General features: G+C 34.4%; 5 protein-coding genes across 10 annotated transcripts; 2 read left to right on the plus strand and 3 right to left on the minus strand.

Moving 5' to 3' along the window:
- Positions 1-5,899: 5,899 nt before the first annotated feature.
- LOC120272271 (NAD-capped RNA hydrolase DXO1) lies at positions 5,900-12,847 on the minus strand. The gene is made up of 13 exons (XM_039279041.1): positions 12,321-12,847; positions 11,233-11,492; positions 11,067-11,132; positions 10,558-10,636; positions 9,653-9,732; positions 9,495-9,518; positions 8,977-9,101; positions 8,357-8,570; positions 8,203-8,256; positions 7,479-7,525; positions 6,915-6,999; positions 6,575-6,638; positions 5,900-6,490 (listed from the first exon to the last, which is right to left on the minus strand). The coding sequence occupies exons 1-13, from the start codon at positions 12,718-12,720 to the stop codon at positions 6,378-6,380; spliced, it is 1,611 nt and encodes a 536-aa protein (XP_039134975.1). The 5' UTR covers positions 12,721-12,847; the 3' UTR covers positions 5,900-6,377.
- Positions 12,848-14,030: 1,183 nt separating this feature from the next.
- Positions 14,031-31,921, minus strand: LOC120272275 (mediator of RNA polymerase II transcription subunit 13). Of its 3 annotated transcripts, none has more exons than XM_039279045.1 (23): positions 31,824-31,921; positions 31,535-31,660; positions 28,170-28,246; positions 27,932-28,071; positions 27,754-27,840; positions 27,542-27,629; positions 27,383-27,466; positions 25,855-25,932; positions 25,688-25,770; positions 24,941-25,010; positions 24,156-24,488; positions 23,999-24,085; positions 22,845-23,103; positions 22,064-22,318; positions 19,818-21,173; positions 18,711-18,972; positions 18,495-18,630; positions 18,304-18,391; positions 18,077-18,155; positions 16,996-17,291; positions 15,594-16,677; positions 15,112-15,486; positions 14,031-15,002 (listed from the first exon to the last, which is right to left on the minus strand). In XM_039279045.1, exons 2-23 carry the CDS (start codon positions 31,556-31,558, stop codon positions 14,365-14,367), a joined length of 5,979 nt encoding a protein of 1,992 aa, XP_039134979.1. In that variant the 5' UTR covers positions 31,559-31,660; positions 31,824-31,921; the 3' UTR covers positions 14,031-14,364. The 3 variants fall into 3 exon arrangements, with proteins under 3 accessions (XP_039134979.1, XP_039134978.1, XP_039134980.1); XM_039279044.1 differs by having other exon boundaries at positions 24,932-25,010; XM_039279046.1 differs by lacking the exons at positions 24,941-25,010; positions 25,688-25,770; positions 25,855-25,932; ... (5 more) ...; positions 31,535-31,660; positions 31,824-31,921 and having other exon boundaries at positions 24,156-24,210; positions 24,293-24,381.
- A 14,794-nt stretch (positions 31,922-46,715) lies between these two features.
- Positions 46,716-52,716, plus strand: LOC120272150 (casein kinase II subunit beta-1-like). 2 transcript variants are annotated; one of them, XM_039278909.1, is made up of 5 exons: positions 46,716-47,163; positions 47,854-48,069; positions 51,467-51,576; positions 51,684-51,849; positions 52,229-52,716. In XM_039278909.1, exons 1-5 carry the CDS (start codon positions 46,941-46,943, stop codon positions 52,357-52,359), a joined length of 846 nt encoding a protein of 281 aa, XP_039134843.1. In that variant the 5' UTR covers positions 46,716-46,940; the 3' UTR covers positions 52,360-52,716. The 2 variants fall into 2 exon arrangements, with proteins under 2 accessions (XP_039134843.1, XP_039134842.1); XM_039278908.1 differs by having other exon boundaries at positions 46,720-47,163; positions 47,851-48,069.
- A 1,647-nt stretch (positions 52,717-54,363) lies between these two features.
- LOC120272497 (65-kDa microtubule-associated protein 9-like) lies at positions 54,364-57,477 on the minus strand. Its single transcript, XM_039279332.1, has 11 exons — positions 57,227-57,477; positions 56,933-57,139; positions 56,574-56,822; positions 56,275-56,484; positions 56,035-56,190; positions 55,806-55,965; positions 55,513-55,664; positions 55,322-55,409; positions 55,118-55,191; positions 54,966-55,040; positions 54,364-54,857 (listed from the first exon to the last, which is right to left on the minus strand). Exons 1-11 carry the CDS (start codon positions 57,308-57,310, stop codon positions 54,465-54,467), a joined length of 1,848 nt encoding a protein of 615 aa, XP_039135266.1. The 5' UTR covers positions 57,311-57,477; the 3' UTR covers positions 54,364-54,464.
- Positions 57,478-60,002: 2,525 nt separating this feature from the next.
- LOC120271884 (novel plant SNARE 11-like) lies at positions 60,003-64,602 on the plus strand. Of its 3 annotated transcripts, XR_005540075.1 has the most exons (12): positions 60,003-60,350; positions 60,564-60,656; positions 61,153-61,246; positions 61,373-61,410; positions 62,211-62,308; positions 62,523-62,602; positions 63,014-63,070; positions 63,188-63,280; positions 63,367-63,441; positions 63,982-64,081; positions 64,287-64,380; positions 64,473-64,602. XR_005540075.1 is itself a non-coding variant. In XM_039278562.1 (11 exons), exons 1-10 carry the CDS (start codon positions 60,277-60,279, stop codon positions 64,072-64,074), a joined length of 795 nt encoding a protein of 264 aa, XP_039134496.1. In that variant the 5' UTR covers positions 60,003-60,276; the 3' UTR covers positions 64,075-64,081; positions 64,287-64,596. The 3 variants fall into 3 exon arrangements, 2 of the variants coding, with proteins under 2 accessions (XP_039134496.1, XP_039134498.1); XM_039278562.1 differs by having other exon boundaries at positions 64,287-64,596; XM_039278564.1 differs by lacking the exons at positions 64,287-64,380; positions 64,473-64,602 and having other exon boundaries at positions 63,982-64,277.
- The last annotated feature ends 7,098 nt before the right edge of the window (positions 64,603-71,700 follow it).

Raw genomic sequence — 71,700 nt, forward strand, 5'->3', positions numbered from 1 at the left:
ACCCACTCTGCGATGAGTCGGGCCTTGGCACGTCGCCATCAAAACCATCAGTAAATACAACAATAATACCATCTCGTATAAATCATAACACGAGGATCCTTTTTCGGGACAGAGTATTCAGCATCACGGAAATAACCATTTATTTTTCCACAAAGCGATGCCAAAAGTATAACAATGCATAATGCCGAGTAAAGCCCGGATCCACGATACCATTCCTATACCGGGAATGAAAAACCAATTCTACTAACGATGCCGATAAAAACATCTTTAATATGCTCGCATGATTTCGTAAATCACTCCAAATCAAAAGCATATATACCCATCAAAAATAAATACATGAACCGAATAATTAAATCACATATACATGTATTTTTTTACTATTCACAAATCACGTATAATTATACAAAGCAGAATGTATCGATACGGTTATCATGAACATCAATGGCAAACAAATATACGTATATTTCAACTATATATGGAATCAAACATGATAAAAATGAAATACTTAAACATTTATTTCCAAAATACTAGCCATTAAACAATTATTTCAAAATAATAATAATTAATCAATTATTTAAAATAATAGCCACTACCAACTCACTCGAGTGTCCTTGGGTTCCTTCTGAGACACGGAACTCCTCCCAGAGCCTAATCGACACCTAGTAGGATAACATAATAAAAAAATAAATAAATACGACAACTAAAAACATAATTTATCCCAATAGAAAATACAAGAAATCAATAATGACTCTCTAATTGGCCCTCTCACTCAATCGGTTCAAACGACGTTGTATAACCAAATTGGTCTCCGATTACAATTAAAAGCCCAACTTTCGATTTGGGCTGAGACCATTTATGAACCAACCTGAACCAGACCTCAATTCCATTGAACCAAACTCAAATTCACTGAACCAAACTCAATTCTTATTCAAAATCTATTGAACCAACTTGGTTCAGTCCAAAATCCTTAACCCAAATCAATTGAGACCAAACCCAAACCATCTCAACTTGAGTTTGATCAAACCCAACTCAACCAAACCAATTCAACTCAACCCATTTTCAATTTGGTTAAACCCAACCAATTCAATCTAACCATCATCATTAACACCTTAATACATCATCATCATCAACTTAATTAATCAAACCAAAACCCTAATCTCGGTGCTACTGATGGTACTACTGGGTAAAAGCCCGAAAATCTCAAATCCTCCATTCAAAATTTAGATTAAAGTCATACATCTGATGATTTTTCAGCGCAAATTGAAGCAATGATACATACATAATCATTAAACGTGTTTTTCCTACTCAAATCCATAATTATTTTCATCAAATCCATCAAATACACATATATACATGCATACATACACTCATTCATCAAAAATACACTAGAAAAGCTCTTACAAATTAAAAAGCCAATATCTCAGTGATTTCCTCAAACGATCTCGAAAGTCCTCTCCTTAAAAACCTCCAATTTCTTCCCATTTCTTCATCTTCTCGGGTTCTTGTAGCGAGATGAAGGGAGAAGAAGATGAACCAGTCAAAATCTAGAGTTTTTCTCAACTTAAGTTTTTCAGCCGAAATTCACATTTTAGTCCCTCAAAATATAATTTCTTACAAAACAGTCCCTGAAAAAAACTCACCAATGATCCCTGAATTATGAAATAGTATTCTCAAAAGGTCCTTTCAAATTATTCAATGATCCCTGGATTATAAAACAACATTTCAAAAAGATCCCTTCATCTTACCTTTCAGTCCTTGGTTTTTCAGAAACATTTTATATCAATCCTTTTTAATTACTCTTTAACCCAAAATCTGTTATAAACTTTCACATTTAAGTCCTTATTCTTTTCACTTGGGGTTTCTCAACAAGATTAATCTGTAGAAAACCTTACTGTATGTAATGTACTACGAATATATTTTTACTTGATTATCACGAGGGTTCGAGGGTATTACTAATCCTTTCCCCATAAGAAAATTTAGTCCTCGAAATTTCTTAGCATTATCCATCGATATCCATTTGAATTTCACTTATTTGTTCCAAGACCACTGTTTCTCTTGCTACAAATCGCTCGATAGTAAATAATCACTGCTGCGATTCACTATGTATCGATCGATAAAGAGCATCGAAAACACCTTTCTTTGGCATCTTTAAGTTAACTCATTTTTGGATAAAAATCAATTCGGAGTAAAATCTCGGTCCATGATTACGATCACGATTACACTACTCGACTCTTTTGTCTCAAATGTCAAAATCAACTATCGATTACTCGATCCCGATATGCGACTTAGGTTTTAACCCTGATTGGAGACTCGAAATACTTATTGGGCCCTTAACTTTATTTCTAATCACTACTAACTCTCCAAGTCTAGACATGGCTACTAAAACTTAAGCTCGGATCCTGACCCGTGATCTCTACCAAGCAGGGATATCTCAACCTCACATCTCGATACCAAAAGATGTCCACCCAGCCCCTTCTCTGAGGGTAAATGTGGCGCCCATCGGGTTTAAAATTCTCTTTTAGCTGGAAGCCCGACCCTAGCTTTAAACAAAATCGGATCTATAAATCACGATTTACAACTTCACATCAACTACGGGTTGAATCATAAATCCGATGAATCTGATACTCGAATTTGCGAGTCTGACCGCTCTGAGATCACGACACCGATAAATAGAAAGAAGATATGGGACCCATGCGATCTTGGACTCAACCGACTAGCGCTATACTCGATCGAGGCGATCAAAGGGTCCTGCTCCTGCGATTCTGACGCATTCGGTTGGTCGGTGGTGGCTTAATAATTTTAAATACTTACATCGGTATATATAAAATATATAAATACCATTGCTCGAATAATTTTCCAATTTTTCCAAAATACCAGAATTCTAGCAAAATACATTTTTTTAAAGAACTCTCGAAACATAAATTCAACATAGATCAACATCAATTTGATTTTCTCAGAAAACACAAATTTACGTGAGAGGCTGCCCTCATCGCGATTCGAAAAATAACATAAATCTCAAATTGAAAATACAGTGATACCCACACTCACTCGACATAACATGGTCTAGAAAACTCTCTAAACCTTGGCAGTGGCGGCTGAGGTTCGAGCCGTCGAGGAACTCATGTCCTTAACGTTGACCCATCGGTTCGCGGTCGGTGACCCGGCTACCCGATGAATATCGATCGGGGCTCTACGCTCCCGCTGAGGCGGCCCTCGTAGTAATCAACACCCGGGTCCACCACGCCACCTCTAAAAGGCGGCCCGGTGGGGACCCACTCTGCGATGAGTCGGGGCCTTAGCCCGTCGCCATCAAAACCATCAAGTAAATACAACAATAATACCATCGTATAAATCATAACACGGGATCCTTTTTCGGGACAAGTATTCGCATCACGGAAATAACCATTATTTTTCCACAAAGCGATGCCAAAAAGTATAACAATGCATAATGCCGGTAAAGCCCGGATCCACGATACCATTCCTATACCGGGAATGAAAACCAATTCTACTAACAATGCTCGATAAAAACATCTTTAATATGCTCACGTGATTTTCGCAGAATCACTCCAAATCAAAAGCATATATACCCATCAAAAATAAATACATGAGCACGAATAATTAAATCACATATACATGTATTTTTACTATTCACAAATCGTATAATTATACAAAAGCGAGATGTATCAATACGGTTATCATGAACATCGATGGCAAACAAATATACGTATATTTCAACTATATATGGAATCAAACATGATAAAATGAAATACTTAAACATTTATTTCAAAATACTAGCCATTAAACAATTATTTCAAAAATAATAATAATTAATCAATTATTTAAAAATAATAGCCACTACCAACTCACTCGGTGTCCTTGGGTTCCTTGCTAGACACGGAACTCCTCCCAGCCTAATCAACACCTAGTAGGATAACGTAATAAAAAAATAAATAAATCGACAACTAAAAAAACATAATTTATCCCGATAGAAAATACTAAAGAAATCGATAAGCTGACTCTCTAATTGGTCCCACTCACTCCAATCGGTTCAAGCACGGCGTTGTATAGCAAATTGGTCTCCAATTACAATTAAAGCCAACTCAATTTGGGCTGAGACCATTTATGAACCAACCTGAACCAACCTCAATTCCATTGAGACCAAACTCAAATTCACTGAACCAAACTCAATTCTTATTCAAAATCTATTGAACCAACTTGGTTCAGTCCAAAATCCTTAACCCAAATCAATTGAACCAAACCCAAACCATCTCAACTTGATTTGATCAAACCCAACTCAACCAAACCAATTCAACTCAACCCATTTCAATTTGGTTAAAACCCAACCAATTCAATCTAACCATCATCATTAACACCTTAATCATCATCATCATCAACTTAATTAATCAAACCAAAGCGCTAATCTCGAGTCTACGAGTAATTCTACTGAGTAAAAACGAAAATCTCATCCTCAATTCAGTAGATTAAGTCATAAATCTGATGATTTTTTTACGCGAATTGAGCAACGATCATACATAATCATTAAACATGTTTTTTCCTACTCAAATCCATAATTATTTTCATCAAATCCATCAAATACACGTATATACGTGCATACATACACTCGTTCAGTCAAAAATCTGCAAGAAAAGCGCTTACCAAATTAAAAGCATATCTCCGTGAGTTTCCTCCAGACGATCTCAGTCCTCTCCTTAAAACCTCCGATTTCTTCCCATTTCTTCATTTTTTCTTCTCGGGTTCTTGTAGCGAGATGAAGGGAAGAAGATGAACCATCAAAATCTAGAGTTTTTCTCAACTTAAGTTTTCAGCCGAAATTCACATTTAGTCCCTCAAAATATAATTTCTTACAAAACAGTCCCTGAAAAAAACTCACCAATGATCCCTGAATTATGAAAATAGTATTCTCAAAAGGTCCTTTCAAATTATTCAATGATCCCTGGATTATAAAACAACATTTCAAAAAGATCCCTTCATCTTACCTTTTCAGTCCTTGGTTTTCAGAAACATTTTTATATCAATCCTTTTTAATTACTCTTTAACCCAAAATCTGTTATAAACTTTCACATTTAAGTCCTTATTCTTTTCACTTGGGGTTTCTCAACAAGATTAATCTGTAGAAAACCTTACTGCAACTGTAGTAATACCCTGAATATATTTTCTAACAGTTATCCACAGGTTCAGGGTATTACAATATAGCTCTAGCAGAAATAAATTGTAACGGTTGTGATCAATGATAATACTGTGTAGATTTGATTGAACGGTTTGGATCAAAATCTCACTATTACTGTGCTACTGTTTATAAGCACACTAAAAAAAATGATCTTGAGCGTTGGATCTCCATCCAACAATCAAGAATAAACATACTTACATGCATAGATGATCCCTATATATATAGGTGATTTGTCCAATGTGAATGGATGGGATTTAATTTTTTATTGTTGCGATTTAGATACTGATGAAATGAAAACATTGTTTATCAAATCCCAATTTTTCCCTTTATTACTGTTTATAAAAATATTGTTTATTCTACTTATCACTGTTGATAATACTGTTTATGAGATACTATTCATTAGAATGGATGATGTCAATTGTTGGATTCAAATTCATAGATAACTTATCTATAAACGTCTCTAGAATACAGGCGCAAAGTATACATACACAAATTTTAAAGCTCATGCACACGGATATAATAATAATAATTACACACATAATTATTGATATGTATAAAAATATATATATATATATATATATATAAATATATGATTTTAACAAGTTTATAATAATAATCAGCAATATTTGTGAGATAAGACCCCCAAAAAAGAAAAAAAAAAAAATTCTTTCTTTTACCAAAGAAGGTCCCATTCAATGATGCTTGGCAATAAGAACAACACGGCTTCCATTATTAACACCACCATCAAAGGGAGCAAAACCAGGACTAGAATCCAGTGTGTGTATACATACATATATAAACTGAATCACACAAAGTAGCATTGCTAATTGAACTTAATTAGAACCACACAACAAAGTTTATAGAGAATGATGACAAGTTCACAACCCCACATGAGGCTTTTTATGACTACAAAATTGTAGCTCTTAGCTCAAAATTCATACAAGAAGAATATCGATAACGACTGCGTTATATATAGTCACTGGTTAGATCGGTTTTTCTTTTTCTTGTTTCGTTTCTCTTGAGTTCTCTCAAGGTGCTTCTTCCACCGTTTCTGGTAATCGAATTGCTTCATCGAGTGTTATTAGTACAAGCTCACATGACTTTTCTTTTATAAGTTCGATAATTATAGTGAATATATTATGAATGTCGTCGATCTCTTGTTCCTAAAGAAATGATGAGGTATAGTGCTTTATTGTGCTGAAAGTTGCTCAACATGGTCTGCGATCACACCGGGACAAGAATTTGCTCGGAGAAGCTCCAACCGATTGAACGGCTGAACAAACTGCAGAATGTAGTCTTCATCTGTTGGCACACACGGTAGGTTACGATAAGCATCACTTGATCGAAAAAAGAATACGAAGGTAAAGAAAGGAACATCTAACTCACTCTCTTTGACAGTTCCATATAGCCAGCATAAGACCTCATCTGTGAAAGCAAGACATACACCTCCCTGCAGAATGACATATGCAAAGAAATGAACATGAAGAATAGTTGTGCACTTGTTGGTTCCATTTTAGTATCTTTTGGTCAGAATATTAGTTTTAGAATTGAGCTGGTTGGGCTAAGAAATGAGATAACAATGACCAAAGGCTGCTAAGAAATAAATTTAGAATGCTAATTTTGACCAAATGAAGCAAGAAATCAAATGCATATCTTTAAATATGGGAAAAAAAAAATTTGAGGATTGAAACTCTCCAGTAACTTTACGAAGATTTGATCCTGTTACCTGCCAGTAGCCTTTCATCTTCACCCTTTGTGTAATTTCTTTAGTTCTTAGCCTTTCAGTTCTGACGAGCACGCCTTTGTCATCCCTGCATTAGGCAAAGATTTCCGTGCTCTTGAACCAAATGTAAATATAAATGCAAGATAAGAGTCTTTTCCTCAATTAAAATCAAAACATAGAAGTGAAAATCCGCCCGAATCCTGGAGGAATAAATAAACAAAAGGCTGAAAAAAATTATCATAAAAACCTCTTTTAGCATGATTGGCTAGAAAATAAAAACAAAAAATAAAGCCTAGTTGGCAAGACAAAATAACAAATATTCTCCAGAGCAGCTCAAGAACTTCTTTCCATTGAGAGAATAATTGTGAAATAAGTATGTCAATGCCCGAACCAAAACCAAGCAATAAAAAAGAATAAACTTTCTTTGTTCTCTTTATTTTCATCACCAAAATCATTTTCTCTCGCTAAACAAGCAAAGAGGGCACACTGAACAATTACATTAAACAAAAGAATCCAAATTAAGACGAGTCCCCAAAATTGAGGAATTAATAGAGGAAAATAACTAACCTGAATCCGACAACAATATAGGGGACGCCAGCCAGGTAAGATTGGATCTGAGACATTAAAATCAAACAAAATTCTTTCATTCATCAGCTATACAAACATAGTTTCATTAAGCCAGGTCAAATTAGGGAAATCGTCACGAGAGAGTACTTAAAGTTATAAACAGCTATTTATCACTAAAAAGAAATTGGCATAACTAGCTTCCGATTAAGAAAGGCAGAGTCCAAACTACTCAGAAACACTATAAGCACCACAAATAAAATATCCATATGCAGAATATTATATTAATCAGCAATGAGCAAGCAATAAAAAATATTACAAATAAATGCTTTAATTATTAAGGACATGATTAGTTAGAATATAAATTTGATAGAACTAACTTATCTTTCTTCCTCAATACTTAAGTGTCGAAATTACCTAAGCAACATTCATACCTATTGTTAGTTCTACATATTTCCCATGCTAAGATCAGTTAAAGAAGCTTATTGATCCATCACTCGTTATTCTTGCATTGCAATTGAAAGGGAAAAATTTTAGGGTATGCTGTTTCTAAACTGAGGACCTAGCATGTCATGGCCCATTCTTCTAGTAAACAAATAACTTCTTATCTAACAATGGACCTCAATCAATCTCTAGGTATTCCATCAAGATTGGTGAATTTCAAAGTTTGAATTGCCAGATGAAAGCAAATTACAGAAATGTTCTTAAAAAGGGGGGAAAAACTTACCCAAAATTTTAGAAGCTTTTCTCTTTCATATCTTTCTTCAGTTCGGTAATCCAACTGCATTGTTGGCAAGTTCAAAGTAAAAACTCTTGCTTGAGAATGTTGACAAATTAAAAAAATCAAGAAAATATTTCATAAAAAAGAAGAAAAAATTAACCTCCCGAGAGGTCTTCAGTTCCACATAGAACCTCTTCCCATCATCAGTGGCATCACATGAGTCCATCTCAGCACCCATAATGATGCGGTGTGCACCTAATTTAGTTTTAATGACAGCACAAAATTCCACATTTGCATCTATACCTTTGCCGCCTGCATCTATATCTCTAGAGTTCTCAGTTGCAAGGTTCTCAAAAGAATACCCCCAATAGCATCTGCCTTAGTAAGATTTTGAAATTATAAGTGATGCAAATATATTAACATACTTCCACCCATATGATAGACACTAAAACTTTATGGATGTAATCTATGTACATAGGTATTCTTTCAGCACAGAAATATTTGAGAGAAAAACATGGATATGATGCTATGGAAAGCTAACATGTAGTTTATCTAAAATTACACTAAAAAAATGTGCAACACAAAAAGCACACTGAATAACAGAATTCCATTGTCTGCACATGTATCCATGAAGACCTCTCTACAACTTATAATTGCATGGACAAACTAATGAAGCCAACATATGCAGTTCAAGATGTGGCCACGCAATGTCAAGCATATCAAGGAAAAGGGAGGTTAAGAAACCAAAATACAGATACAATCAAACAAACAATCGGGTACCTTCGGCGGTCCAATTCACTTTGTGGCCTCTCAGGAAGTTTATGCACATCAAGATACACAACACCATTTCTTTTATGAACACCCATTTTCCATGGCTCATTTTTAATATACGCTGTAGCCATTATCTGAAAATACAACAGCAGAAAGTAATTAGCTTCCAAATAAAAGTTAATACTAGAAAGGGTTAAGGCTCTTCTCAGTTTAACAAGTTGTTTGTCCAAACTTGTACCACAATATTTCTTTCAAAATACTCAAAGAAAAAAAAAAGCAAGACCAATTTATTTGCTGAATTTAATCAACAAAACCTAAATTAAAAGTGACAATTTTAGTGTTCAAGACAATTTTTGATGTATCTGAATTTATGCGTATTCATGAATAACTTCGAAGTAATGCACAAACCACAGAAGATTTGGGACTTGAGAATTAAAGAATCTTTTTAAAAAATACACAAGATAAAGAACTATTATACTCTTTCCATCACCAACCAAAAAGTATGCTAGAAATAGGATGAAACTCACCTTATTGAGGTTGTTCCTGAATGTCTTTTGTGCGGCAAATCAGGACAGATAACAAAGTCAACAACACAAATTAGTTCAGCTATAAAATTTAAAGCATTTAAGAGAAGAAAATAAGCATAAGCTAGAATTTAACAGGAAAAAAGGTGACACAGTTTTACCACAAAATGAATATTCTGAAGGGGGATGCTTTTGTTCCTTATGCAAGCAAGAAGATCACCAAATCCCTCACTGCCCAATTCTGATTAAGAAAAACAAAACAATGTTACCTGCATAAATAAATCCTCTCATGAACATAAATTTAGAAAAATTATATCAGAGAGAAAGATAAATATCAACCATCCAGCTATGGACAACATCGTATGGCAAACTCGAGCAAAATTTAAGGTGCAAACTATATCATGTCAATTTGAGAAACCTTACAATCCAAAGTAGTTTATCTATGGTCATAAAGGCAAGAAAGGGTTGTACATGAACCTATCAAGATATATTTATGGATTACCAGTTAATGTTGTTATTAGTTATCAAATATTCCAACTTTCAATTGATGAAATAGTTTGCTCTTTTTTTTTTCTTTTTTTTTTCTTTTTCTTTTTTTTTTGAAGAGAAAATCTCAAATAAATAATATATTTTATAATGTTTCAGAGTGCTGCCTGGTAAGGAAAATTTACGTACGCATATGCTCAAGAGGGTTTTGTTTTGCTTTGTCTCTTTTCCATTCCACTCCAAACTCAAAAACTCCTTTCAATTTTCGAGCACAATCTTCCATTTTTTTTTTTTAATTTTATAAATTAATTCTTTATTTTTCTAATCTTTATAATAGCAACTTTCTTTAAAAGCAACTTGTTTTACTACATTATATATATATATATATATATATGTGCGCGTGTGTGTGTATAAAAATAGCCCACTTAGAATTTGGTCCTAGCATTGATGCCTTATATTGTTATTTTGATGTTGTACCATATTATCAAAAAAACTAACCCAAAAGAACTTTCGACATTGCTGTTCTTTTAAAAAAAGTATTCACTAGACCATACAATTTAATTCGTGAAAACCTTTTTACCTCTTTTTTCTACAAATGTTTCAAACCCTTTGTTCAGATTTGCCCCAACATCCTCAGAAATTAGGCGCTTAAAAAGTCTCTGAGAACAAATACAAAACCAGAATAACAATAAGAGATATGGTGGGAAAATATAAATTTAAGATACATGAACAACAATCCAGGCACAGAAAATATTCAGGTAACTAACAAAAATATTTGGAGTTATTTCCTAAGAAACCCAAGGGATTGCAGCTTGTTTACATCAACTGCATGTTCTCCCTTAACTTGGTCAATGTCCCCAATGAGAATCTCTAGATGATTCAAATTTAGAAACTATAATGGAGTTTTAAACCTTAACAAATCTATACAATTGACTAAAGAATCAATTTTCAAATATCATAACAATCACTAGTGCTTATGAATACGTAATGAGTTACAATTTACACACCAAATGATGAGAAGATAATTAACTAGGAGGAACTGCAAAGATAAGAATAAGAAACTTTAATTGTTATGTAGAAAAATCTCACCAAGCTTCGGTCGTCAAAATATACATCCCCACCTTCAATCCGGCTGTAGCATGCAAGCTCAGAAGGCTATTTAATGAAGTATAAACAGCATTAGCATGTTCAAAGGCATCACAAGAGAGACAACAAAAAATAAATAAGGAACAAAATGATGTAAACGTCAAAGTACCTCTTGCATTTGAATGACTTTCCTGGACAAAGTTTCTTCACTTTTATTAAGCTTCAAGTCGCTGACAAAACGTTCATCTTGTCGTCCATTTCCATGGGAAAACTTAGATCCAAAACCATAGTTTTGTCTTTGAGGATAAGATCCGGGGCGTGGAAGGAGGGGAGGATACGATCCTCTATCATTAGGGTGCCCAGACTGCCATCTCCCTCGTCCAAAGTTACCCCTGCTATGGTTGTTTGTATTTCGAATAATAGGAAGCACTGTGGCATAAAATATTAGAAATAAAGAAAGGTAAAAATTTTGATGAAATATTGATATGCAAGCTACTATATGCTATTCCCATTCTGTATCCCATTCTGGTACAGAAGCAACTATATGCCAGATAAATTATCCAGAAGAACAAGTAGCATGATTCAGAGAGGCAAACATGTCATGACAAGTGGTCCTATTATAAAGGTGGATAGAGAAAGCCACTGGTCTAGAAAACAAACACAAGCAAAAAAGGATTTTAATTCATCATAAATCCATCTATATCTTTTCCTTTAGGGGTTCAAATAAAAAATATATATTTTTTCAGCATCCACACTCATAAATTTGCAGGATAACATGCCAGCGTTGATACCTTCTATTGTTTAAGTGATCACAAGAAGCGCAAGTGTTTTTGCCATTGATGTTTTGGCTCAAAGACGAACTTTCTTAAATTCAGAATTAAACAGTGCCTATTTTAATCCAACCAAAGATTTACAGACTCAAAAGAATTACAGTACCACAAGAAGCAAGTCCTTTTCTCTTTGAAAGTCATAATTCAAAAGTGAAATCTTTCTTCAATTCACAAATGGGCATACTTCCCTATTTCAATCCTACCAAAGATTTACAGACACAAAAAAATCAAACAGATCCCTTTCCTCATTATCAGAAACATGAAACAAGACACCATCTTTTTTCTCAACAAGCAAAATATTTTAGAAACAGGTTATCCCAATCTACCACGAAAAAGAAAACACTACCCTAAATCAACCTTGCAACAAACAAAAGAACAATAAAAAATCTCATTTTTTTTATATAAATATAGTTTAGAAAATCCAAACCTGGAACAGAAAACGGGCTATTAGCAGGTGTCCGCACATACTCCTCATTATCGGAACCAAAGAGATCCCTCTCCACCTCCTCCACCTCCTCCTCCTCCTCCTCGTCCTCCTTCACCTCCTCATACTCCCCATACCCAACCCTGCTGGCGGCCGCAGCGGTATCCTCTTCCTCTCCATCGCTACTGCTACTAGTAGCGCTGCCCTTACTCTTCCCGCTCTCACTGGCAGCGCTACTAGATGACGAAGATGAAGAGGAAGAAGAAGCCGAAGAATCACGGCTGCCCTCGTCATCCTCTTCCTCCTCCTTGGTCGTTGTCTTATCACGATGATCCTCATCTTCGTCTTCTTCCTGACCATACTCCTCGCCAAATACATCGACGTCTTGCTCCGAGAAATCCATTGCTCTCGTCTCCGGCCAAGGGTTTCACTCGGAGAGCGTATTCCCCCTTTTCTCAATTCTCACAAAGAGAGAAATAAAGAGAAAGAAAGGGGTAAAAAAGAGAAAGGTGGGTTCCAACTTCCAAGCTTGAGATCTAATCCACGACTTAATTTTTACCGGGGGGTGCTTCGTTGCAGCGGTTTGCTTCGCGTTCGGTCGGTTTGGGTTTATATATATATATATATATATAATAGGGGTATAAATATTAAAATGGTTTTTCTATTTTTTGTTTTCCGTCTTTTTAGTTCTTCTAATATAAAATTAGTCTTATATTTGTACATTTTCATCCTTTAGTTGTAAAATCAACTATTTTGGTCTTCGTATTTACACATTTTCATCGTTTCTCTAATTCACCAACTGAAAGGACCAAAAGGGCAAATCTATGAATTTGAAAGAACAAAAAAATAAAAATATGAAAATATGAGAACAAAAAAAGCGGATTTTATATTAGAGGGATTAAAAAGGTAAAAAACGCAACATAAAAAGATCATTTTGATATTTTGACCTATATATATATATATATTATTTTGATTTAATTAATTATTTATTTATTTATTTTTTGACACTAGACCATAAACAACCCTATTAAAGTTTATAGTCAGGAACGTGCACTAATATGGAGCACATCCATAAATTCAACAATATTGTATGTTTATCTTGCATGTTTTATATCCGGTACCAAAGAGATCGTTGGTGTAAAAAAATATTTTCATATTTATATAATAAAATATTATATAAAAATATTATAAGCCAGTAACAATCTCCCTTCCTGCTTAAAATGTGTTTGTTTTTTTGTTAAGTGAAGAAATTTAAACTCAATTAATGTAAAGTAAAAGCATAAATAAATTTGGAGATTAATTTTTCATCTATACAAACCTGAGTGACTTGTCATATGATAATATATATATATATATATATATTAAGTTAATGTTGACTCAAATAATATTTTTGACTTTTCCAAATATTAACTGCGTCATGGTTAAAAAAAATTACTGCATTATAACCGACCATATAATAACATGCCCACTAACAATATCAAAAAACTAATAAAAAACAAAAGGGCTTGTTAGCCAGAGAAAAAAAAAACAAAAGCAGTTTTTTTACTGCAAGTTGGCAATGGATAAACACTACATATTTATCCTGAAATGTAACGAGAGTTGTGTGCTTAACATTTCTTAAGGGAAAAAGAGACCTGAATAATTGATAGTACAAAGATAAAATAGCTTGATTGAAATGAATAATCACAAAGATACTAACTGATGAACAATATGTAGATAAAAAAAAGACCTTGTTATGTTAATGTTCTACAAAAACAAACTTATAAAGATGAACTGTTCTACAAACAAGTTGTCAATGGGTAAAGGAAGAGAACTCGTCCTGCCGATTTTTCTATTTCTACAGTAATGGTTATATGAACATATGATTGGGAGAGACAGAACCTCTGCCCTTGAATTTGCTATATTTGTTACAGCACATCGAATGGAGAACAATCACTGATAACCGTTGCCGTCCAAAAATATAACCGGCAACCGGCAACGGCCGAGCAAAGTTGAAGAGAGTGCTCTGCTTGAAAAGTTAGAATCACAGAGTGCTTTCAAGAGACCACTACTGTGTTTGTTCAGCCAAACGAGATAACTCTTTATCGGCGTAATGGAGAAGCCTCATTAATCTTAGAAACATATCACAGTGGAAGGGGAGCGCAGTTCGCCTTTCCAAATAAAGAGGGCTGGCAGTCATCCATGAAAGAGAGTGAAGCTCCGCTGCCACGGATTCTAAAACTGAATGTGCATCAGCCTCGTAGTCTTTGCTGATCACATCTGTCCCAAAACTCCGATTCTGCTTGGTGGTGTTGCTGTTGCTGGTGCCTCGGGACATCTTTTCCTGGACTATGTTGTTGCTGTTGCTGCCTCCATAGTGATCAACAAGGCTGATCGAGAGAATAGAAGGCCAATCCTCTTTTACTGACTCTGTAGGATCTCGTCTTGCTGAAGGGACTGTTTTTGACACGACAAAGCCGGTTGATAAGGGAATGGCAGGCCCTTTGCTGTGCAGTAGATGAGCAAGAGGTGGTGACTCCGATGTCAGGCACGTTGGAAGCTGTAAGGGTAATGAGGGAAGGAACCTCATGCTAGGTGAAGGGATCAGGAGATAAGATGCAGACATAGACCCAAGAGACTTCACCGGACTGAATCCTTCAACATAACCAGAAATGCCTGAGGCACTGCTGCTTTGAGGCCCAACACCTACATATAATATGACAACATTTAGAGTGTAAATTTCTCATGGAACAGAAACAAGGAGGAAATGAATATAAAATTAACTCTTTCACGGATGCCCCCTTCGTGTACTTACCACCTGAAGGCAAGTCTGCTGGGACTATTATATTCAAACAATGATCGATTGAAACTGAAACAAGAGTGATGCTCTGCACCAAATGAGAAAATCCTCTGGAGCTATCAGGTGGAGCTTGTCCTGACAAGAGCTGTTTTTTGCTGTTTGTTTGCCCCAAACCCCCTTTCATGAAGCTAGATGGTTTTGCATGAGGACTATACAGGGAAGGGCTAGGTGATGAAGGAAGGTTTCTATCTTGAATTAAACCCATATCCTGCTGCTGCAGAGAACTTGCATTAGTGCTTGATGATATGCCATCAGGTGCAGACCGTCGAAATTGCAAAGGCCACTTCTTAACTTCACCACCTCCGACCGAGTAAATAGCCTTCTGCCACTCTGTTTACAGCAGCCAATTAATGATTAAGAATATAACAAGGGTACTACTACATGCTAACACATCTAAATTCAACAATACGTGCAAAAGAATATTGTGTTTCCTGCACCTTGGCATTCAAGCTCAAAGAAGCAACCAACTCTTGAAATGACTATATCCCTTGGTCTGGCATTAATAGCATCAGATGAAGATGATAGTATCTGACAACCTTGATGCAAAACTTGAACAAAAAGACATTGAAGAACCTTTGTGTCTTGACGGCTACTAATACCGCCAAAAGGAAAAATGCTGCTATCAAGCAACTCTCCCCTGGAATCTGTCCAGATACAGACCAGCCAACGCCAATCCTCAGTCCAACCATAACAGCAATGAAGACTTGCTGCCTTTCGGTCATGTTCTGGTTTATCAAATGCAGAACTTGTTCCAATATCTGAACTCCCACCTGGAGTTGAACTTTGCATGTATATCCCACTACTATCATCCATACTGGTTCTCAAATTAGAAGACTCTGGCGCAACAATACCAAACATAGAGGAGGAAGTGGAACGCTCTGCAGAACCAGGTTCAGCCAAAATAAGAAATGGTTCAAACATGTACCTAGCATCTTCTTGGCAGAGTAAATCTATTGGTCTATTTGTGTCACAGTTTAGTCCTCCAGTTCGGGATGTTTGCCACGAACTATCCCAAGGGCCAGGCCTCAATGTTGTATTATCTAACTCAACCTCTCTTGTGAGAGTTGGTCCAGACATGCGACCGAAGTCTTTCCACAGTCCGGGAATAGGAGACGTTACATGCATCATTGAGGATTGGGATCTCCCAGTCACAGTTGATTGTAGTATGTCATTAGTAGATGCAACTCGTGGAATTCGACGGGCTTTATTGTACACAGTGAATGCAATATCCTTCAACATGGCAAGCTCACAAGCTGGCCTATTGATTCTTAGCAAGGATTCCACAGTCACAATCTGCAGAACAAGTTTAGGAATGCTAAAACCTGAAAGCACTATGACATTTGAAGTTGATGCTTCATCCACAGCAGAAGTACAGTTCAGAGCCTTCGCAACTTGAGAGTACAAAAAGGATCTTCTGTCTTTAAATGGCAATAGAACACTTGATCCTAGAGTTGCACAGCACTCTACCAAAGTCTGCAGAACAGCTATAGGCTCTGGAAAGGGGCACACAACATATACTACCTGAATAAGTCATCAAAACAATCAGTATATTTTTGAAGTTGGTTGTCTATACTTCAATAGTTGCCATATTTTAATCAATGAAACAAGTCATCAAATGACAGTTAACAAGAGATGACACATTAGTAATAATTCTAGAGAACAACAAAAAATGAGATGATACCAGACAAACACATACAAGCAGCATAATTGTCAGTAATATTCGCAATTATACACATGCAAAGCAGGGTCAGTGCGCAAAAAAAAGGGAGAGGAGGGGGTCATCGGTGTCACAAAATAGAGCAAGCATTTGACAAAGTAAAGAAAAATAAAATGACATACTGTGATAGGTCCAGCTGTTCCCTCTTTTTGAGGTACTGTAGAATGTGCAGCCAGCTTTAAATCCCTAAGAACCTTGGAAAGAGAACTAATGAAACTCTTCCTATCCCAACCTTTGGCTAGAGCTTGAAAATAATCACTTGTTGAACTTATAGCAAATGCAGAATTGCTTGCAATCTTTAGTTGCTGAGGACAGTCAACAAGGACAAGTCCAGAAGGCAAATATTTCCCAGGGGATAACTCCATTTGACTTCCACTTATCTGAGGTGAATGTGTTCCAAGTTTGCAAGTTTCATAAACTGAAAGCACAAGCAAACAATCTATCAGAGAAAACTATAGAAATATATATCAAAATTCAAAGATAAGTATTCACAGGTAACAATTTTAATGCTGCATATCTGCAAGTGATCCCCACTCTTTCTGTATATCTATTAAAGTTGTTTCAATAAGATTTGAGCATGTGCTTCACTGTTGTGAATTTTGATTAATATACCATTCTTTAAAAAAGCCAGGTTGGAATTATCTTAGCTGCCAATGCATAGTGACTACTATAACTCCATGATCCAGAGGGACAACAGTGGCCTCTATTTTCAATAAAATATTATCAGCAGCAAGACTAGAATTTCCCCAAAACTCACTCTCTGTGGCATTAAGTAACAAATCATATACTACCTTCCAAAAGATTCTGACCAACATATTGACCTTTGAAAAAGACTTAAGATATAAATGATTGACCTGTGTTATATGACACAATCATCAAGCACATGAAATCCCATCAGAACTCTCAACTATCAGTCAGCCTTGCAGGCTAATAGCCCTCTCAATTGAAAAATGCATCTCTCAGAAATCCAGCCAAATGATGTGTTTAGTGATGGAATACACAAATTCCTTCCATATACCTAAATCCCTCTAGTGAAAACATTTCCAACATGGACAGTAACATTAGTTTTCATTAGGTCTGACTGCCTGAGTTTTGCTACATCATTTTTGCAGGCAATAGATCATGGGCTAGAATCTGGGGTGTATAAACATTAATTTAGTGAGCAGCTTACAAATTGATACTAGAAAAGGATACCAAACTTACCTACTCCTAACTGTTGAAAAAAATCAGTGGCAGAAGTAGTAAGGAGATCAATATCTGGACATATGGCTAAGTAAGAAACCTGCAACAGTCACCAAGCATCAGTAATAGTAAAAGACAGCTACTTTTTTATTAAAAAAGATTTCACATAACAGAATCCATGTCCATGAGGACTAACCCAAGATGTCATGAAACTACAAACATGATTAAGTTTCAATGCATGAACTTACTGGTTTGGGTGAAGCATATGGTTCAAGAGGAGCCTTATCCCATAACTGTAGAGTGCTCACCGATGCTTTCAGCCAATCATCCTGGTACCTATCATATTAACCAGTTTCAACCTCAAATGGAAGTCCTCATTGGTCTGCAATGCAGAATTAAAATACAAAATGAAGGATGAAATGTTTAACAAGATGCACACCCAACAAGAATGGAGGGCAACGGGAGCACTGATAGTGTTGGCCTGAAGTTGCAATATGTCTTCTGTAGTTCAGATTCTGAATTAGCCATCTCTTGATTCGACCTCCTTTGAGATGAATCATCAATTCTAGAGCAATCTGTTTGGCATGGATTAGTTTCCAATTGGCAAAAAAAGATTAATAAATAAATAAATCAACAAAAAGTTGATTGAGGTTACCTTTCATGCAAGATGGGCCACCGGCTGACTGAGAGGGACTCATTGGCTCTCCTGCAAGAGTTAAAGTACTTGAAGAATCTTTAGCTTCAAGAACAGGGCTTTGAAAAGGATACCCATCTCCTGTGTTTCCTGAATCACCAAAAGAGCTGCGGCCTTTGCACCACTCAGACACAGATAATGGCCCATCCAAATTTCCAAAAGCATGTTTCACTGCTACTTTTATGTCAGACTGCAGCAAACTAATTACCGACGACACCTGGACCTGGACCAAGAAGATTATAAATCATCAAAACCGCATGTTTAGAGATCATTAATTAACACCATGGTGAATTGTATGCAGGAAATGAGATGTGCTTGAAAAAAGATATTAATTTAACATTTACAACCGTGGTTACAGTTATTAGCTAGAATGACAAGGGGTTAGACAATTATCTTCTACACAAGATGATAACCTTTATGTGAGGAAAATCCTGACATGGTTTTCTAGAGCAATGATAAGACTGACTGCCATATGATGTCATGTTCATTGTTTGGCAAACACTAGCCTTGAAAAGTAGATTATAGTTTCATGAGAGAGATCATATTGTCAGCAGAAAGGACATGTGGGAGCCTAGATAACAATTGATTCAAAGCAAGGATGCAAAACTAATTGGCAGAGAATATAAGAATGATGGATGCATGATGATGATGTGCCAAGTATCATTATACTGATAGGCAAGCATGAAACTTGTTGAACCTTTTTTCTGCATATACACTCCTGTGAATTTGTCTAATTTCCTGCATGGCAAGCCAAGATTTGTGGTAAAAACTATGCCCCATAAAACCTTAATAGTCACACCAGTGATTGCCATCCTCTTGAGACCGTCACTAGAAAATCTAACTCAAAGAGCATATTTATAATACGTGGATTCACAATGCTGGTGCCCCAGTGAAATGGCAGCATGTGTGTGTATGCACACATGCAAAAATACAAAATAATTATGCTATGATTCACTTTTATACTGTCATGTGAACCATTGGTAATTCAACAAGAATGTGGTAAATAATAATTAAAAAGTTATAATCAGTAATTAAATAAAACTAAGAACAATGGAAAAGGAAGCTTACATCAGCATATAGTGGATTAAACAATTCAACACCAGCAATGTCCAGAGAATGGCATACAGCTAAAAGTCCACCACAACCTGCATGAACCATAGATGGACCGCAGGAGAAACTCCGCCTCTGTTGCTCCTGTAATGCAAGCCAACAAAAGGGACCTTCTCCACCATCAGTGTCAAGCGATACATCAACAAAAGAGGTAGATTGTTGAACTAAAAATGCCATGGCATCAAGAAGCTCTTGAAGAGGTTGCCTTTGAGCAAGGGACACTAAACTCTCGACATTTGAATTATGTGGCAAAGTTGGTGAGCTCTCAGAATTGAAAGTATTCATAGACTTTGGCCCTTTGGGTGCTGCAACAGAACGCCAAACGCCCACAGATGCAGTAACAGGCCCATCATTCATTAAAACATCAACATCAGCAGCAACTCTTACTGGTACTGGATCTTTCCTTTTTGCTTCATACTTATTAGGAATACTATTTGTTGCAGTGCTTGTATCAATTGGAACCATCTCCGACATAACACTTCCAATTAGTTTATTCGACCAAAGAGGGGCACGGTTGCTAAGAGATAATAACGTATGTCTGATCCTGCACATGGCAGCTTGGAACACAATGCAATCAATTTCTGTAGCAAGAGTGGTCTTTAGAGACAATAGAAGCTGCCCTGGCTCTAATGTGCTGCCATTCTTCTTTTGGATGGTTAAGACAGGAATTGATGAATTCAATACTGATACAGGAGATGTCACATCTCCTTTAATTGGAGGTACTTCATGAGTGCGTGGTCTTTTTTCAGCTCTTCGAATTCCATGATCTATATAGGCGTATAATTTCCTAGATGGGACCAACAAACTCCCATCATGCCCTGCGATATTAGGTTTTGCTTTCAAGGATATTTCATTCTTTTCTATCACCAAGTCCTTGCAAGGGGATAGTGGAGTGGCACTGTAGAAGTAAGTGCCAGAACTTAAACTATCGACTCTTTTAGATCTGGGAAGGTATGTGCTTCTAACAATGGACGTAGATGGTTCACTAGTTGGGATATCCACTGCAGCATACTCAGGTGCAAATATCATCAAAGCTTCTGCTTTTATCAGATAGTCAAACTTACTAGATGATGGTGCTGAAGAATGACAAACAATGCCTGTTGGCCTAAAGTCCCTTGTAGATTCTGTACTTCGATTAGAAACATCATCCGTAGGTGTTGCAAAGGAATGTGTAAACGCCTCCAAAGAAGAAATATTAACTGGCGAGAATCTCTGATCAGCGGCATCCAATCCACCTGTGCAAGGACTGCCGCTGATATCTCCACTATCAGCAGATGGGAACATGATGGCTTGAGACTCAGCAGTACCAGGGGGCTAAACAAAAAGGAAACTCTATTTACAATTCCTAGACAAATAAAATTAAGAAATATTGAATAAACAACATAATTAAGCATCATGCTGGTCTATTTTTAATTCATGTAAAATATGAAGGTAACATGCCCTTGAATGGCGGCAGATTAAGATTGATAATGAAATTTTCTAGCCAATTTCAATAGATAAGCAGCTAACACTTAACAAGCAATTCTTAAAGCTTCTATATGGCATGTGTTCTAAGGTAGTAAATGCAAAGCAACCTCATAAATTTATGCTGCTTTCAATTCTTAGTCATTGATATGTATTTCTCATAAATTTATGCATTTCAACATGAGACATGATAACAGTTGTAATGATGCAGACGATTAAAGAATCCCTTAAATCTAATAATGACACATTAAATTATTCATCCAACAGTTTTTTTTTGTGCTGATTTTGTTAAGAAAATAAAAAAAAAGATCAGAAAATTTTGATGAACAGCAACGGATGCCCAGATTTATGCATTTGTGAAAGAGTTTCCTGACCCGATCTTGTTCATAAGGACGGACTTTCGTAAGCAATGGCCTACTGATGAAAATTGCAAAAGAGAAAAAGAAAAAAATAATGAAAAAGTAAGAAAACTAGAAAAAATTAATCTGACCACCACAATGAACTAAGGAAACCATGATTTGAGGGAATGAATTGCAATCTTCAGATCATTATATACTCCACATATGGATTGCAATCGCTCCCCCAAAAATAGTTTTTGTACAAGGACACTATGAACCAGTACTAGCCAAACTATTCAGAAGCATTTATACTAGTCAAGGAATGATCAATTAAACTTAATTTACTGCAACACCAGTAGATAAATGTGGAAATTAGTGGAAACAGGCAGTTAAACACCCTACCTCTCCAAAGGCAAAGACTTCATTTTCAAAAAAATCTCCAAAATCCCCAAACTCAGAAAGGAGAGTTTGAATATCGATGCTTATGCCATCCTCATCCCAACCCCAGTTGGATCCTATCTGAACTCCTGCACCAGCTGAATTGTTTCCTTCAGCACCACTATAATCAGATTTGAATGGATCTTGCGTAGTTCCACTTACAACAGTGCCAGCTTGACCAAAGGTTTCTGCCATCCCCGTTCGCATCCGCTTAGAAACCTACAAGGAATGGTCATAAATATCATTGCTTTTAGAGCTAAATGATTTACTCAGCCAATGAACTGATTTAAGTTACATATGCGTGTAAAAGAAAAACAAACATGCCATTAAAATAAAAAAGAAATATTTTCCTTTCTTATGAAATGACAGAAAACAGCACATAAGAATTTGTTAGCCTTTCATTAGCAGTTACATATGCATCAAGCTCCACTTTTCTACATTAATTATCCAACTAAACACATTGAAGATAACAGAAATGTATCAATTTCTTCTAACATGACAGTGTGTGTTAATTCTATGTCAAATTCAAATGTTATCATTAAACACTGACCACGAGCTTAAACAGCAAGGTATAATCAACTAAAACTTCTGTAAATTTATGACCTTTGCAGTTTGCAGGATTGACATTTAACGAGTGAGGCTAACAAAGGAACACTTTTAAACTAAAAAAAAAAAGTCCACAAAAAGAGACATCTGTAAAAAGACTCGAATAAAGGCATTTGCACTCTGTTTAAGTCTACTGTACCATTTTGTGACCATCATTCTCAAATTGATCAGTGGACGCCAAACCAGACTGTTTACATGTGAGTGAATCGGCGTCAGCTTCAAGATCATTTGCTCCAAGAATATCATTGTCACTTTCACTAGAGGTACTACTTATGCTGCTGATGCTACTACTATTGCTGTTGCTGCTACTGTTATTTTTTCGCTGCATCCGCAATCCACTAAACTCAACTCCAAGGCAATCGGTAAAATCACTTCTTCCATCATCTCCAAAGGCCAAACTGAGGAGGCAAGAAAATGAAACGAAAGGAAAAAAAAAAAGAAATAAAGCATTATCAGAATCTAATCACCAACAGAAGGGGAAAAAAGTACAGATAAGAAGAGGCTCTAAAAAGATCAAACAAAAAACCAAAGGGAGCAAAACCAAATTTTCTCACAATAAAATACACAGAAGGGCATGACTCGTTGATGACCAAAGGACTAACCAATTAAGAATAATCATAATGTCAAACCTAGCCCAACAATTTATGGGACAGTAAAATGCACAAATTGTAGACAACCAGATTCAGTGCATACTGAATTGAAAGGAAATGTACAAAACAAAGATAATTATCACTTGGAGTGAACAGATATTGAAATAACAAAAAAAAAAAAGAAAAAAGAGATCCTTGCCAACATTATTTCAGCAAAGAAAATCATATGCATCAGCATATCAGAAGCCATGAAATAATATAATAACATCCTTGGGATAATGACAGAAATACATGTAAGGGGTCATCAAATAATCAAGTTTATCAAGTAGCTCAAACTTTGCTTGCTTTAAGCTTAACATAAATTTGGCCACTCAAGTTATCAACAATGGGTTGAACTTAAGCACCCTGGCCAAGCTCCAAACTGAATTTGACAAGGACCCAACATATTCCATTACATCTCAATTAGGCTTGCTGTTTATTTTACTGATTTTGTTTATATTTTTATACAATTTACCTCAAAACAATCTGCACTCAGGTCTTATTGACAGCATCTTTGTATGGACACCATTCAAAGATGCCGTCAATAATTTTATAAACACACTACACAAGGTCAAAGACTCTTGTGCATGCACTGAATCATGCACTTGTGAATAGATGACAAATAAGGATTATTTGACAGTGAAGATTGAACATCAGAACTAACCAGTGCTCCAGATGAGATGAACCCGAAAAGTTCCATAATGACCACAACTCAAATAGTGGCGTCCCCACTGAATTTTGGAGCCATAATCTGCAAGAAAAATTATTTCACATACCTAAAAATCAAAGCTTCAGAAGCAGAAAATTGCGATAATGGATACCTTTTTAGAGAAGATCTAGCAAAAGCTCTTTGCATGACTGGCAGAAGCACTGTTTCTGCGGGGTAAAGGAATGTTCTTTCAAGTACTGGAAGTTTATCAGTGGATCCCTGCTTCTGTTGGACACTTTCAGAAGATACCTGGTGTTGTTCTTCAGACTGCTGAATGAGGACTTTGGGTTGATCCCTAACTGATCTCAATGAGCAACCCTTGGAAGAGGAAGGGCAACCAAGGCTAACCTCTGCATAAAAGCTCTGGCCCCTGAGTTGGCACACTGAAGATTGAGCAGCATGGAAAGGAATGCCAACAGAGAGTCCATTTGAAGCCTTAGCCTTGCTGAAATATCAATCAAGGAAAACAAAGCATGAAGTCCAGAAATTATTTAAACCATCATCCTACTGAAGGATGTAAAAGAAAAGGAAAACATTTGGAGTGTCAAATTGCCAGGAAAATGAATTCAGGAATCATTTACATAAAAAGAATAGCACCATCTTTCTCTATTTAGTGAGACAAAAGATCATCAGTCACTTCAAGTTATCAATTATTAGTTTCTCCACTGAAACAAGAGAATAAATTGTATAGGAAAGTTCAGAAATGTAAAATCCTTAAATCTTCATATTTTCAAGACAATTCCATCTCCTTTAGCAGACAGAAATAAAGAAGAAGAAAACACTGGCCAGTCTACAAGAGCAAAACACTTTCCACCATTTCAGCATTTGAATTGATCCAATCGTTATTCTAAAAGCAAGCACATGTGCTAAAGCAGAAAAGGAAGCAACCTGACATACACTTGCTTCACCAAATCACTGGGGCGACATCCAATAAGCCTGCCATGCATTCCATTAGGAGCAACAATAACTGCAAAAGAAGGCCAATCTCAAAATAAATTAGAGCGCATCCTAATCTATAAAAAACAAGATAAATTTCTACAAAGAAATCATCAACAGGAAAGAAGACAAATTATGTATGAAATCATTGGAAAGTGAAATATTAACTTCTTTCCTCCAAATTATTTTAATCAGCTATCAACATTGAGTATTCACTGAGGGCACTGTAACCAATATCCGATAGAAGGCAGACACAAGTCCATGCCAGCAAACTGATAGATCTTTCATGCCGCACAAAAAAAAAAACAAAGTTTTTCAGCTACTCCCACAAGGTAATCAATTATCTTTCATCTTAGTAAATTACACTATATACAAACCAAAGAGAGGATTTCCACCTAACGTGCAATGTCAAGGCACAGAAGCATATCAAGATCACACATGGGGATAACAAGAGTGCAAAATGTTCAACATAAAACACATGAAAAAACAGGTTGAAGAAAATTAAGGAAAAGGAGTTAAACGCCTAGATACTAAGAAAACAAAATGAGAGTATAAACATGAAACAGAATTAATGAGCCTCAAAAATACAAATATAGGATAGAAAATTCATTAGATACCAGAAGCAATGCCCACCAAAGCAACATAAAGCTGAACCAAATAAATTACATAGCCTGATCAGTTGCATGTAAATCATGATAGAAGGTATACCTGGGATCCCTTCTTGAACAGAATTGGAGGACCGGTACTTCAATAACCTTTCCATATCATCACTGCATAGGCCTCGGACATGCCTGGTAACCAATAATCGCAAAAAACATTACATTCAATGGAAAGGAAGCGTCAAATTAAACAAAACAATAAAGAAAAATGCAGACTTTGCTGATATGATGGCATGCACATAAATTGCTTCTTCAGTGGCAGCAAAAACAAACTCAATGGCAGGTTGCGCTCTCCTACAAATCATCAGGTTAAGCAAATCATTAGTACATAAATATTTAAGTATAAAAGTCAAGCTATCCATTAAATAACATGACAAACCTATGCACAGCAAACCATTATTTTTCTACTATATTAGGTAATACATAATTATAAAACCTACTTGAACTCTCAAAAGCTATAATTTGAGACTAGGAGATCAGTGTATGCAATGGACAAGACAAAATGAAAATCAGCACTTTGCCTTCAACTGTGCCAACTGACTTGTTTTCAACATATTAATGCCTAAGTTACATACCAATCTAACGTTAAATGTTCTTAAACTCACATGCAAAAGCGCATGAAAAGTAAAATTTCTACAGCTACATAGCAACCTAATTTCAGCCACCAACCTAAAACTTCAATTTTGGAGTGCTTGTTGCCTGTGTCATGTTATTACTGCATGCTAGTACATCCTAAATTTGAGAATCAGGAAAACACCTTATACAATGTTGATGCTGCATGTGATGACATAAGTACTAATTGGAGGAACAACCCAAAATAAAAATGATGCAGCCATAAAATTAAGATAAAAGCTAAAAATCTTCATGAACATGTACAATATGTAAAGAATAGAACCAATTAAAGGCAAAGCTAATAATAATCTAAAGGCCTAGAAGAATAAAATAACTTGTGTTTGTAAGAAAAAGCAAGACAGAGATGCAGGGGATCTTGTTTGACATGAATGAAACTATAAGATTTTAAGGGATTCGTGCTTCAATCCAAAATTGGAATGAATAGTGAGAATAGTAATTTTGTGATGCCCAAAAACTAGCCCGAGTTTGTGCAGTTTGATGATTAAACATTAACAGGAAAATGAGATTAGATTTTCCCAGCTATAATCACATGGGAAATTCAAATGCACAAGAACCATAATAGTCAACAAGACATGTAGATGAAATATAAAAGCACCTATCAATGTTAAGGGAAAAAAATCACAAACAGTGAGATATCGTCTCATCATGACAAAGTTTTGAAGATTATTCCTTTCGTTCGAGAATGTGGTAATTACAACTATCCAGTTTTTGAAGTAATTTTCTATTTGGCTGATGCACTACTGGGCATATAGGTCTCGATCAAGGGAACTTGGATAGTGGAATCAATAAATGAAATATTTGACATATTTCGCCTATTCTCAGATTGAATCACCGCTCCTTTTGCTTGACAGATAAAATTTAACCAATATAAAACTTTTCAGGCGTTCTGCCAATATTATCCCACCAGCAAATTGCTCAATGCTTTTCAGATAAAATTGTGGGGAAATATATAAAACTTCATAATAAATTATCAAGATTTGATCTTACTTGTTGTGAAAAAATGGGTTAAAAGTGCTCAATGCTTGCAACTTGCAAGAATTATTATGGTTTAAAAAAACCGTGCTAAAATAAAAATACACACTAGCAGCGAAATGAAGTCTACCTTACATACCTTAAGTTATTTTCATTTGTTGTAAAATTATGGCACCTTGTGAAAACATCCCCAAATCTCATGTACGAAAGCAATCTCAACGATCTGCCAATGCAAATAGGTTGAGAATAAGATATGCACAGAGAAAGAATTCACAACATAGAGAAAAAGATGAACAACCTTTCTAAAGAATTTTTTAAAGATTGAGATAGCGCGGCCGCTACCTCTTCAGAGTCTCCAGGAGGTACCCAAAGTCCAGTCCCAACAACTTGGGTAAGGAAAATAATGAAAATTTTCAAAAAAGTGATCAGGTCAGTGTGATTGAGATTGATTAAGGAAATAAGGCAAGTCATAAAAAATAGCCTCCTTAAAAGTAGAAGGCCTCATGGCACCTTTCAATCTTGAGACAATAGATTGTGCATTCTCACTTATAGATGAGTGTCGCCCAGGAATAAAAAGCCAAAGCTTGATTTTCTCATCTGCTCATAGAAAAACCATTTGATTGTAGATGGGAGGGAGAGAGAGAGAGAGAGAGAGAGAGAGAGAGCGCAAAGTGACAAGAAGTCTAACCAGGGTTGTGCACACCCTGAGATGGATCCCATGGTCCAACAAACGAATTAGACCATGTGCTGAGGAAGCCTTCATTCTGCAACTGGAGGTGTGCAGAAAGTACCAAAAACGTAGCAGCATCTTTTTGTTCCACTTTTAAGCTGGAGGAGAATGATAGTATACAACATAAGAAAATAATTCATAGATTCATGAAAACAAGTCATTTCCATCAAATAGAAAAACGCAGAGTAAATAAGACCTTTTATCAGGTAGGGTGTTTGCATCAGATTCACTAGGAAGAAACTGAAACCAAGATACAGTACGAAACTGCTCCCCCTGAAAACATGTTCATGGAAACAACACAAAAAACAGTAGGTGAATGCTATTAATGTTCCAAAACGCATTAGATGATCAAACAAATACACAACAACAGTAAGCCAAAAATTAATGCAACAGAATTAGAGGGGAAAAAACCATATTTTAACAGTATATAGCAGACAAATGAGAAATGGAACATCAGAAAAGTTCTCAAATGCTAATTAAAAGGACAAGAAAGAATTCTTGCAATTGGATTTTGGTATCATTGATCACATACCATTATCCTCAGTTGCATTAGATACGGGTAAAGCTAACAAATGGTAATTTTTTTTCTTTAATTTTATGTGAATAAAGGAATATAATCAGTGTTTCCGTAGTTAATAACACTGGTACAAGTTAAACCAATATTGAACAATACATACTTCCCAAACTTATTCCATGAACTATGTTCAACCATGACAGCTTTCAATACCTCAACCACATGCATAAATAACATAAGTGTAAGATTGTAAGAAATGATCTCTGACCACATGAGCAAGTCTTCCTGACAAAGTCAACTCCCTTCAAAGGGATGATTTGTATATTAATGCATATTATCGCTTACAATACATCCTATCCTTGTAAGAAGATTATTCTAATCATGGACAAGTTCCCTAAGATGTATAAGTTGCATAAGGTATGAACTCGTCAGAAATTCAGACCAGATTAGACCCAAGATATTTTCAAAATCTCAACATGAAGTTTTCAATTTGGAAGCTAGCCGTCAGATATCTTGGGCTTACTCTTAAAAACACAGATTTTTTACATTCAAACAAAAGATTGCATATTCAAGGCTGTGCTGATAATGGATACTTTCACAAGGTAGACATGAAATCATCTCACTATTCAGCATATGCATATAATGTCATGTGGTGGCATCACAATTAATTTCTAATATGCATGTCAATGAGTCAATCCATTACATCGGACAATACGATAAGTTTTCACTAAACCAGTGAACATTTGCTTGAACCTACATACCACTCCACAAAAGAAATATAACATGTTTCTCTATATATAGTAGGACTTCCCAAGTCCGATATGCCAATTAATATTATGTCAGAACTTTCGATTTCTGATATTCATATCAATAATGTCAAAGGAAAAACGCTTTCCATTTATACCATCTTGTATTTATATTTCCAATAATTGATCTTATGCATATTAAATAACATACTTTACAGTTTAGTATTCAAAATATAATAAAATGAACCAGATCCAACACAACAAACAAATCTGCCAAGTCATATTAGGACTTGTAAATTATCATAAACATTAAATGATGGCTAGTCATTTTAAAGATAGCAGTACCAATATCACATGTCAAAAGTTCTATTTTCCGTAAGGATGCATGTCATTCAAAAGCATTGACAAGAAACTCATAACTTAACTTCCAGTGCATGAAAACACATTAAACAAGAACATCTAAATTACAACACACCAAACAAGATCCAAGAAAATGAATTTGATGACATTGCCACAATTTTCTCATCTGCTCAAAGGCACATCTCGGGCACGCTTAAGGCACAAGGGTCAAAGGCTTGCGCCTTTATGCATGTCAGGCGGGCGATGTCAAAAAGGCGCGCGCCTTTACACTAGGCGCCAAGCAAGGGCTTAGGCGCGCCTCCATAGCATCTACCAATTTCATTATGTTTTTTTATTTTTACTTTGACTTTTAATCTTGCCTACACATCTTGGTGACTGAACATAAAAAAAGCTTACATAAAACAAAAACATGCAACCAAAATCGACTTAAAATTAAGGCAACCACAACCAAGTAGAATACAAAGCTCAGCACTTCAATTCGAGGCCATTAAAGGGGAAAGATAAGGCATCTGCTAGTTTGAGAACCTGCTTAATTCTTAGAAATGGTGATGATGAGAAAGAAAATTTCAGAGATGATTATTTAGATGAAGAGAATGATAAATTTGAAGAGAAAATTGATGATGTTGGTAGTGATGATAATGACGATGGACTTGATGGTTTTGATGATAGTCAGTAGATTTTATTATTCGAGTTAGGACTTGAGACTTGATGCATGCATTATACCATGTAATTGTATTTTGTATTAAACATTTGAAAAATTATTTTGTATGTTACTATGTATGTTTTTATGTCTTCTATGATATTAATCTTTAGGACATTCTAAAAATTTAGAACATATAACATAAAAACTATTTTTCAAATTTTTTTTAATTAGTCCACCTAGTGTCTCTTAAGAGCACACCTTGCACCTAGGCCCCAAGACCCCTTGCGCAAATGCGCCTTACGCCTCTAACAACTATGGTTACAGGGAAAATATTTCTCCTATCCAATGAATGATAAAGTTTTAGATAATAGCATTTTTTTCCTCATCATACTCCAATCTCCACAGTTTCCATATATAACATTCCTCCCACTATTCATATCTAATATTGACCCTAATTTATTAATCTAAAAACACAGCAAATTGGAAAGTAATTCCAAAATCACAACTAAATCACAATTCTAATTTTCTACAATGTTTTAATTGTTTATAATAATACAAAGAAGTTTTCTCTATCTTTCTTCCTTTTTCCTTGGTGATCTGTAGTCATGCTACTTTGCAAATAATTTTCTGTCCAAGATTAAAATACACCTTATTAAATGTTTCACTAAACGCCATCTAACATCCTACTCATAGCCCTTTGCTATTGATCCCGTAAGTGTCTATTTATGGCAAATGTACTAACCTGCACAAATAACTCCGACCAGCAATATAACGCACGGACAACTCATGTGCAATAAAAATCAACCCCAGGCAGTCTGATTCTAACAACTAAAAAGTAAAGATAAAGCTAACAAGAACATTAGTTCACTTCCATGCTGGCAAACGATTAAACATTCACCCCAAGGAGGACTTGAACAAGTTTCTCCAATGAAAAACAACAACTACTTGACCCAAGCAATGGAGACTAAAGGCTAGGATCTCAAGAACCATGAAAAACAAGTCTAATTTAACCTAATGCTCTCATCTTACTTTCATTCACTAAAGCACCAGAACATATGCAATAATTCAAGCTCAAAATGACTTATTTTATTAAAATAATCATTCAATCCACTAAAGACATCATCGCAGCAGACAAAATGTATTGCTTGACCAACATCAGCTAACTATTTCAGCTATTCGAGTGAAGTGAAAAGAAACAAATCAACAGAGACTACGAATCAAGAAACAAAAATCCTAAACAAACAACAAAAACCAGCAATCCAAAAACAAGACAGCACAAGATGAGTTAGAAACATTACAATCCGAAATACATTCGTCAACATAATGGAAACCCGAGAATCCTTCAACCAGAGAGATCACCCAGCGCTTCCACCCTCATCAACAACATAAGTTACAACAACCAGCATAATCTTCAGCTCAAAACCCTAAAATCAAAAAATAAAAAAATAAAAAAAAAAAAAGATTACACAAATTCAACTTTCCAAACCCTAGATCTCAACTCCAAAACCTAGATTTCAAGCAAGAACAAAGAACTAGGATCAAAGACAATGATCAATGCATGAATCGAAGAGGAAGAAGGAGACTTACTTTGAGAGCATGGTGCCGTGTCGGGGCTGGTGGAAACGAAGAGAAGAGACGCTGAACGCCGCGACCACTCGATTGAGCCGACGAATAGATCCGTTATATTATCGGGTTTCGGTTTGGACGTTCTTCGCTATTTTTAGTACCCGATAAGGCTATTTTTAGTACCCGATAAGGTATGGATGTCCATTTTATGGTATGGATCCGAATCCGATAATTTTCGGGTTTGGATTCTATAACCTAACTTGTATTATTTCGGGTTTGGATTCTAACCTCTGTGTATCATTTTTTTTAACTCTACTTTTGTTAGGGCCTATTTATTCACTAGAGATAAGAGAGTATTTGGTTCTCGAAAGTGATTGAAGTCTGTCACTTTTGTGTGTTTAGTTCATAAAAGTGAATCTGAAAGTGGAAAGCCCCATATTTGAATAAAGTCAAATTCTAAGTTTTGACTTAAAAATCTCAAAGTCACACTTTTGAAATTTTTTAATACTTTTGTGTGACTTCCATCACACTTCTCAAAAATGTGTATTATTATTAACGCATCTTAAGAAAACCCTCACTGCCTCCCTTGTGTTTCCCGATTAGCACCTCTCTCTTTGTGACGACCACCATACTTCTGTTATCTTCCCAATTTGTTGTTTGTCACTTTTTTTATAAACCACACCTTTCTCCACTGGCACAGTCAACCTGTGAAATGTAAGATTTTGGTTATTATTCTTCATCTATTCTCTTATATTATCCTTGCATTTCCTAAGCTTTTTCATGTGATTTTGGATGATTTTTTTTATTTATTTCTCTCTACGAAGAAAAGGTGTATGAGTTTTTACAAATTTGTAGCATTTTTTTTCAAACTATTTGTAGATCTGAGTCTTCATCATAGCTACAACAAACTATAGCCATGTCTAATCCTCATAAAACAACCTCAGTCTCCGAATCAAATGCGAAAAAACACCCATGAGAATTTCAATTTAGATGACATGGCTAGTGACCAAGGACTACTAAAGCTGATCATAGATATTGATGCTGGGATTACTAATCAAGTTAGAAGGGAATATTTGACTATAGCCCTTTGTCAACTAATTACCCACAATTTTCTATAAAAAAAAGTATGGCAAACAATGAAAGAGCTTTCGGAATACTTGGTTTAAAACAACATTCGTGGTTAGAGTAAAGTGTAACTAAAGATGCAGCGTTTTTTTTTTCAAGCCAAGCAAAGAAAGTTGAATAGAAAAGGATGCATTCACTAAAACAAGGTTTAATAATTGGAAAAAAAAACCATTAGAAAAATTCGCAAAATATGTCGGTGCCATGAACAATGTGTATAATGATGACAAAGAATAGTTTCAAAGCTTCCAAAATTAGAGCAAAGCGTGTCACCCCAATTAACTACACATTCACATGAGATGGAGGTTGCATACCACATTCGTTTAATGGTGGTTTTAGATGTGGCTGTTTTCAACAAAAGCAAAGTCTGATTTTTCATAAACATGATGAGTCCTCTAACTCATTGAACAAAGACAATTTTCTTGAGATACTTGAGTGGTATAGCCTACAAAATGAAGAGCTTTGGGGGGTATTCAATCAAAATGCCTCTGGAAATAATCAAATGGCTTCCCCAAAGATTAATAATGAGTTGGAAAATGCTTGTGCAATAGAGATTACACATACCACTGTTAATAATGTTAGGGATAATTTTTTTTTTTCTTATGACTGATAAAATCTAGAATGTCTAAGTGAAGAAGCAAGTGGGAGTTATTTTGCGATATGTGAATAAGGATGTATATGTGATAGAGTGATTCTTTGCTATGGTTCATTTGCCTCATACCTCTGTCAGTCATATCTTTAAATGTCATTAATTACCTTTGTGCCAAACACGGGTTGTCTTTTTTTAGACAAAGAGGACAAAGATATGATGGGGCCTCAAATATATAGAAAGAATTCAATTGTTTGAAGGAAATTATCCTAACTGAAAATTTATATGCAAGGTATATCCATTGTTTTGCTTACTAACTCCAATTAGTGATTGTTACTGTTACTAACAACGATTAGATTATGAGCGATTTTTTCTAATACATTACTATAATTGTTAATGTAGTGAGAGCATTATGCAAAAAGAAAGACTAATTTCGACAACATTATCATGATAGGTTGGTTAAGTAATTTAAGAAGATAGAGATAGCCAATAGCAAAGCAAATAATCAAGAATCTAGCTTTGTCATGCCCTAACCCACGGGTGAGCATGTGGCAATCACTGTGTTACCCTAAAATAAGTGACATGGATGTCCATCTTACTCTAAGGCATGACAAAAGCAAAATCATCCTGTAAAACATGATTATGAGTAAAAGTGTATATATATACCCTAAAATAAGTGACATGGACATCCATGTCACTTATTTTAGGGTATATATATATTGTATTCAAAATGCAGCACACAAAAACATATAATCAACTAGAATATAGCAATTCGACAGTGTCGAAAACATGTGAGAAATACTAACATTAATCACAAATTATACATTAGTAGATCCACTAATAACAAATTTGAAGATAGGAACATAGTCCAACCTAGTAACAAACTCAAGTGAAAAGACAAGAGAGATGGAGTCTAGCACAACACCATAGCGTGAAATAGATCTAACAATCACCACCTAGGAAAAATGAGAAGAAGAGTGGGTGAGTAATATAGTTATTTAGTGAGTGATTAAAATAGTTCTTGGTGTTACAAAAGAAATTAGTCATCTTAAAGCATCACATTTCAAAGATAATCTCATAACATAATAGAAATTGATAAATAAGTTTTTATATGGTAAACAATTCAATATAAAGCTTTAAGGAAATCAAAGTTCAAGACCCCAATGCAAAATCAAGTATAGAAAAGGAGTGGCCAAGAAACCGTCCCCAACACTAACCCACCATCGCGATGATGAATGGGACCACCGAGGCTAATTATCTATTTCAAACATAAGATCAATCCCATCTTGGTGTTGGCCTTTGAAATCACTTGTGAGGTGATGCATAGTATCTTAGAATCAGTGAAGGGGTATCTACCCACTCCTTATTTAGGTTTTATCCGCAGTTCTTGAATGGGTAATCTATGTCCTCCAGTTAACCACACCACCTCTCACTAGGCCAATCCTTAAAGATCATTATTACAGTAGCCAAAGCCACAAACTTGCAGTCACCAATATCCAAGATCGCGCAATGCATGAGTGATTGCAAAAAACAATGACATACAATTTCACTCTCAACTATATCACATAAAATATTTGTTTATCATTTCATATCTTATTCTCAAATCATATTTGCAAGCATTAGAAAATTCATTATAAGGAGATATCATAAAACCGATTGTAAAACCTCATGGTTCATTGTAACATTATAAGAAAAGGTTGCTTTTAAACATAATAAAATTGGAAGTAAAGCTCGTTGCAACCAAGTAAAAAAACCATTTTAAAATACTGGTAAGGAATGAATGCATTCATAGTGCTTAGACTTGTAAATCTAAGAGCTTAGATATAATACTTCTCTATAGGGATGACAATGGGGCGGGGTGGGGATAGGGCAATCTACTACCATTCCCACCATGTTTGAACCATCCCCCACGCCACACAGTGCCCCCCGCCCCGCCCCACCTCGCCTAAATAGTGGAATTCTTAATGCCACAACTGCTACCATGGATTTTCTTTATGCCCCACCCGACCCCGCCAATTTTTTCAAACATAGTATTTTTATAAGTATAAACTTTTGATATATCATTCCTTCAACATGCATTCTTTTTATTAAAGATAAAATACCATATTAAAATATGAAAAATCTAGCTTATAAGTTCAATAACATAAAAGCATAATAAAATAACAATTTGTGTCACGCCCCGACCTTCAGGTCGCCGTAAGGCTCAACATAAACCTGCTAAAACAATTACTAGAATAGGGAACAATATCAACAATGAAAGCACAATAGGGTTCCCTCACAACAGGGACCCTAAATACAAGAAAACATCGCAATAATACAGACCGGGGTTTCCAGTTACAATCCAAAAGGTACAAATATAGGAACAATACATAAAGGTCAAATCTAGTGGATCCATAAAATTTACATGCATACTATAACAACTTAGACAAGGAGAACAGACAAATCACTCTACTGCCTGCACAGCACAACCCAGTCCAATGTCACAGTCTGAGAAAGAAGAAAAGAGAGTGGTGAGTAACATGTGCTACCCAGTGAATGGTGATAGCATAGATATAATAAAAAAATAAAGTAATTCAAATTTTTATTTACCACAATAATACTAACATATAAAAGTAATTTCTAAGTATTCAACAGGTTAACAAATAACACAATGCCTGCCAATAGAATAAGCGAGTAATCTTTTCCAACACATTGAACACAACTTAAAGAAAATACGGGCTGGCCTCAAACAATTCCCAAGCTAGTCGTGGCCGCGACTAGCTACGGGACCACCAAGGTGTTTCGAAACCTTAAAGAAAATATAAGTGTTGCCCTTTCCTTGGTGTTGACCACTGAGATTCCCGTGTGGTAACCCGGCCGGGTTTCTCACAAAAAAAAGAACCCCTGTCAATGGCTTCGCGCACCTCTTGACCAGGGTAAACACAGTGTTAACCACGCCGCCTCCCATTAGGCAGGACCGTGGAACCCCACACTGCAGTGTCAGACTAAAGTCCGTAGTTACCATCAAAATCCAAAACAAGAATAAAATTCTTTCCAATTTCCAACTCAAAAAAACCATCATATAATGTTTAAATACGAAAATGTGCATCAACCCTTATTCCATTTGCATATAACATACTTACACATGTAAACATGTTTATTCCAAAATGAATACATATAAGTATTCTAGGTTTAGCCATTTCAAATAAATTCATACTCACAATATATATATATATATATATATATATATCAAATGAAATCCAATGCATCAAATTTATGTTATAAAACACATAAAGAAATACTGAAATACTCTTGTTTGTTAAATCTATGCATTTATGAATTAAACTACTCATAGAACCAATTGTCTCGCCTTGAGACGCGCTCACTGATCGGCGAGTTCCTTCCCCTTGGAGGATATTTTGCCATCTAAATACAAGCAGGGAATCCAAGTACTAATGAACACAAGAAATGATAGCTAAAATGCATACAAATGCAATTATACATGCCGAAAATGAAACCTTAGGGTTTTAGGGCAAAACAACCTCATTTTGGACCCAAATGACATCGGAATAAAGTAAACCTAGTTCCAATGAGTTCAGGCTTAGAAGAGCTTCAATCTGGACTAAAGAAATACCAGAAAATGGTCAAAATTTTCGGTGCTACAGTAACCTCGGGTTGCTACAGTAAACGCGGACCTTATACTATGATTTTCTCCCAATTTACAACACTAATTCAAGAAATTTCTTCAACAACATTCTCATACATGAATCACAAATCATTAGGTTCAATTTGAGCCTATAAATCACCAAATCCATGGAGAGATCGAAGTTTTAAAAAAAATTCTAAAAACAAGAAATACGGGAAAATACAAAATAAAAACATTAGATCCAAGGCTTACCAAGTTCAAGGGTGAGGGAGGAAGAGTTTTGGTATTTTGGTTCACCGGAATTGCTCGCCGGAAAAAAAATTCTTCTAATGTCGTGGTCGGCCGAATAAGAAATGAAGAAGAAGAAGGAGACAGGTTTGGCTTTCTCTCTTTCTTTATATATATATATATATATATATATATATATATATATATATAGGAAATGACCTAATTGTCCTTCTAATAAAAAATAATAGAGAATGGATCCAAACAACGGAATTGCCCCTGTTTTCACATAAAAGCTACTATGCAACCATGCAAGAATGCCACTACTGCTAAATGACTCATTTACCCCTAATAGATGCACAAAAATCTAAAGAGACCCGAGGTCTAAATCAGGACAGGGTACAACAATTTGGAAGCATAATAACAATATGAAAGCACAATAACTCCAACATGATGTTTCATCCCAAATGTAGCAATTTGTTTAAAAAAAACTATAAGAAATCTACTTCAAAGCATAATAAAGCACATTTTCTAAAATCTCTCTTGGAATTTAGCTTGCTCCTTTAAATGAAAAATGATCAATTCATCAATCCTATAATAACAAGATGAAAAATAGATGTTAGCATGAATACTATAAGATATTTATAATAGAGAGAAGATAAATAAATTATAACATACTATACTAAATCAAGAGCATTGGAATTAATATCATCTTCCTCCGCACAATTTGAAGCAATATTCGCTGTAATTGAATTTTTATCTAAGTAGTAAAGTTAGAAAAAATAGCTAATCTATTAAATGAAGTTGTAATAAAAAGTTAAAATTATTAAATTTATCTTCTAATTAATTCACTAACCAATTTTGAGCACAAGTCAAAGCTAGCTTCCACCATGCTTGGATGAAGTCTACTATGATATGGACTCAATAATCGGCCACATGTATTAAATGTAGATTCTGAAGCCACTGCAGACACAAGTCTAGCAAAAATATCTTTAGCTATCCTTTGCATTGTGAGATACTTGATGCCAGTTGCCTTCCACCATTGTAATATGTCAAAATCAGGAGATCTTAGTATAACATCTTTCTCCAAATAAAAGTCAAACTCTCTTCTCACGTGTGTAATTTTACCTTTTTTCTACTAATGAATTTATCATATCCATCTGAAAAACTTTTTTGTTGAACCAAGGCAAAAGTAGTGTCTTTCATAACTCTTAGATTTGAAAACTTGTTTTCATAGTCAAAAATTAAGTCACGATAAATATTATCAATTCTTTCTATTTCTATTTCACAAGCATCTTCATATATATTAGGAAAGTGATACTCCAACATGCATTTCTTATACATTGGATCTAACACTGTCATTATCCCTATAATACAGTGAACTACACTCCAATATTTTTCAATTTTTCTAGCATTCCTATAGCCATTAGTGCAATAGTCAAATTTGAATCAAATAGCCACTATGACAAAGTTAATTTGATCTCACAAACCTTTGGAAAATAAATATTTGGGGTTGGATACTTGGAGCTTGCAAATATTTCGGTCGTCTCATAAAATAATTGTAACTTTTCAATAATTAAATATGTCATTTCCCAATCTATCTCTGTTGGACAAATCTTGCACAAAAGATCTCTTAACTTTGCACTATTGAACACATCTTTATAGAACAAAGCTGTCTCAATCATCAAATATGTTGAGTTCAATCTTGTTTTGCAATCAAGGCGTAATTTTTTTGAAATTGATATATGTAATTTTCTAGCCGTCTATTAAAGATTTTCTATTCTTTTTGGAGTAGCTGTCCAAAATAAAACACTTTCATAAATTCTATTTATGGCATCACCGATAACATTCAACCTCCTTGATAATTAAATTTAAAATATGCGTATAACCACATATGGAAAAAATCACCTCCAAGCATAAGTGATTCCAGATGAAGTCTATCAAGGAAAAGATTTATCACTTCATCATTGCCCGAACAATTATCTAAAGTAATAGTAGATAATTTTTTTTGTCAAATCCCCAATCCAAAAGAATTTTCATCAACTCATCTATAATTACTTCTTTTGTGTGTGGTGCAAGAACATAACAATAGCTATATGTACATATCACCAAATAACATTTTATAAGAATAAAAGTATTTGAAAATCAATAAAAATATGTATAAAATCATGTATAAATAAGATTTACCCACTAGATTAGATATAAATAACAATAAATAATTAACAATTATCACTTTATTTAAAATCATACCTCAAGATTCGTTTTTGTAAAGTCCAAGACCCATCAATGAAGTGAGCAGTGAGAGCCAGGTACCCTTTCTTTTGGTGATCCGCTGTCCACATATCAGTTGTAATTACAATTCTACTATCATTTGTTTCAATTATTTTTAATATCTTTGATTCTGCTCTTTGTAAATTTTGAGGATATCATTCTTTATTATGTTGCGACAAGGAACATTGAACAATGGTTGGAGAAGAGATGAATACCTCCTAAACCTAGCATGATCAACCATGGACAAAGATACTCATGAATTATTATCATTTGAGCAAGCTTTTTCCTTGCCAATGCTTGGTCAAAAGCATAATTAGTAAGCTTTTTTCCATCACCCTTACTTTGTTTTACCACTGAAAAGTTGTTTAATATCTTTGTGTGTTAGTTTTGGACATCTCTTCAGGTGGTCATGTAAATGACTAGTTCTATTTTTACCTTTTCCACCAAGTATCATTTTGCAATAATTGCATATAGCTTTCCATTCATTGTCAATTTGTTGCTTTGTGAAATGTTCCAAAACAACTGATTTTAATTTTTTTTTTTTTGGGTTATAGATGTTGATACCATAATCCATTGAAGGTGTTGAAAAAGTTTGATCTATTGTTGGAGTGGCATTTGAATTTGGAGTCAGATTTGAAGATTCACAAACCATGCCTATCAGTGAGGAGTAGAAACTAATTTTGCATTAGTATTTTTGATAGGGTTTGAAGATTGAGATTCACCTTCCATGATAAATATTTCTACATACAATTAAAACATTACATGAGCAATTGAAAGATTGTCATCTTAAAATATTACATGAACTGTAGATAAAAAGATGAAGTGTCATATGAAGTAGATGTATTATAGAACTTTTAATATACAAAACCACATATAAGGACAAAAATCATGGGAGTCAAGATTAAATAATGCCTTATTTGCACATTTAAATAAAACTTTAGATTGATACAATCTAACCAATGTTTTGTAGCAATCAACATTTTAAACAAATTAGAAGGTCTTTTAAGCAAATTGTTAGTGTTAAAAAAAAAAAAACAAATTGAAAAATGACATTGTTGATGAACTATTATATAATCTAAGAATAAAAAAATAAAATTTTGGAAGAACTTGTGATTCAAATAATTTTCTAATGAAGCTCAAGTTGGATGGTAGGCTTTGTCTTGGTTTCAAGTATTCTTACTTTTGTTTTAACTTGGAAAAAAGCTCATATAAACACAAATGCATGCAAATCTAACAAAATTAAGCTTTTTGATTCCAAATAATCCAAACCAAGCATAACAATTTATTGCTAAACATATCTTATCTTGAAATTAATAAAATGAGAAACTCTAAATTCCAAATTGTAGTGGTCATAGAGAGGTGTGAACGAAAGCATGTACCTTTCAAAAGGTGCTCATCGTCATGGCGTCCCTCCACCTCTACTCCGATTGTGATTGCCGACTGCTAGGTCTATACAATAAAGAGCAAAAAGAGAAGAAGAGAGAATATGGTGAACGGTGAAAAGGAAATGAAAAGGTTGGGAAAAGCCTAGAAAGTGGAAACATTAGATCTATTAGGTTTTATTTTTAAAATTTTTATATGTTACTTTTTTTTAATTTATATTTATTTATATATTAAATATTTAAATTTATATAAAAATTAGAATTAATCATATATCTTATAAGAGTAGGAGAAAAAGTAAAAAAAAAATGATGGCTTCTTAATGAAATTACAAAAACCTATAATGAGGCGGACACAATTTGCTTTAACGAGGGGGAGTTTTTGAAGTAGGTGTTTCCTAAAATTGTCCTGCCATGATTTTTCAAAATAAAAAAAAACCACCCTGCCCCGCCTAAAAAAAAAGCCCCGATTTGGGTGGATCGGAGCGGAAACCGCGAGGTGAGGCGGGGTTGCCATCCCTACTCCTCTACGAGCTTAAAATATATGATGCGTCAAAGATTAGATTTCAATTGACTCAACATACTTTTCAGTATTGTGCCCTAAATGCTATAGTTGCAAGCTCGTTTGGTACAATTACGCCAGTAAACTTTTTTTTTTTTGTTAGAAGGCCTTACAGATATTCTTACACCAATAAAGATTGTTGTAAGCCTACAACAAAAAGTCATAAGGGCATCCTTACAACCATAAGAATGCCGATAAGTTTTGGAGAAGATTTAAAAGGATTTATAAGGGCATCCTTATGCCCTTTAAGATATGGGGAGCATTAAAAACAAGTCATGGAGGCGACAATAGAGTAAACAAATAAAAGATTGCAATCCTTCTAAGTTTAATACGAGTTTTCCTTTTGATCTAACAAGGAATGCTTGAATCCAATCAAGAAATCTTCAGTCAATGTGTTAATAGAGGGTTCAACAAATCTATAATATCCTGGATTTAGAATACAAGATCTATCAACAAGATTGTCTCACATTGGATTCCAAAACCCTAAATGTAATCAAATTCACAAACTAAAACATAGAAATCATCAAATCTCAAGGATCTAACATCAAAGTATGAGAAATCAAGCAAGTTGAGAAAAAAAGTATATTATGACCTCCAAGAACAAGAAGAACGATTATGAATGAAATGAGATGACGATCTTACCTTGATTCTTCAATGATATGAAAGGGAAAAGAAGAAAATCCTTATTCCAAGATAGCTCCAAGAGGGATTAAAAGAGAAAGAGAGGATTAGTTGAAGAAGATAGGGCTTAGGTTGAGAGATTTGGGGTTTTATATAAATAGATAATATCCCCAAAACACCATCACTCTCAAAAATCATCACAAAATATAAAATGATCACAAAACCCTAGGACCAAGCCTAATTTGGAGGCTAGGTATTACAACCTTAGCTTGTTGGATATCTCATTACACTGTCAGTCTTTGACTAATCTCTATGTAGACTTCAGTGCTAGAGATACTTCAAACTATGTATAACGATGGTGCTTTTAATGATAATACATGTATAGTGATAAGCTTTATAAGAAGAAATAAACAATTATCAATTTGAGTTTATGTTGTACTTAATGTGCCATTTATTGAGGATAACAAATGAGTTGTCATTTGCCTTACAACAAAAGCATCATAATATTGTTCAAGCCATGCGTTTGATTGAAGCTATGAAAGATTGGCTTAAATACTTTAGGTAGCCGAGATAGGAGGAACTTTCATAGGAGGTTAGCTCTTTTTTAAGGAAAACTCTTTTTGGGTGCCTAATATGGATGATAGTATGAGAATCTGTAGTCATTCTAGGTGGGAGGGGCTAGTTATTACTCATTTTCACTATTATCACGTTAAAATCTTCTATGAGGTTATTATTTTTAGTATTTTTATAATGTTTGTTATTGATTTTATCATTGTTGTAATGCAGGTTATTAATTTAATTGTATAAGAAATGCAAAACTATTTTCTAGAAGCTAGCATAGAGTTATTTCTTGATCCAAAGGACTCATTCTCCAAATTCACTATCCATAAGTTACACAGTTTTGCTGAGCTTTATCTCAAAGACTTCTCTGTGATTGAAAGTATGATATTTGAGGATTAACTTGCCACTATCATTTACAATGTGGGATGTGATGAAGATTTTACAAATATTGGGGATTTGGGAGAGTTAGTTTGGAAGATAGTTGAGATAAGTAAATTGCTATTTTTCCTCTCATTTATCATCTTCTGGAGTTGGTATTGGTTTTGCCGATTGTGACAACTAGTGTTAAGAGTGTGTTTTTGCCGATGAATGTTGTGAAAATTGACTTACACAAGAAAATAAGAAACGAGTGGATGAATGATAGTTTAATTGTCTATATCAAGAGGGAGGTTTTTGCATCTATTGACAATGCAACTATTGGATGAATAATAGCTTCATCAGATGTAGCTACTTCTTCTTAGTTGCATGACTCGCATGTTTGACACCACCATTGGTGGCAATTCTAGTTCAAATGTGCATTGATAGTCGTTTTCACGCTTTGTTATGGTAGGTATATTCAATTTGTGATTGTTTTTATCAAAAGTTATATTATCACACTATTTTATATTGGAGACAATTGATTTATTGAATGAATTTTTATTTTTTAAGCTCTGTCTTCAACATCCTAATAGTGAGTCCTGGTTTTATCACTGAATGGACTGGCTTCACCCCACTTTAGATGTTTATTTGTTTTGAAGAGGGAGATATGGAAGGAGTGCTCACTTGAAGAAGTATGGTGGGAAAATCATTGAGATGGACTGACTTCCCTCCACTTAAGATGTTTATTTATCCTAAATGGAGGAAGCTTAGTCTGCAGCTTGGCTGGTAAGTAAGATCATTCATCCTAGTCTCGTAATCCCCATCTTCTCACACTATAGCTTATATGAGATTGTGTTTACAAGATTCTAATCATTTTTTTTATAGTTTGTAGTGATTAAGATCATACATTTATATTCAATTATATGTGCCATTATTTAGTTGGTAGTTGGATATAATTGGATACTAATTATTATAGGCACAATTCTTAGGAAGTTTGAAATCCAAAAGCCTTCACTTCAATATGTTTGTGTTATATATGTAAGACAAAGTGGGAAGAGCGAGAAAGAGCTTGTCATTTCATAATCCCCTTAAGACCAACAATTCATTAGTTAGGTTATTTCTTTTTGTTACATGTTGTAGTGGAAGTTGTAATACTATTAAATTAAAAGTAGCTTGCAGAGCATAAAATGTTTTGTTACACTATTGAAAGACAAATGTTAGCCCAACAAGTGAATCCTTGATTTTGTTTTGTTTAATGTCTCAATAATTAAATTTTTGGTGTTTAAAACTTTTAATGCATATGTAGTGTATTCTCCATTTATGGCAAATAGAGAAGCATTTAACCTGAACTAGTAGTCTAGTAATAAGTTATTTGCCAAGACGATTTGTTGATTATGATGGTTGTCCAAACAAGTCACTTGTGATTGCATGCACACCTTGGAATAATTTATAGTTACTTACAATGAGAAAATATGTTACTTGTGAGCTCTTTATTGTGTAAAATATATAATTTTTTTTAAAAAAAAGATGAACAATTTATAGTTAAGACAATCACAATTAACCTAGTCTATATTGATCTCACTTGCTAGAGCACTCCACTTTTATAAAGTAAGGTGCATTTATAGTATTTGAACTTATGTGCACGCACATTCATGTATTTAAAAAATAAAGTGCACGTTTTGGTAAATAAATGTTATATACAATAAGAAATGTCATCTACGGATGTTTGTAGACAACTTTTCCTAGGGCATCATTAGAAAACGCAACCGTTATATATTATACATAATAAAATGTCAGAACATTTTTAATATGTAAACTTACTTGTAAGCACATTCATGTATTTAAAAAGTAAAGTCCATATTTCGGAAAATAAATATTATATAAATAAGATTTAAATAACCTCAAAACAAATATTATATATATAAGATTTAAATAACCTCAAAACATTGATACTCAATATCTTGAAAATATAAGTTTTATAACCAATGAATAACAAAATGCATGAATAAAACATTTTAAACGTATAAGAACAAAAATGATGACCACCTCTGCATTAGAAAGATAGTAACTCTTTCTTTTGTCAAGTGAGAGTTAATTGATCAACTTCCTTTCACAACATTGAGGTGATTTATTCATTCTATAAAAATATAAAAAAATATGTCGAAATAAAATATAACTTCCGAAATGTACTTAAAACTTCTTAAATCATGGCAAAGGCCTTCCTTGTTTTTGGGCTCTCGAGTCATGTTCAAACACCAAATTTGGATGGCCATGTTGTTAGCATAGCTATTAAAGGAGTGCCTCTTAATTATGAGCGTGCATTTGGTTAATTGAATTAAATGAAAAATACAATATTTTTTAAAAGATTTTTTTTAGAAAAAATTAGTTTAGGGGTAAATTTTTTATATAAACTAAACAATATCATTAGACAACATTAATACTAATCAAAATTAAATATTTTAAAAATATAATTTATCCTTTTAGTTAGCAATAGATATTTATATTTATGATTTAAATAATTATATTTATTTATATAATTAAATTTTATAAAAACTAGGTGATGGATGATTTGGATTCAAATTATATAGTGTAAGACAACCACTGGATGGTCTTGTGGTGAGTCATCCGAATGGTGGATGAGTTGCGCAAGGTCGAAACCTGAGGTGCCTTTAGTATTTGGATATTTAGATTCCCTCCAAAGAAATTATTTATTTGAGACAATCCCTTAGGCCCGTAGGTTCTAACACAAGGTTAGAATTAAAGCTCTTCCAGAGTGTTATTTTAGTGATGGTTCCCCCCTGAAAGGAGGCTTTCTTCATTCTCCACCTAAGTTGTGCGGGAAAGGCCCAAAGCCAATCATAGGGAATAGTAAAGCTTCATAGGGTCTTTCTGTCCATGTGCATGTAATCTGCATCTTCACATACATGTCTATTTCACCGAGCCTCTCTTCGAGACAATGGCTAGATCGTTATGCCTTTCGTGTGGGTCGGAACTTGACTAGAGGCATTTCCTATATCTCTTTTTACCCCGAAAAAGAAAGGTCATATTGCGTCCTTGAACCAATAACCATCTTTCAAGCTAACCTAGCCTCCTCTGTCTCTTGCGGCTAACAAGGGGTTATACAGGAATATTCACCTGTTATCCATTGACTAGACTTGGTCTTAGGCCTTGACTCACCTTTTGTGGACGAATCTTGCAGAGGAGCCATTAGGTTTTTCGGATATACCGTATAAAGAGATATAGTATTTGTTTATTTTTTTTTTGATAATCTTTTATCGTCTTTGTAAAAAAAAAAAAATCCATGACGCAATCATAGGAAATACAAGATTATAGAGTGATTTAAGGCAAATAACAGAATTATTTATTAATTATTAATAAATATTAACAACATATACATTTAATTAATAAACTTATTTATTCACATAATTAAATTAAATTAAATTAAATTGGTGGGGACAATCTTGCATCCGCACCCGATACCATACTGGATTAGGATCCGATAATCAAAACTTTTCTAAAGAGGTGTGTGATAATTAATAAAAACCACCTTCAAAATATCGTAAATCACAATGTGCCTATTTTAACCTCATCACCCCTTCAAAATTCCCAAATTGCCATCCATCCTCCCACTTTCTCCCCCCCGTGCTCCCCCTTCTCTCTTCAATCCCCGGCCCTTTTCCCTCATCCTCCTCTCTCCGATCGAAACCCTAACCCTAGCCCTGAATTCCATCGCTCCTCTCACCGATCCCTCCTCGAAGGAGCTTTTCTTCCTCATCTGATCGACCTTTTGTCGATCTTGGATTTGGGGATTGAGCTAGGGTTAGGGATGTATAGAGGCAGCGGGTCGAAGCCGGAGCCTGGGCAGTTAGACCGGAAGCGGATCAACGATGCCCTAGATAAGCATCTGGAGAGGTCGTCGCCGTCGACCTCGAGGGGGTTGAATGGTAAGGAGAAGGAGCGGCTCTCGGTGCCATCGTCGTCGGCTGGAAAGCATCACGACCACCGTGACCAGCGGCCTGCGTCTCTCTCCAAGAACAAGTGTTCCGATGGTCTGAAAATTTCTCATCTCCCCGTGTTTTGAATTTTTTCTTTGCTTGGAGGAAGCCTTAACTAATTATCTGAAAGCTTATGATTTCGTTTCTTTGATTATTATTGAGTGTATGAGCTTGCAATTTTCTCAAATTTATAGCTGCTAAATTTCATATCATCTTTTTCTTAAGACAAGTAGGAAGAATGCTGGTTATTTGTGCTGGATTTTGATGATTGTTCTTTGTGTAGAATTGGCTTCGGATCTGTTTGGAAAGAATTTCAGTTTGGTGTTTGTGCGAATGACACTGTGTACTTTAGTGGATTGGTTGAATTATTTTGTTCTTCTTTCCTTTGTTATCTCTTTAAATAGTAGTAAATGATAATATACAACCTTCGGTCTTACTATGGATGAATTTTGTATGGAAGTGATTAATAGAGCAGCGGGTTTCTTCAAATAGAGAGGGTTCTAAGTCATGCTGGAATATCAACACTAGTTACACTATGTGCTGGTCATTAATTTATGATTTGTGATGCTCGAAATATATTATAATCTTTCATTTGGTGCACCATATATTGATGCATCTTCTTTTGTATTATCTTGATTAACATTACTTCTTAAGTTATTAGATTTTGTGATCTGTATTACTATTTTAGAAACTGTTCATTGATGATAATATTGATTTTTCCCCCTATTCTCCTTGATGTAGAAGAATCTGAGACTGACAGTGAAGGTTCAGACATTAGTGGTTCTGATGGAGAGGACACTTCTTGGATTTCATGGTTTTGTAACTTGAGAGGGAATGAGTTCTTCTGTGAAGTGGACGATGAGTATATACAAGATGATTTTAACCTATGCGGGTTGAGCAGTCAAGTTCCTTACTATGATTATGCTTTAGATCTGATATTGGATGTTGAATCCTCTCATGGTAAGCTTATGTGTGCTGACAATACTTATTAGAACCTCTTTCTTCTCTCTTGGAAATTACAAGTACTATTTGTACTTTGTAGAGTGGTTGTAAATGCATGTGTTGTTGTTGTTGCTTCTTTATAGTATCATCCATCTTTCAATACTTCCTAGAAGGATTTGGTATTGTAAATTCTTTCCTTTTTTTTCCTTATTAATTGTTTTGGACAGGTTTCTTAGAGCATGGTTTTGTGATTAAATTCAGGAAGCCTTAGTTGTTGCAATAGTCAAATAATTCATTTGTTTTAGTTCTAAAGTTGTCCTGGTATTTGTGTTAATAATCTCATGGATTGATTAACTCAAATTTAAAGCTACTATTAAGATGGTTTAGAATAAACCTGAATTGTTTCTGAAAGCGAAGCAGAATGCCAGATTGTCTCTTGTTCAAAAAGCAAATTCCTAAGTTAATGCAAGAAATGAGTTGATGGCAAATTGAAGATGTATTAACCTTGTAAATAGGAAATATGGACCAAAGATGCTAGTATTCTGTGATAACCCAGGCGGTGGATGTCATACATTTATCATATGTTTATGGCAAGGCATGATAAGGACAACACACCTGGACAATTAACAAATATGATCCCTGTTCTGAATGACTCTTAATGCATCTTGCTTCATCTAGGATTGCTATTCATTGTGCTGTTTTATCATAGTTGTTAATAATTAATGATATTTCCCTTTTAATTTTTAACTAATAAATATTAACGTTTCAAGCTTCAGAGATAATTGGCTGTTCATGCATGTTAGTTTTTTCTTAACACATCGTATGCCTATATTGAAAGATTTTCTTATAGTTTTCTAACAATTTCGATTGCTAGTGTTTGTATAGAATAAGTTAAAAGTAATTTCTTACTGTTCAAGGCTGATAATGAGAATTTTTTTCCCTCTATTTTTTTTTGTATTGTTTTTATACAATACTTATAGTGCTTCAAGATGTATCTAAGAGGTCTTGTTCATCCTTCCATGCTCTACTGCTTCAGAGGACAAAATTGTATATTTTTGAATTTTCACCCTGTAAATCTGTTAAGTTGTGAAGTTTCTTATGCTCTTAGAAGGGATGTTTTTCTTTTTAGCAGGGTATCCTTTGCATTGTCACAGATCGATTTTGCCTTTTGAGTTATTGGCTAAGACACCACATGGGTGTGTTGAGTATCCTGTAAAAAGCAAATATATTTATATTCAACATATATGCACATTTTAAATTACATTGTTTTCGAGAAATGAGAACATTGGTAAACATCTTATATGTCGGGGCGAGGGATTTAAGTTATGTTAACATTTAAATGAAAACAAAGTTTCTAAATGTATGAAAATTCTATCAGATAGGATAATAAAGATAAAGAAAGAATAACATTAGATTTGAAGATTGAAACTGAAAATTCAAAGTACAATATATTTGTTATAAAAATTCTATAAAATAAGATAAGAAAGATAAAAAATAATATTTGATTTGAAGATTGAAACTGAAAATTCTGAGGATAGCATCAGGATGGAATGTTGGATAGGAAAGTATGTAAGCATTTGCTAGAAACAAAAAATAACGAACTTTTTTGTATCGTGTGGATGACTAGCTATAGTTGGATCTGTTGGGAGTTGATTTGTATCTTAATAAATTTTCCTCGTATATGTTGTGGGTTTCCTCCCAACGGCTATGGTCATACTGGGTTATGAAAGAAAAACAACTTATGTCGTGTAACTAGATATGAGTTTTTTTTTTGTCTCATGAAGGTATTGTTTTTTCTTCCTAATGCTTTTAATGCGCATTGCCTATATATATAGGGCAACTTTCCTCCCGGTGGGAGGGGAACAAATGTTTTTGTTGTCTCTTATCTTCATTTCTTTTTGGAATCTGTCTTATCATTTTGTTATCTTCTCAATTATCTTATTTTTCTTTATTGTAAAATTTATTTATTTTTTCTTATACTTTTAAATACTCATGAATTTTTCATATCTCTTGTTATTTTTGTATTCAATGATTTTTTCCAGTCCTGGAATTTTGGTTTGAATTTCAATTTATTTTCAATCTGTAGATCAACAGGAAAAAGCTTTACATATTTATATGTATTCCCATTTCGCTTTTTGTGGAATGAACACTGCACTCATGTCTTAGGAACATTGTCCTTACATTTACGTGAAATAGTGTCTAACCAAAAACTGTCTTAGTAGTCAATGTTACTGTTATAGTCTCATTTTGAGAAATGTGAATCAGTCATAGTAAAGGATTCCAACCCCCCCTCTCTTCTGCCTTTTGGGTTTTTGGGTAGATTTAAATGAGTTATTTTCAAATAAATGTGCCTTTGTTGTGGGTGTGCCAATATGGTCTCTTACAATATTATCTGTGTATCCTTGCGTTGTGTGAAAAGGATGGGTCTGATCTGAAATTAGTTATAAATCATCACAGAACATTTACAGTAGAACAGGACGTGTTTTCTCTTTTAGCCAAACTGTTAAAATCTGTTTCTTCCTTGGATCCAGCTTACCTTATTCTGTTTGAAGTTATACAATTAATTATTTGATATTTGATAAGTTTGAAATGATGAAAAAAATTCTCTAGCCAAAATATCTATCTATCCACTAGGAGTTATCAGGTGGAACTGATGAATATATTTCAATGAGCTATCGACTAAAATAAGGAAACATCTGTCTTTTTTACTTATATAGTGTATAATTCTTGCATTTTTTACTCTCTTGGTAGATATATATTGTTTTTGTATGTGTTATTTTCTTGTAAATATTACTTTTGTATAAGGCAATGCCAAAGAAAATGTCAATATTATGAGTATAGAAATTCAATATTTTTTTGATGCAAAGACTTTCGGAACTAATATGGGTAGAGTAGTTCTAGTTTGACTAGAAGTCGATTGTTTTGTCAATGTTAGATGGAAAATCTCTGAATACTGAACTGAAATGAAGAAAGGGAATGTATGACAAGAAGAAAGGCATTTGGGCTTGGAATTATTTAACCACTACTGTTGTCATAATCTTCCATGTCATGCACCAATGGTATTTGGTTGGCTACTGAAAGGAAATTCATCTTGGTCATGATTCTTGAATTGCCTGAGCCATAGAGAGACATATAAATGGATGCATTACATATTGCCAGTTAGGGTATTTTAGATTGATGAAAGGAGTTGTTGAACAAAGAAACCTAATTGGTGGGCTGGAAGCCTCACCTCATGATTTTTTTTTGATATGCATGCTATTGGTGTCATTACTTCATTATTTTCTCTTCTTGTAGGAAAGTTGACAAGTTCTGGTATATAGGAGATGACCTCCCTGTTATATATTTTCATATGATGCTTATGATATTTTTGAAGGCCGTTAGACTTATTGATCATTTTGGTTGCATGAACAAGCAGGTGACATGTTCACTGAGGAACAAAATGAGCTTGTTGAGTCAGCTGCAGAGATGTTGTATGGTCTGATTCATGTCCGATACATATTAACTAGCAAAGGAATGGCTGCAATGGTATGTTCTAAATTAAGCCTTGATTTCTATTTGTGTGTGTGTGTGTGTTTTTTTTTTTTTTAATTTTTAAGTGTATAATTGTTCCTGGGATTGTGTGCACTCTGCAGCTGGACAAGTTTAAGAACTATGATTTTGGAAGATGCCCTAGAGTTTACTGCTGTGGTCAGCCCTGCCTTCCTGTTGGTCAATCTGACATTCCTCGTTCAAGCACTGTGAAGATTTACTGTCCCAAGTGTGAAGATATATACTACCCAAGATCCAAATACCAAGGCAGTATCCTTCAATTTATCAAGTTTTTTTTCCAAACATATTATCTTAACATGTTGCTTTGCACTTAAAAACATATTGGGCATCAATTTTCTCTGGATCATCATGAACATCAGTTTCCCTTGATAGTATTTACAAACCATTCCCTTATCAATTGTTCAAATGCCGCGATTTTATTTATATATATTATATATTAGTAGTGTACATACACAGTTACCATGCCAATACCATTACTATGATCTAGGGGTTATCAGATGACAGTGATATTTTAAGTATTTAGTTTTATTGTATTTTGTTCAAGTTGCTCTTCTTGATGCCCTCCCATCTATTTTAATTTTACTAGCCTCTTTGTCAATCTTCTGTTGAATTTTCTTGACAATGCAAGACATTGATGGGGCTTACTTCGGCACCACATTTCCGCATCTCTTCATGATGACATACGGGCATCTCAAGCCACAAAAGGCATCTCAGCGATATGTTCCAAGAGTCTTCGGCTTCAAAATCCACAAACCATAAGGTTGCTCTTCAGCTCTCACTGCATAACAACATGCTTTGGGCCTCACAATGCTGCTGATATATCATGGAGAAACCGCTCTCGAAGAGTAAGTTCCTGATTTGCCGTCCTGTTCATCGGTGGCAAGTGATTTAATGTGCTGACACATATCGTCGAAGGCTGTATTGTCTTATGTTAACTGTAGCGGAAGGTCTCCAAAGAATACTCTTATGTTTGACATTCCATTGCAATGCTTTTTGTTCATTTTATTTATTTTAGTTTCTGTCGCCTTTCCTAAATTCCTTTCATGCTTGTATATTACAATGCTGCTGTACTGTGAAATTTCCGTTATTGAGCTTAATGCTTTCTGTTATTATCAAGTCTGAGGTGTTAAAAATGATTTTTATGTGTTCAGGCTCAAAGTCTCAAAATTCTGGGGCTTGTTTGATACGCAATTAACTGAATTAAGAATAGCACAAGTAGTTATGGTATAGCATAACTGTTTGTTTTGTATCATATTTGATGTTTTACAGACAACGCAACATTTTTTGTGTTGTTCCATGTGATTTGTATTAAGTTCTGGGAAGAATATTTTAAATTTTTGTGATATATTTTTTTTTTTTTTTACCATTTTGTATTATTGTTTTGCAATAAATTTTTTTTTAAGAAAATATATTTTGAAGTTTCTCTCATATTTGACATGATTAAATTTTTTATAATTAATAAATTTATTAAATCATAATTATATTTTTTTTATTTTCAAAATTTATGCAACTAATTGCTTATTAAAAATAAACATAAATATTTTTATATAATATATTTTTTTTTATATGAGTTCACTAATATGTTTGATATTTTCAAAAAAAATCATATCTCATGATTCATAGGTAAAGATATAAAATGATTTATATTTATTTTTACAAGATTTTAATTTTAAATTTGTGGATAGAAATATAAAAAGATTTTATGTATATTTTTTATATGATTTAAAATTTCAAATTTTAGATATTAATTATTTTTATTTATCCGAAAATATATAGGTATTATTAATCAAACATGTATTTGAGAAGAAGAAGATCATGAAAACCCTAAAATTTTAGAGTGACCCTAAAATCCATGAGAAATAAAGGGCAAAAAAATTAAAGGGAGGAGAAAAAGAGGAGGAGAAGATGGAGATGGAGAGAGAAGAGGATCAGGTAAATGGGGAAGGGGAGGAAGAGACAGAGGTGCAAGATTTGGGAGTTATTGTTGTGGGATATGGTATGCGTGATTATAATTTTTATTTTTTATTGAGGGTGATGTACATGTAGTATTTTGATTGTGCTGTGCCATGATAGAATTTTTGTAATAGGTTTTAGTGGTACAAAAATTTTATCCACTTGTACTTTATTCTAATAACCTCTTGTGCTATACTCTCTCTCTCAGTCTATTTATAAATCAAATAATGAACAAAAAAAAGTTATGTTATACCTCAAAACTTCTCGTATCAAACGGGCCTGATAGTGTGTTTGAGGTGATCAGTGGCCACTGCTGTTTAAACACCATTTTGAACCATTTAGTTTTCATAAGTTTAACTCCCTGAAGTTTTAAAACTTCAATTTTATTCAATTTTTAGTCATTGAATCATGTAACTGTTGTGATTTGTGTTTTTTTATTTTTATTTAATTTTTTAATAAATGTGGACAAACCACGTGTTAGGAGAATATACATGAGGAGTTGAGCTTTACAACACTTACGTTCTTCACTTGTGCAAGCTAGAATTCAAATCTGTTTCTTCAGCGGGACAAATATCTTATGCAAAAGACCTGATGCTAATAGATAAAATGATCAATTTTTTTAAGGTTTGTTTTAAAAAAACACACACACACAATAAAGATAAGAAGACAAATTGATGGTTTGCCATTGTTTTGAAACCAAAAATGTTTGAAAAATTGTAAGCATAGGATGTAATTGATTTAATTGAAATTTCAAAATTAGGGGCAAGCTCAGTGAAAACTATAGTATTAAAACAAAGATTCTTCCAAATGTATGTAGTATATACATACAAATCAAGTAATGGAATCACTTTTAATTCTCTTCTCACTAATACTCATGAAAGATTGACTAGCCAAAAACACTAAAAACTACCTCATTTCTGTACACAGTTCATGTGAGCACTGGACAAGACAAAACCTGCTCTTCTCTCTTCAAATGAGTACTCAACTTCTTGCACATTTTGATCAGCCATCTGCATTGTCCCTGGAACTCCACTCTCTTCCACCTCAACAGCAGCCATTTTTGTGGGGGTTGCAGGCCAGTTATCTTCTGAAACTAAAGCAACAAATGGCTTCCGGCCAACCGACATTCCATCCATTCCTTTCTCTTCATCACATTTCCTGCTAAAACTCGTAGACCTCGGCGTGCTTATTGGAGTATTTGGCTTCCGTCCCGATGACGATGATTTGGTTAACTTTTTCATGTTTTGTGGTTTAAGAGGACTTGGTTGATCTGCTGTTTGCTGACTTTGGAGTCTCCTTTGTTCCTGTGAATTTTGTATTATTTGAGTAACTAATAGTTTCACATCAGTTAACTAAATAACTGTAAATATGAATACATAAGTATCGGTGTGATAAAATTGATGTTCATTTACCCTTTGTCGTTTTTTTTCTTGCTCCTTTTCCTGTCTTGCATTCATGTAACTTTCCATCATCGACAATAGTCCTGACTGCAATATATGTAAATGGAAATTGATGATGATAATCTGAATTCTGGAATGAAAAAGATCGAAAAGAAATAGCTTACACTGTCATAAGTAAATTCTTTTTCTCTATCTTTCTCCCACATTACAGTTTTCGCAATTAATGTCTCAACCATACCTGCTTTCAGATATGCAATAATGCAGTAAAAAAAAAAAAATTTAAACTAGTTTTGAACCATCAGTGTTTCAGGTACTCGATACTTATAAATTTCGATAATTGAATGTGTTTATATAATGTATGATTGAACCTGGAATTTTGTTTACTGTTGCTCTTGCTTTTTCTGCTCGTCGTAGAGCAAGGTGAGCGCCTTTTCCAGCACTGTATCGATTCTCATCCTGCAAAAAAATAAAAAAAAGAAAAATCAATTTTATCCGCATGAGTAATTTTAAGATGATGAAATGAAAATTCTAAGTTTATAAATATAATGTGATACCGAACTCTATTGTATTCCTCTAGCCATGATTCTTCTTCACAAGCAGCAATCCATTTCTCAACCTTTTCAAGAATTTCTTTCCTGCTAAAGACCTCATCTTTAGCATTACAGATTTCAGATTCTATTTGATCAAGTACAATCGAAGGATCGACAGCTCCTATTCACAAATACAAAAGGAAAAAAACATCTGGATTTCAGACAAAAAAACTGATAATTATTATTAGTGAAATACATTTATATCTCTTCATTGTTAAATTTTAATCGAAGACCAAATCGATGCATGATGATAAGTTAATACCAGTATCAATAGCTTCGATTGTTGATTGTGTGTTGTTGTCTGATGCTGCTACTAAGTGTGCCCCTCGTCGGAGCTCGTCCAAAGATGCCATTTTCTTTAGAATGAGTTCTTTCAATTTGCTAGCTTTTATCCCTTCAAGTCTCGAAACTTCTAAAGCCACCTTCAATTTTAAAAGTATTAATGATCAATCACTTTTCTTTTCTTTCAGTGTTTTAGTTGCTAAACTTACATGATTAATGAAATCGATTGAGAGAGCATTGGGCTCTGTTATCTCATGTTCTGAAGCAGCTATGTTGCAAGTAACTCTTCGAAAACTTTGTTGTTCTTCAATCGGAGTATCCATCAAATGCCACAACTCTAGCATTGTTGTTGCAAGATCTTGTAGCTGGATCAATAGAACAGTTTTTTAAATTCAAATAACTGAAACAAAATTAACAAAGCGATCATATCGAGTAAGCAAGCTCTTCACCTGCTGCATTCTTTCTAATTTGACATTTCGCAAGCTCTCAATCGCAGAACCAAGCTTTTCAATTGCATCATCAGTGATACTCTTTTTATCTTCAGCTTCTTTTAATGTTGGGTGTATCTCATAAACCATTTTTTCGTAATTCAAACCAAGTACGAGACATAGTGATTTCAAAGTACTCAAATGGTCGATCACTAAGTTCAAACGATCGGTCTACGGCAGTAGGATATAGACAAGAAAATGACATAAGATCGACAAATAATGTACTAAAAGAAACATATGTAGATATTTCAAACTCTAACCTTCTCACTTTCAAGCAAGTGTAGCTTCCTCTGCAACTCTTCAAGCTTTCTCACCGATAAATCAAACTCATTTAAGGAGATCAAAGATGGATTAAACTTCGTTTGACCGATCTCGATCAATATCCTTCGTATTTGATCTATGATTTCAAGGAATTGATTCAATCTATCACTCTTCACCTTTTGCATCACATCCAATTGTTCAAAACTCTCCTTGAGCACTTCCTTTAAGCTTGAAGCATTTTGTTTGGTCTGCAAACATATCTCCATCAAATTTGTTTCGATCTTTGTGATTAAGCGTAAAGTGTGAATGTTCGTAAATAACTCGGTTCGCCTAATGACTTCAATCATCTTCATCATACCTTCTTGAGACGAAAATTCGGTTCACCTAATGCAGAGCATATGTCCTCGAATTCGGTCTCCGAATCAGCAATAGCTTGAAGTATCTCAACCCGGCTTCGGTTTATCTTGTCGACATTTCTCTTGTACACTTCCAAGCATTCTTGCTCCATCTCCAACATCATCCTCTCCCTATCCTCCTCAGTTTCTCCAATCTCATCCCATAACACCTAAAAACAAAACACAATGCTCACATTCTCATTCCAAACAAATGAATCAAAGAAACAAGAATACGAAAAACAATCGAAGTCATGAACCTGAATCTCTTGTTGGAGAACTCCACGTTCTCTACCCATTTCTAAAAACTTGTTTCTTGAAATGCTAGACATGAACTTGTTCATGTATATGAAAATCAAATGCAATGCTAAGAAGAAGCATGAACAAAAGAAGATGCTAAAAAGAACCAAAAATTAAAAAGATGAAAAAAAAATTTCAGGTAATGAATGCAAATGATAGGATTACCAGTGATTGATTGGGAAACAAAGTTAGAGAGTTTGTTGTGGTTGGAGTTGATATGATTACAAGGCAAAAGGGAAAGGCTAAGTTTGGCATTGACTTGCTAAGAATTAAAGCAACGGTTGAGAGATAAACAGAGGGAAGGAAGTAGCCGTTACCATGAGCCGCTCGGAAACGCGTTTCCCGTTTAAATTTTATTTTATTTTATTTTATTTTGGATAAAATGAACATGCCACATCAGGGATGCAGATAAATACAGAGTTATTTCTTTCAAAAGCATGCACCCTTATTTTAATTATACTGATGGAAAGGCAAGTTTTGAGATAATATACTCAAATTAAATAAGTGCTTCAACAATACCCATCTTAAATTTAATTACTATGTGACGTGTTCTTTTTACCTAATATAGATTAGCTAATGAGACCGAAGTGTTTTTTAATAATAAAATTTGTTTTCTTTCAATAAAAGCAATGAAAATATATCACATTATGAACGTAAACAAATCAATGTATGGGTAATATGCATGGTTGAATTCCCACTCCTATAATAATATTGTTTATGTACTATTTTAACTATATTTATTGAATTTAAATGTGTCTTTTTTAAAAAGCGGTGTATTTCTTTTTTTAAGATTGTATAAAGAGGGGTTTTTTTAAATCACTTATAATGTATTTTAAGATAATTACTATAAGTTTGGGTGCATCTCTGTATTGGTTTGCTCCTTAAAAACGCTTGTCACTTTATAAAAAAACATATTTTAAGAATTAATTTTATTAAATTATTATTTTATTCACTGAAAAATTTGAGTGGGATAATATTATATGTTTAAAAAGTAAAATTAAAAACAAATCATCTAGAGTGAAATTTACGTGAATTAAAAAGTAAACTAAAATTTTGCAAAGATTTGTTATTTACTCTCATGCTGTGATGGTAAATATTTTTTTTTTTAAATTAAAACAACCTTTTAAAATTTAGGAGTATGCATTTGCAAATTTACCCTTTTTGTTTATATTCCATTTCCTTCAACCCAAAGTCATCATATGATTATAGTAAATAGCAATACATTTTTATTACTCTTTATTAAAAAATAATAATTAGAAAAAATTAGAAAATCATGATGATTGCCCTTTATTAAAAAATAATACATTTTGATCACTCTTTAATAATAATAATAATAATAATAATAATAATAATAAATTAAAAATTATAATGATTATTTTTGCAATATATTCAATTAAGCAATGGAAAAACAATGAGTGGTGATTATTGTGAATCTAAAATTAGGTGAATTTTTTACTCGATATGGCTAATGAATTCCAATGTGAAAGAGATGTTCACCAAAAATTAATTTTTTTTAATAAAATCCATTGAGAAAAGACGAATAAAAAAAATTATAATTATTAAATTTTGTATTTCTCATTTGTATGTACATACACGTGTACATCTGAGATACAATTTGAAGTTAATTTCGTTCAAGGACCCTCAGAGCTGATCCTAATTAAGTTAACCCAGGCCTAATTAATAACAAATATACCCAAGTGTATTTATGCAAACACATCCCTTGATTTTTATTTCTTCTCTATGTACCCACTTCGGCTTGTTTAGATTAGCTTCTGAAAAACCCAGAAGTGTTTTTTTATAAGTTAAACACTTCTGGGTTCAAAAAAAAAGTTGTTTGTATTGATTTTTCTGTAAAAACAGAAATTGTAAAAAGCGAAAAATAGTTTTTTTCACAAGCTCGTCATAACACGCTTTTGAAAAAAAGTTATTTTTTTAGCTTATTTTATAGTTTCTGCTTTCACAGAAAAACCACTACAAACACAGAATATAAAAAAGTGCTTAACTTATTCTAGAGAAGCACTTTTTTTCCAAAAATATTTTTATTAAGTTTAAAAAAAAATATTTTTTTAAAAAGCCAATTCAAATAAGACCAATATAGAGAACGCGGTCATTTTTCCACAGATTGATAAAAACAAGAGAGAGAAGCAAAATGAGAGAGACAAAGATGAATTCTCATGGAGAGAGATTGCCATAGGGTCATCAATAATACAAAAATGGGTGTATTAGGTGAAGAATGTGATCACAGAGTGGTGGGTTATTTTTTATAAATTTCTCTAATTGAACTAATGTGCATCTAAAGAGACGAATTTCCATAGTTTGGTACTATTTTTTAATAAAAAACACGTCTTAGTTTAATCTTTAGATAAACATGTTTTTTTAAAATGTTAAAAATAAATAATTTAGAGATCAAAATTGTATATTTATGTGACTGAACAAGATAAATATTTATAAATTTTCACCACATATTTTTCATCCAGCTCTCAAGTGCTTATTCAGTATTATATCCAAACGCATAATTTCTTTTTTTTTTAATTTGAAAAATAGTTAAAAATAATTTTTAACAGTTCTTCAATTAATTAAATTATAAATAATTTTATGAAATACTTCGGGACCAATTAGAAATTATGAAAAGCATTGTGGGTGATATGAGAATAAAAATAATCTCAAGGACTTAATTGAAAAAAAAGCAAATCTTAAAAAAAAAACAAAACAAAAACCGATAAAAGAATTCCCACGGCCTCGTCGATGCTCCGGCGACGCGTCATCGACCTCGCATTCGCTTCGTCTTTCTCTCGCGAACGAGAGATCCAGAGATTTAGCTCTTGAGAACCCTAGAGATTCGAATTTCGATCGGTGTTTGCATTGAGGATTCATCGCCGGATCGGTTTGTGGTTTTGATGCGGAGGAGATCGGCGATGTGTTCGTGGTGGTGGCATTGAAGAGTTGTTTCTCTTGAGGGGTTTTTTCTTGCTGGATCTTTGTGGAATTGGGGTTTTCTGGCGGTTTTGGGATGGATTTGTTTGGTGTCAGCGAGGAGCTGGCCGAGATTGATGGGCAGATCACCGATGTTTTGCGCGCATTGTCGTAAGATCGATCTGTTTCCTTTTTAGGGTTTGGTTTTTTGATTGCTTCGTAATGTCCTTTGATGCGAAGGAATGCTTTGGTGATTCTTGAGATCCGACTGCTCATTTGCTTTAAATTCATTAATTTTGGTCTTCTGTAAAATGGTGATATATTTTTGTGGATTTTTCTTGGATTTGGAGGAATTTAGTTTGATTTTGAATGCCTTGGTGACAGAAATGGATTCCAGAAGTTGGAGAAAATCAAGGATCCGAGCCGGCAGAGCCGGCAATTGGAGGAACTCACCGGGAAGATGCGGGAATGCAAAAGGTATGGCGTTTGCCGAAAATGTATGCGAATCCTTGCGTAGAATTTATGTTATCTAAGATTTAGGCCATCATCTGCGTGCCCAGTTGCCTTTGTTGAAGGCTTCCATTTTTTTATTTTTTTCCTGGAATGTTGTTGTTGTGGATGCTATGGCCATTGCGTTTGCAAAACAAAGTTTATGATTAGAGAGATTCGAAAAATTTGTTGTGAGATGCAGATGAGGTTTACTCAGTTTCAAATTTTCATTTTGAAATAGAGCCTAAAATGCAATAAATGTAGGAAATTTCTCTCCTAACTTTGATTTTAGGTTTTTTTTTCCAACATTCCCACTATTACTGATCCTTGGATATATGATTGTGTTTTTGGTGGCTTTTCAGTTAATAACATCTAAAGCCTTGATACCTTGAATGATTGCTTGTAATCGGAACATTGTATTTTGGCTTCATTTGAAAAATGTTATTTTTTTTTTTCAAAAGCCAACTGAGATGTATTCTTCTAGGCTTATCAAGGAATTTGAAAGAGCGATGAAGGAAGAAGAGAGGAGAAATTCTGCTGATGCCAACCGAATGCTGAATGATAAAAAGCAGTCAATGGTTCGATTTTGGCATTTAAGCTCTGTTCTTGATTTGATATTACAATTGTTTCTTGTCTAGGTGCATCTTACTTATTATAACTAATATTTGAACTTGGAATTAATTGATGTCTCACTTGTTTTACAGATCAAAGAACTGAATTCATATGTTGCTCTCAAGAAGGAGTGAGTTTCTCTTGCATATTTGGAATATCATTTCTTTTTTTTTTGTCCCGTAATTTTTTATTTCTTTTTGATATGCATAGAAAGCATGGCTTAAATTGGTATATAATTCTGACACAATGTTCAACTAACAGCGGTTTCAATGGAGTGCATTTGGTTTTAGTTAAAGTAATCCCCGTGTAAATAATTTCCCAAACCTGAGTAGGTAGAGGCCTTGTGCATGGGCTCTCCCTTTACACCTGGTAGTAGTTGATGCTACTTGTCTATGTTATGCATTTACTGAAGGGGTGTATAGAAATTTGAGCATATTGACAAATCTACATTATCCTTTATGACGAAAGGTGTCATGATTTTGCTCCTCTTATAATTTTAAAATTTCTTTTTCAACTAACATTACAAAATATCCTCTTCAAGGCATAGGTGTGATATGAAGAAGATACATGATGATGTATAATACAGGGAGTTCAATTTCTGAAATCCAATAAAAAGGAATCAATTTTTTCTTTCTGAGACAAGAATGGAGATATATGAACTAGGGCTGAGAGGGGAATCAGCAATATAATTCAAGATAGCAGCATTGTTTTTTTTTTCCTGATACTATTGAAAATGAAGCATAACTACCTTATTAATGGGCCCTAACTTATCTTGGTCTATCTTTTAGAAGCCTAGAACTCAAACTTCAATTCCATTTTGCTGTCTCATTTACTATGGCAGTTATTATTTACGGTATTTATTTACTCAGTGAGAAATATAAGTTTTGACTTATGAACTTCAACATTTTGCTCTTTTGTGTTAAACTGCAGATTAGCAAATAAACTCGAAAACAAACGGGTTGATCTTTTTGATGATCCTGCCAATGGAAATGGCTTTGCAAATGAAGAAAATGTTCTGTTAGCTTCAAGTAAGACATGCCATTTCTTCTTACTTATATTGCATTAAGCTGCTTGTTGGAGATACTGTTGAATTTAAAACAGATTATGATTATCATGTCATGATTTACGGCCCCATGTGACAACATTACGTATTTATGGAATATCAATCATGCTACTGATGACCCATTCAAGCGGCACATGAGAGTTTGCCATCTTCTCATGCAAAATTGGTTTATTGTACAGATATGTCAAATCAGCAGTTGATGGATAATGGGAACCGTATGATGGATGAGACTGATCAAGCGATTGAGAGATCAAAAAAGGTAAGCTTCCCCTCTTATAGCACTGCATATCTGATCGAATTAGTATGCTGAAGAGCCTGCTGCTTCCCTTGAGTTGACTTTTCCTTAACATGCTAAAGAGCATGAACTCCACCAGTTTCTTCTTTGCTTCTGGATCTTTTGAATTTTCCCTCAAATTGCAATCTGGCCTTGTTTATACCTCACAGTTAGTTATTTATTGTCAGTTTTTTTAAATTATTTAAGCTTCCACTTGGCCTATTGTGTATTTTAATCAGTTGATAACTTTATAAAATTTATGTTTGAGGCTCACATCAAACTTTGTGTGATAGGTATCAAGTTTTTTTCCCCAAAGTATTTGATTGCCCTTTTAGTTACCATATGGTCCATATTAGATTAGAAGTATTGAAGTTATTTTATATACCTGGATTGTAGGTTGTACAAGACACTATGAATGTAGGAACGGAGACCGCGGCTGCCCTCAAGGCACAGGTGTGCGATGTAGTTTAATTAAGGGTTTTCTTTCTCATTAAGCTGTAGTCAATTTGAATAGTTTCTTCATCACTTATGAATGACATGGAAAGTGCATGCACATCTTAATGTTAACAGACAGAACAAATGAGCAGAATTGTAAATGAGTTGGATTCCATCCATTTTTCAATAAAGAAGGCATCTAAACTGGTGAAGGAAATTGGTAGGCAGGCAAGTTTCTCTGCATTGTTCTTTATTTCCAGGTTTACCATATGGGTATCTTTTTTATTTTAATTTTGTTCTGTAACATGTTATAGGTGGCAACAGATCGATGTATAATGGCCTTGCTCTTCCTAATTGTGATTGGGGTTATAGCGATCATTATTGTGAAGGTTAGATTTTATTGAATTTTTTATTGTGTTTTTAGCTCCTTTTTCCACTTGAATACACACCTTTGCTCATAAATGAAGCAATTGACATTCTGTTCTACTACATTCCACTTTCACTGTGGATTCCAAGTATCTTCCGGGGCCTTCTTGGTAGATGTCATGTATAAAGTTATATCAGCATTAGAATATCTGTGGATTCAGTGTCTGTAATTGCTTTTGTACAAGAATTTGCTGAGACATTGATTGCTATGAGCTAATATGTAGGGTTGGACTGGGTTATATTACACCCCAGATGTGGTTAGGCATTCACAAGTTTTTCTCTGACTTAGGTCATCCTATGGGTCCTGAAACTAATAAATTATGATTTATGTTAATTCTCCTTTCTCTCTTTTGTTTAGATCTAAGTTGGCAAGCTCTTCTGAAGGTGTCAAATTTGGAAATCATTTCAACTTAATCCTTTTATACAAAAAAAAACATGGATGGCTTGTTAGATTTACCTTTCCTATGCTTTCTGATCTTTCATTTCTTTTTCCATATGAACAGATTGTGAACCCAAATAACAAGGACATACGGGATATTCCTGGACTTGCACCACCAGCCAGTCGGAAACTCTTATGGGATCTCAATGGCCGATGAAGACTGGGTATAATGCAAATATCGCTTGATTTACATATACCTTTTGAATATTGAGCAACACCGTCACAATTTACTTACTTATGATCCTTGTCTGATTATTTGTTCTCCTTTTAACTCTTATAATGTGATTATTGTCTTTATTTTAAGATTCGATACAAAATTACTCTGATTGATGATTTACTTTATCTATTCCATTTTCTTCATTTAACCAACCATTATTTACAAGTCATGAGTCCTCTATTTACCACCAATTCAAGCACAGCCCACAGGACTTCAAGAATTTTCAAATATAGAGCTCTTGTGCTGGTAAGTTTTTGAAATGCCGTGGTCTTAACATTTATTTAATCTAGAATCTCATTGAGTATTCTACTTTTATTAGAAGATGTTATTGTTATTAGGCAATGAAGCTGTGCATCCTGTTCTTCAAGGTGAAACTCATGGATTGAATTTATTATGTATCAACTTTGACTTATATATTCGGATGTCGAATTAGGTGAAATATTAAGAATTTTTCTCCCTTATGCTTCCTAGAACTTCATTTGCTGATTCTTTAATTATTTTTGAAGTTTTCTAGTCAATGTCTGTCTGTTTTTAATAGGTTTATGAAGCAATTGTCATTCAACTTATTACAATTAATTCTTTTAAATATTTATATAAATTTCCTGTTTTGCAAAACTAATATAATAAATGAAGGGGGGCCACTGTTAATCCTTATAATAAATAAGTGGGTAATATTTAATTTGTTTGTTTTAAAGAATAAAATATTCTTTTTGGTTTATGTGACAAGATTTTCTATATTGTTCCACTTATGTTCATGTCATGGCTGTAGCAGCAAGGTATCATCAACATAACATCACAAGCATATTGGGAAGAATTAAATTGTATTAAATAACAAATATATATATATATATATATATATATATATATATATATAACAATCTCTGAATGATCTATTTGTGTATTATGAAGTGTCTTTTTTATAATAAATAATAAATATCTGTGACTTTTACAGATAACAATGAATGCATAGACATATGAACTAATTATTAATTTTAATTGATTATCTTTTGTGCTTTTTGCATGACATTTCTATGAACTAATTATTTAAGTTTGGAATCTTCCTTTGTTTGTGTTACATTTCTTTTGCATATTGTTTTATAGTTAGAGTTTTAGACTCAATGTGATGTTACTTTTCAATGAATGATGATTTATCTATTTTATTTTTATTTTTAATTTTTTTGAAAAAATAGACCATGAATTCAGCCCCATTCTTTTGGTAAATGACTTCTAGACAATGATGTTGTTTTAAAACAACCCACCAAGCATGCCTAACCCACCTACTTGTTTTATTAAAATATTTTTTTTAAAAATAATCATATATTAAATAATAACATTAATTAGATTGTGTATTTGTTAAGTGAGTAATTGAAGTAAATTTTTTTATAAAAACTGATCTCACTTTAATTTAAGTTATAATTTAATGTTTTTTATTAAATTGCTAAATAATCATTCATTAAGACTATTCTTACGAAAAATTAACTTAACAAATATATTTATTTAAATAATTAAATTTAGGGTTTCTGGTGGGAGAAAGTTCATGACAAGGATGCTCACGGACCAACTTGACTGATCATTGACCTAGGAAATAGTAATGTGCACATGGAAAGAAACCTAGACTGGTCTAGTCAAGTCCTTGCACCAAAAACATTTTACATTTTGTTTTGGACTTGAAAAAGAAACTAATTTCATGTTGTTACACCAAAATTCCATGTTCTAAGTCCTTGTTTTAACTCTTCTCTTGATTTGCTCTAAGCCTTCAAAGTTTCTCTCCATTGCTTTTGCATATTTGCATTGCTCCCTTGATGTGCATTTATATATATATATATATATATATTATTTTTTTAAAGAGAGTTTTCTGAAAAGAAAATACAGTAATAAGAAAAAAAAAAAAATTAGAGAGATGATCAAGCCTTTGTACTGAATTCCAATGAGAAAGATCAGAGAAAAGGTTGAATTTGGAAGTGTTTACAAAGGTCTCAGTGAGCCTCTGCATGGCTTGCAGCTAGGAGACAACATGACAGTTACTGTCAAAAACATTAACCTCTTGCTTGCAGGTATATATATATATATATATTATACAATGATTGTTTAATTCTTGTGTATATTAGTTTTCTTAGAACGTTGTCTTATGCATATCTATAATATTAAATTAATTTATATAATTTAATAATTTAATATCATCTCCATAATAAGAGAGCGGTAATTCATTTTCTTTTAAAAAACGAGAGAGATTGAGAATTTAACTCTCTTATAATAATAGTGCCAATGATCTTCTAATCTATTAATATTGAGTCCCTTTGTGCATGGATGAAGTCACGAATTTGAATTCATGTTATCTAAGAATGAGAGCGAATGGTATAATTAAAAAGCCGTGCTCACTTTTGACATAGCTTAAATATTTTATAAATAAATAAATAAATACAAATCAACAGTAGATAAGATATATTATATATATATATATATATATATATATATATATATATATATATATATATATATATTAAAAATAATTTTTTTTGTTATTGCAGTAGTTACATAAAAGTTTTGTTAGTGATATAATGTCTTACAATTGGGTTGTAATCCAATCATATTTCTCAATCAAGATCAATCCCATCAATGCAAAATAACTCCTATCATAAGTATTGTATAAATTTGCAAACAAAAGATGTTGGATAAAAAGACTACCTTCAACAACTGTGGGCTAGTTCAATGATAATTATCCATTTTTATGACTGAGAAGTCTAGAGTTCGAGTTTGTCCGATTATAATTTATTTTCTGGATCCCATGTGGGAGTTATATGTGAGAAATACCTCTCATTCTCCCATCCAGGGTTGTATGGCGAGAAGTTATCCCTAAGAAATCAGTCAAGTCACCATAACTGATGCACTTCTATACCTATTTATTTTTATAAAAACTACTTTCCCTAAACCTACACTTGTTTGTCTGAAAACATTATTATTATTTTATAAATCAAGAATATTAACTTATTTAATATATATATATATATATATATATATATATATATATATATATATATTATCATAGATATTATTTTATTGGTGAGGTAAATAAATTTATTACTTCCTCCTAAATGAAAAGTCAAAAATTCAACTTTTTGAGAGTTCACCTACATCAATTAAATAAAAAAAATCAGGTAATATATCAATTAATACAAAAGATAAAAGAAATATTCATTTATGTTATCATTGATGATTATCTTATAAGTCAAAAGAACTTTCAACCATTTGATGATGTAATTTGTTCACATATTCTTTATTTGCATTAAAGAATGGGTAAACACTTCAAATTAAGATATCAAATGCAATAAATTTTTAGGAATTAAAAAAGCAAGTAATCTTGGATATATAGTTTCTTATATTTTTTTTTTGTTTCATATTAAAAAAAGCAATTAACATATCAAGTAATTACACTTTAAATGCATAAATATGTCTCTTATATGGTACGTATTTTCTTTATTCAACATATGCTATGTTCTGATTGCATGATCTCCATTATTATTATTATTATTATTATTATTATTATTAGTGGAAATTGCCAAAAAAACCCTTTAAGTTTGTAAAATTACCAAAAACACCCCATTAGTTTTGCAATCCCTAAAAACTCCCTCCTTTTAAACTCTATGTTTTTCAAACCCCCAAACCCTGTAACGGATGTGAACGGAGTGAGTTTCAAATTTTATGGACGAAAATGCCCCTTGCATGGGGAGTCGTGGTCTGCGACCATCTCGGCGATTTGAGAGGAAGTGGGGTGGTTTTCCGTAGGGTAACCCCAGAGAGGCAATTTATTGGAGCCAGTTTACTTGCTTTTTTCTCAACTTGCGTCTTCGATCTCTTCCATTTCGAAAGTCGTCTCGAAGTTGTCTCTGCACGTCGAAAGCCCTCTGTATTCTTGACTTTTTCCTTTCCACCGGTATCTCAAAGGAGAAGTCCCCAGCGACTAGTTGGCATTTTTATCGGGTTCTGATCTAAGGTATTGAGTATGGTTTTATGTTAGCTGCTACATTACTAAAGAAAGATTTTTTTCGGTTTTGTTTTGTGCTCCTGTTTTTGTTGGAAGATATTGAAGTCTGCAGAGGGATTTCTCGACTGGGGTTTTGTTAGTATGCAGGGAGATTTCTCGGCTAGGGTTTTTGTTTTTGTTTTGCATTTTAGATGCAGTATACACTATCGAAAAAAAGTTTTTTTCGATTGTTATGATTTGTGTAATATTTATAATGTACATTTCCCCTTTCATTTAATATGGTTGCAATTTTACAAATGAGATTGACGTTTAAGAAATGAGATGTTACTGGGTTTAAGTTTTTGTTGTCATTTGTTTAAGTATTCTCGTCTCTGTTTAATAAGTGGGTCTCTGTTTAACATTTGATATCTCTGTTTAATAAGCGAGAGGTTCTTATTTAAAACCTTAAATTTGCGCTTAAACTTTTTGTGAATCTTGCATGTTGAATGTGTTGTTATTGTCATGGTCGGTGATTATGGCGCTGACCCTAGTTAATGGGCGATGCTATTTGACAGCGTGAGTGGAGACTTTAGTGAATTGAAAAAAATAACATGACCCCTCGACATCGGGAGATTATTCGGACGGACACGTTTGCGGTCATTTGAGATGGAAGCTATATACCAAGAGGGCCCTTCTTGATTCTCTTTTGCAAAGATACGATGGTCGCACCGATAAATTCGAGGATCGGGGAAAGCCCTCACGAGTTTCGAGACCTCGAGATGTGGCCCTCGTTCTTGGTACTGCGTTGCGATGGCGACGCGGTGGTCTTTCGAAGAAGAAAACCGGTCGGCGTTCGAAGGGAGGTATCATCAAAAACCTACGAGAGCAGAGAGACTCCATCAAGAGCACTCAGGGTGCAACTTGTTCGACGGAGGGAGAAGAAGATAATTTTTGTCAAACTTCGATGGTGTACCTCGTGGAGTGCGATCCTCTTCCCAAATACGTCATGCTCGGTTTCGAGTCGGATCGTTGATTATGTCGATGATCTACCGGCCCAGTGGGCGATCACGCGTAGGGCGCGAGCGGCGCTGAAGTGGCTTATGGACGATATTCCTAGCGGTAGCTCGAGTGCAAGATAGATCTGCGAGGGAAGAAGACCAACCGAGGTACATTAAGGGTTGCTCGGTCGCGCTTAACGTCCGGTTTCTGGTGGCCGGAGCAGGGGAAGAAAGTCCATTTCGCGAGATCCCAAGGATCTCTGTGCTACGGTGAAAGTACTTCTAGGAAGCGGCGACGGTAGAAACCAGACTTAGTCGTCGCTCGATGGAAAAGAAGTAATAAATCATGGACATGATGTTTAACATAAGTCTTTAATGTTTAAACATTTTATTTAGCGTTTAACTTTAGTATGTACTCGTTTAACTATTATTCATACTTGGTTTAAATATTTTTGTTCTCCGTTTAATTATATTCTATAACGTTTAAATATATAAACACTCTGTTTAAATATAGTTTTTTTATAGTTTAAAATGAATGATTTCATTTGAAATTGTTTGGTTTACATATGTTAGTTTTCACGATCGCGTTCCGTGAATCTTTGAAGAAGAAATATTTGTTGAGGGCCAACCGATGGATGGATGCTATTGCTTGGAACCACTTGCTCGAAGGCGGGATGAGAGGCGGACCTCTCATCGTGCTTGTCGGGCCGCTTCTCCTACTTCCGACCCCACCACGCGCACGCATTCCTCGGCCGGGAGAAGCCCTCCCCTATCCCGGCGGATTGCAGACAACCCCCTACCACGACAGCGATAGTCCCCGATTGTGGCGACCCGACCATGGCGAGCCCCTCCGGCAGTGGCGACCTCACGGCGACATTAGGCGAAGATATCGCGCAACTCTTATGCGAGCATGCCGAGATATTGATGATCGAGTTTCCTCGAGCTGTCGCTCGTGTTGAGGCGCTGGAAGGGCGTTTCGCAGCCCGGGCTGCGCCATCCCTCCAAAGAAGCGCACCGGGACAAAGCGAGGCGTCGGAATTTGGCGACGGCGAGCATCATCGGGAAGGTCATTCCAAAGGCGGCCACATTCGAAGAGACTTGCGAAAAGAGGAGAACAATCACGCCTCGTCTCCGCCGGCTGACGATGAAACAATAGCGACACCATCGGCGGTGATCGTCATTCTTGAGTTTGTCGCCGTTGATGACATGGCCGTAGACGGTGGAGGGACATCGTAGATGATGTGGCCGTTCTTGCGGTTGAGGAAAGGTCGTTAACTCTCTTCTTGATGAAATCCTCGACCCGGTGGAACTGGCTGCCGAGATTGCGGCATCAAAGATGGACACAATCCCTGAAGATCAAGAACAAGTTAAGGGTGTGTCTCCCGTTGATGCTGTTGTCGTGGCCACGGTTGAGAAGATCGTTGAATGCATTGCTGAGTGGCCGTGGCGGTGGCCGGCGATGCCGCATCAAGTAGGACACAATCCCACCACAACAAGAACCATGTAAGGATGTGTACTGCGGTTAATCTTTGTCGCCGTCGTTCCCGCGTCGAGCGAGACGCAATCCCACGACAAGAACAACCATGTAAGGATGTGTCTGCGGTTGATCTTTCGTCGCCATCGTCCCCGCATCGAAGGAAGATGATCTGTGAAGACCCCGACCGAGCAGAGCGAGGAGAGATGATCAAGGCCAATCAAAAATGGGACTAGACGGCTCGGAAAGTTTTTATTCCGAAGAAGAAGAAATGGGTTGGCCTGTCGCGTCTTAACAAATACGAGCAGGGGTTGATGAGGATCTTCCTCAACTGCACTATGGACGGGTAAGTTTAAAGTTTTTATGATATTGTTTAAAGGTTTTGTTATAGTGTTTAACGATTTTCTAATAGTATTTAATGCCTTTATGTTATCATTTAATTTGTCTACTTAACGTTTAATTATATATAATATCATGTAACAATTGATAATATCATTTAAATATTTACTAATATGGTCTTATTATATACATGTATCGTTTAACCTCGACACTTTCGTCGTGTGGAAGAATGACGCTGTCCGCACTCACAGCGACAAATTATACTAGCTGCTTGAGAGGAAGGAGATGGTCATCTGATGATGTGATGGGACGCTTTTCGTATGCATAATACAAAAGTCGCTGAGCAAAGAGCCATATCCTTACAAGAAGCGCCTCCATCACCGAGACCGCTTGCTGCTGTTTATGTCAAAAGCGAGGACGACGACATGAAACAATTATGGCTATGGTCGGGGATGCTGTCGCAGACCTCGCATGAAGTTCAAATTGTCATCCTCCCGATAATCATGAATGGCCACTTCCATGTCGTCGTTCTGGACAATGATAAACAAGAATACAAGCATTATTCTTTATGTCCGGGGTATGATAAGGACGCGTTGGACATGGTAAGTTCTTTAATTATGTCCGATTAATATCTGTTTGGTATTTAATCGGTATTCTAATCTCGACTTGCATATCTTGACAGCGGAATCTATTCGACAATTGTGTCGATATGGAGTTCGGCGAGTCGTGACAACGAAAGTACCCGCTGCGTGACGACTTGGAAACCCCTACGCCAAAAACAAGGAAGCGTCGAT

Source organism: Dioscorea cayenensis, chromosome 11, assembly GCF_009730915.1.
Source record: "Dioscorea cayenensis subsp. rotundata cultivar TDr96_F1 chromosome 11, TDr96_F1_v2_PseudoChromosome.rev07_lg8_w22 25.fasta, whole genome shotgun sequence".
NCBI classification, from domain to species: Eukaryota; Viridiplantae; Streptophyta; class Magnoliopsida; order Dioscoreales; family Dioscoreaceae; genus Dioscorea; species Dioscorea cayenensis.

Bases quoted from the DNA above. Each gene is read 5' to 3' on its own strand.
- LOC120272271 (XM_039279041.1), bottom strand. From the start codon at position 12,720: ATGGATTTCTCGGAGCAAGACGTCGATGTATTTGGCGAGGAGTATGGT. The intron at 8,257-8,356 runs GTTAATTTTTTC...CCAACAATGCAG, and splicing joins AACTGAAGACCTCTCGGGAG to TTGGATTACCGAACTGAAGA. The intron at 7,000-7,478 runs GTTAGTTATTTT...TGCCTAATGCAG, and splicing joins TATATTGTTGTCGGATTCAG to GGATGACAAAGGCGTGCTCG.
- LOC120272275 (XM_039279044.1), bottom strand. From the start codon at position 31,558: ATGTTGACGAATGTATTTCGGATT. The intron at 18,973-19,817 runs GTAAGCTTCCTT...TTCTTGGTCCAG, and splicing joins TTAATCCACTATATGCTGAT to GTCCAGGTGTCGTCGGTAAT. The intron at 18,392-18,494 runs GTGTGCATCTTG...TTAATATGATAG, and splicing joins TTGCCCTCCATTCTTGTTGG to GTACCAGGATGATTGGCTGA.
- LOC120272150 (XM_039278908.1), top strand. From the start codon at position 46,941: ATGTATAGAGGCAGCGGGTCGAAGCCGGAGCCTGGGCAGTTAGACCGG. The intron at 47,164-47,850 runs GTCTGAAAATTT...TCCTTGATGTAG, and splicing joins CAAGAACAAGTGTTCCGATG to AAGAATCTGAGACTGACAGT. The intron at 48,070-51,466 runs GTAAGCTTATGT...ATGAACAAGCAG, and splicing joins GGATGTTGAATCCTCTCATG to GTGACATGTTCACTGAGGAA.
- LOC120272497 (XM_039279332.1), bottom strand. From the start codon at position 57,310: ATGAACAAGTTCATGTCTAGCATTTCAAGAAACAAGTTTTTAGAAATG. The intron at 57,140-57,226 runs GTTCATGACTTC...TTTTGTTTTTAG, and splicing joins TTCTCCAACAAGAGATTCAG to GTGTTATGGGATGAGATTGG. The intron at 55,966-56,034 runs GTAAGTTTAGCA...TTAAAATTGAAG, and splicing joins CAATCGATTTCATTAATCAT to GTGGCTTTAGAAGTTTCGAG.
- LOC120271884 (XM_039278562.1), top strand. From the start codon at position 60,277: ATGGATTTGTTTGGTGTCAGCGAGGAGCTGGCCGAGATTGATGGGCAG. The intron at 61,411-62,210 runs GTGAGTTTCTCT...GTTAAACTGCAG, and splicing joins TATGTTGCTCTCAAGAAGGA to ATTAGCAAATAAACTCGAAA. The intron at 62,603-63,013 runs GTAAGCTTCCCC...CCTGGATTGTAG, and splicing joins CGATTGAGAGATCAAAAAAG to GTTGTACAAGACACTATGAA.